The following is a 61,708-nucleotide window of genomic DNA, read 5'->3' as shown; positions in this document are numbered from 1 at the left end:
GCCACAAAGTTTAATGTGGCGGTCAATTAAGAACCGTTGTAGCAGACGCCATATTATGCATTGTATAAAGTGGCGGTTTTAAGCGTGTAATTGACGTCAGTTATAAATGTCGTAATTTTAAAACTGGGTACACCAATTCTAACGTAAATAGTGGCAGTTTTAATCGCCACTTAATACGATATAATATGAATTTAATTTAAATTTTAATATTTATAATAATTAATTTAATTTCGTTTTATAATTTGATTTCATAATATTATTTAATTTTATATTATAATTAAATTTCAGTACGCAATTAAATTTCATAATATAATTAAATTATAAGATAAATTAATTTTATAATAAAATTATACCTCATAATATAATTAAAATTGATAAATATAATAATAAGAAATGATTTTATTCATTCATTAAGATAACAAAGTTTATAATGTCAAACTAATCCAAAAAACAATTAAATTAAATTGTCAAAATGTAAATTTTATTTGAATATATTACAACTAATGTCATAGTCCTAATTCTAATTTGTCTTGTTGCCTCCACTTGATCCAATAATATTCTGGTTCAGTGATGAAGTACGACTTCCATCATCCGGTGCCTGAAATTAATTAAAATATGTTTAGAGTTAATTTTCAAATTTTAAAAAATAAATGAATTATTTTAGAAAAGAGAGAAAGAAAAAATAACATGTGACAAATTAATTATTTAAAATAGGAGGAAAGTGAAGCTTGCAACAAAGAAAGTTGTAGATGGAATAACTACATAGCAAATGAAATCAATGTTATATATTAATATATCTAATTCAGGTAACAGGTAAGGGTCTAGACATGTATGCATACTCAACCTTTGTCGTTTCAATTTCAAATTAGGTAAGCTCCCATTGTATTCCTCGTTTTCAAAGGCCAGTGGACCTGCAAACTAATTTGTTATAAGGAATAAATTGAAACAAATAAAAAAAAATTTAAAGGATAAATTAGTCACTTTAAAAAATAATCTTTCAAAAATACTTTAAAATATAGCAAAGAATTGGAATTAAAATTAAAATTAAATATTAATTATTGTTAGTATTATAATAGTAATAGAGAAATTTTATGTTCATTAACTGTCATTCATCATAACAATAATAATCCATCAATGGAATTAAATCATAATCCTAGATATTGTTGCAAAGGAAATGCAAAAGAATGCAGCATTTCAAACTAGTTTGAAAAATCTACCTTGGAGCCGTTAGGGACCAGTTCTTGGAGTGTCTTAAGCCGCTCACTTATTCTCTCTCTTCTGTTCTGTGATACACTCGTACAAACATTCTATCAACATTGAGCTTATATTTAAGTTTTCTTAATTTGCAATCAAAACATGGAACATATATGCGACATACATAATTTAACTTAGGTTTGAAGTAATTAAGCAAACCTTGGCAGCAACATTTTGAGGATCCTTGAGTGGGCTTGACTTTGGTTTTGTTGCTTTACTTGTAGTTGTGCATGGCTTCTTGGCATTGGCAGCTTGCATGGTCTCTCCCTATAAACACCAAAATCATTCTTCCATTCTAATTAATTTAATGTACTTCTTATGGATGCTGCCACAAGAGCAATTCTTGTCCTTGTTATGACTCCTAATTAATCCAAAGAAGTCCTGATTCACAAAATGATTCAGATTAGTGCATAAAATACAATAATCACCTTACACACTATATTGATAGCTTGTATTAAAAGAGTAGGGTAAGAATATTCAAATGTACATTATAATCCATAGAATCTGGAAGAAATGACAAACTACCATAAGTACTGTTACTCTGCTTCTTTTTCCCACTCATACGGTTACTCTGCATCATCATGATATGGGAAGGTGTCACAATCACACATGCCCACGAGAATCTAATCAATTACCACTACCTATTTTCCTACCAAATGTTACCATCTCTATTACCAACTACATTGTAGCCCTACACAAATTCTAACACTTTCCTCAATTAGTTTACTTCAATTCACAAAAATTCCTAAGGTTATAAAGTTTTAAAGCAGATCAAAGAAATAGAGAAAAGGGAAAAAACACTAGCAGATTTGATCTAAGTTATAAATCTGACAAAGAGTAAGAAATTGTTGTCATGTTGTATCTTTTTTGGCTAGTGTTTGGACTTCTTCGTCGGTAAGCTTGTTGCCATGGAGAACCTTCTTGATTCTATCTAAGGTTGTTATGCGAATGTATTAAGAGAGAATGTGTGTGCCAGAAAGAGAGAGAAAGGAAAGAGAACAGAGAGTGTGAATGAACTAGAAAAACATAAGAGAACGCATTTTTAATAATCTTCAGACAGTGTTTTAATAATTAATTGCTGCAAACATATACTAGCAGATCAATTCAAATCAAAGCAATCATTAATCAAAATGGTGATCAGTGCAACAAATAGGTGAGGGGTTTGAAGACACTTACTACTTCCAAATAGGTAGGAGCTAGTCTTCTTGTAATAACGAGCAAGACGGTGGATTCTGCGCTCCACGAGAATCAACCTAAACTTGGAGTCCTTGTCCTTTCTATTCCTCTCCAGATGCTTCCTAATTGAAACTGCCTTCTTAATCAAATGGTCAAGTGCCCTATCTAGGTGCAATAAGCACCCCCATTCACTTTATTCCCAAGTGAAGACAGAAAGTAATGAAAAAAGAAACCCCAACAAAATTAAAAAATAACTTCATTTTAAAATATAATTATTATTCTTACAATTTTATGAGTCTTTTAGTAATGTTATTAGATTGTGCTAGTACTAGTTACTTACTCATTTTTTAGTATGTGAATGGCATTAGATATATCTATATTCGTACAAGACACAATTCATGCTTTAACAACAAACACAAGCCAAATCCCGAGAGTCAATTAAGCTTTATTCACCACCACAAACCTAGTGTAGTCACTGCGTTAAATTCCCATGCCCCATCCTAATTTTCATATTCAGTATACTTAACTTTCTGTCGGTATGGGAAAACTGAATACACTCCTATATTTTCGAAGGTATTATCTTCTTTTACCAAAGGCATTTATAAATTTCATTTTACTATCCTATTTTTTTATTATACTATTATAACAAATACTTTCTTTGTATTGTGCTATCTATTGTAATATAAAAATTGTCCACCCGACACCATCTATTGGTTGGACAGTACATTGGAGCTAACTTTTTTCTCCCAGCTCTTCTTCTAATTTTATTTAAAAACTATGCAGAGCACATACACTCTCTTGTTTGATAATAAACTTCATGCTGAATAACAACATTCAGGAAACATACTAGTAGGTAGGTATATGAAAGTATTATCAGTATGTTTTCATAAAGTTCACTTTTGTTGAATCTAACTAATAAGTGTCATAAAAAGCGGGTTTTGATACATTTTACGGTGGGCAGTTGCAACCTATATAAGAGTGATTAATTTTTTTGTTCGGTCCTGCTGGTCCAGGATTTTGGATCCACCATAGGGTGACATAGGTAGTGGAATTTTCTCCCGTCCTGTGCACATCTATTCAGACCTTTTTTCTGCATATACAAATTGTTGAGTCAAAATATACACTCAAGCCTTATTTCTAAAAGTCAATAATCTCAAGTTAGTATTAAAGTAGGCCTTGGTAGTCACTGCCTATTCACACAATAACAACCCAACTGGCTTAACAATTGAAACTGTGACAACGTACGCCTTAGCTATTGAAACAGTTATCTCCCTGAATCTTGATCGATAACTTACAAGACAAAATGGCTTGAATTGATGTAAATATTGTCCTACAGTATTGTTCTGTCAATAGGCTTTCTCTCTTTCTCACTCATTCATCACACTTGGTAGTTCCTATACAATATGCAACTATCAATACACATAACTATCGCAACTCGATCTAAAATAGCTCAAGGATTGGAATAAACCAAGCATCGGTATATATGCATTATTCAACAAGACAACTTTACCCAATTATGTCCATAAGAACTAAAATGTGTTGTTTGTTGTACAGACAATGGATTATCCCTCTTTTCGGCTAAAATATACATAGATAAACAAATACATCATGGACATACATGGTCAAGAGAAAAGGGAAATTAATGAAGAGCATCTTGATATCAACCAGTATTCTCAATAGTAACCAGCTCTTAATCAGGCTAACAACAATTAAGGACAGGAAAAATTTGTGTAGTCAATGCATTACCTATTCAAGTTTTCAATCACGAACATACCATCCACCATCAAAAGATATGTAAGCTTTGGTCAGGATTTGCACCACTTCCATCCAGCAGAATTCCAGGTTTGTTAATACTATCAAACTGCATTTTATTTTTTGAAAATAAAAATCTACAAGATATTACATCATCTTATCTCTATATTAATTATTCATTCAAGAACTACGGAAAAAAATATGATTTGATGATGATAGCCACTTGGGGAAGCCAAATGTTTCGCGTTACTTATTCTTTTAGCAATCGACTTAATGGGGTTTTAACAGAAACTTTGTCTGTTCAATATGTTTTTCAATTCAGCTTTCAACTATCTTTTCTGTTCATTCACTCAAATTACCAGCAGAGAATTATACCTTGGAATTTTAGGCTGCTCTAATTTTGCATTTGAAAGAGATATTGCATTTTCTTAGAACTCAAAATGAGTTTTAGAATTCTCTCACCTGCCTCTGTAATAACTTGCTTTAATTGCTCGAAAATCAGAACTCGAGTCAGGAAACTCTTTCTCCCCTACCGCCTCTGTGATAACTTTTTAGCTACCTAGTAAAAAGATGAAACACATAATGAAATACACAAATAGAACCACATGACAAATCCTAAACATCAAACAAAGCCGATGGTCGGCATTGATAAGAGAACGCGCGAGCATTTAATTACCTTCAAATTGGTTCCGTGTAGAGGCAGAGAGAGTAGGGTTTTGTGAGGTAGAGAGCGCTAGGGTTCGTATGGAGGCAGAGAGCGTTAGGGTTCATGTGAGGCAGACATCGCAAGGGTTCGTGTGAGGCAGAGAGCACTAGGTTCGTGTGGAAGCAGCGAACGCTAAGGTTCGTGTGAGGCAGAGAGCGCTAGGTTCGTGTGGAAGCAGCGAGCACTAGGGTTCATGTGAGGCAGACATCGCTAGGGTTTGTGTGAGGCAGCGAGCGTTAGGGTTCGTGTGAGGCAGCGAGTGCTAGGGTTCATGTGAGTGTGAGGCAGAGAGAAGGATGAGAGTGAAAGCATTAGAGTTAGGGTTCACTCTGATTTTCAAAATGAAATTAAAAAAAAAAATTATTTTCTTAACTTTTAAAAGAAAAATTATTTTAAATCAAATTAAAAATGTGAATATAGGAATAAAGGAATAAAACAAGTTTTCAGAAAGAAAATTATGACAGTTAAAAATGACATAATTTGAAAGATAATTATGGCGGTTAATGAAATGACGTATTATACTGAAATTTGTGGCAGTTATTAATAACCACCATATTAAAACCGCCACTTTTTACACATTTTTTTGTAGTGAGGCAAATAACTATAGGTTGATAAACATTCATTACCCTAAGAAGATGAATAAGGTTGATGCAATCCAAGTTCTTGATTGTTGATTGGAGTGGAAAGAGGCAACATAAGGCTTTGGAAATGGAGGAGAACTGTGAAGTAATGATGAGGCTAGGGTTTTGGTAATGATGAATGTTATGAAGGGGAAGAAGGTGTTGCCAACCTTCCAAAGTTCATTAGGCCTTCTAGGCTAAGTAGCAAAGAGATATTTGGGAGAGAATGGATTCTTAATTCATAACACTTCATTCAATATATGTCAAATTTGAATATAAAAAGTTATGAGGGGTACTTATAGATGAAAAGGATGAGAGTAGTTTGCTTCTTAAGCTACCATAACCCTAGTTAAGCAAGTTTAACTATGCCGAGGTTTGATGGCTTAAGGAGAGGCGTATATGTCCTCTTAAGATGCTCTAGAGATCCTTGCTTGTGTGACAAGTGAGGGTATTCTAGAATGCCTTTAATTCATCTACAAAATACTCTTGAAAGTATTAAAATTACAAGTCATGTATATGTCTATTCTACTATTTATATAGATAGTTCTTTTGTCTTTATTCTTGTGTATGGTGGATTTGATGGTTTGCCATAATGTCCCCCCTTCAAAAGGATCTTTCTTCAGATGCGATTGATGGTCCCAACTTTTGTGCAGAAAAGACACTAGTTATGTTCCTCCGGGCTCATGAATCCACTTGAAAAGAACAAAAAGAAAAATAAGCAGACAACAAAAAAGAAGTGGCGCCATAACATATATCGTGTGGCGTACAAAATATTTGTGGAAGAAATAGAAAAAGGATGTAAAGGAAAAGTACCTGGAACTATCGATGAAGTAATAAGACACAAAGGTTTTAAAGGCATAGCAAAAGAAAGAGGAGCAGTGGGTACCTGAATGTCTAAGATTTTCTCCTTTTCTATTTTCTTTTTGAATTTGATAGTGTCCACTCGAATTCCTCAGGAGTAAGGAGATACAAAGTATATTTATGGTTATTTTGGTGAATAATAAGTTTATTAGTATACCCTTCATGGATAGTATTGTTGTCAAACTGCCAAAGACAACCAAGGATAATGTAACCGATGTCCATAAGAATAACATCGCACAAAATCTTATCAATATATTTACCAATCCAAGAAGTAGGGAGAAGGATGGGGTTGAGTGGGTAAAGAAAGTTTATTAACCAACTGAGTACTACAACAGTTACAACAAGAACCACTATCAACTATCAAAGAACAGCTATGGCCAAGAATTTGACAGCGAGTATTTAAGAGGTTCTCGCGTTGCGAGCTGGTGAGTTCTAAAGGTTGAGTATGGAGTAGATGTTGGAAAATGAAAAGTTCCTCTGTATAAGGATCACATTCCTCATCAGAAGTGGGTACATCATCGGGGTCGAAAGTAGAAGGAGATTGAGTATTTGTAGGATGTTCAAGATTCTTCATCACCAAAACTTTATTTTGTGGACATTCATATGAGTAATATCCTTTTTCTAGACATTTAAAGCATTGAACCGTTTTGGGCTTATTTTCCTTGGAATAAGAAGTAGGAAGAGGTTTCTCTTTAGACTTATTAGAAAAAAGATCTTTGTCTTTGGGATGAAATCGAGGAGGCTCAAAATTATCCTTTCGAAAATCTTTAGGTAGAGTGGAGGAAGAAGGAAATGAAAATGCAAAAGGGAATAATGATCTATTTTATAGAATGACAATTATAAATGTCATATTTTTAATACAAAATGTGACAATTATTAAAGTGTCGAATTATATAACTAATTATGGCAGTTTTTAATAACCGTCATATTAAAATCGTCATTGTTTACACAATTTTGTGTAGTGTCACTAAATTTATTAGACCAAGGCTTGTAATGTTGAGGATAAAGTTTACATGAAAGCATATACTATAATGGTAAGGATTTTTTTTCTTTATGTACACGCTTTTCTTTAAGGAGCTCAATGTACTTTTCCACTTTTCTCCTTTTAAACGTATGATGCTTACTACAATGAATATGAGTCTTAGTCAACTCCATCCTAATAACTAATTAAAGGCTTGTTAAATACTTCACTATCTCTAAATCATGTTGACCATAAATTAGTTATGTATATTTATCAGTTAAAACATGACTCCAAAGTTGGTTGGGTATCTTTTTGAATTGTGTTCAACACAGTTCACTTTTCACAATTCATACTTCTTCGTTCAAACACTTCATAAACAAGCTTTTCAAACACTTGTTGAATGAGGGACATGGTGCAACAAGGGGATGTGCATGCTTCAAAATGCAATACAAAACACTTTTGTTTTGTTTTCTTTTTGTGGATAACGATTTTATGATGTCTAATTTTATAATTAGGCTTGGTGAAATGAATGTTAATTATCACCAAAATGGGGTTGGAAGGGTCTTTGTAGGAAAATCTGGCTATAATATACTATATTCAGCATTGAAATTTTGTGTATAAGATTTGGAGTACACCTTTTAGCTCATTTTGTTTTATATAACTTGTTTGCTGATAAAAGAAAAATCAGACTTAATGAACATAAGAAAAGCAAATCACTTTAGAAAGGTATATATATTATCATGTTACCCAAATAATACATACACAACCAAACTAATATAGAATCTCAAGTAGACAGGTGGCCAATAGTTTATGTAAAATTACATGTTTTCATCAAAATATGTTGGCCTTACAAACACATATAGACATAGCTAAATGATATCAACTAACTTGAATGTCTTATTAGGTCCTTTAACATTTGGTAATATCATACTATTGGATAACAAGTTAACATGCACCAAACTTATAGCTCATAGCTTGAGATATTGATCTAGTCAATAGAGGGCCCTTTCATCTCATCTGAAAAAAGTTAGCACATATAATCAATAAAAACTAATAGTGAAGTATAAATTCCAAGAACAGAGTTATCCAACTAATAATAACTATAATGTAATCATTCATGTCCTTCCTTTTGAAAACATAAAGAAAATCATTCAAAGAAAAATGAATCATAGGAGTAAGCTTCATCACACCAACATAATTTTATGGCACCTTCTTATAACAATTTGTTGTAAACTTATTAAATCGATAATATGGCACATAAAAAACTTCATTCATTTTTAACATGAATTAAGGAATCTCATATTCATTGTGAAACTCAATAAATCATTAAACTCATTATATGAAAAAAAAAAAACATGCTACTAGTATACTTTTTATAAAACAAGAAGAATCAACATTTTTGCTACAGGATAAAAAATATAGGAATATAGGGACTAACAAAGAAGAAAAATCCTTTTAATTGGTAAAAAATTTACATTGTCACCACACAAGACTTAATATTTATTAATATTTAGTTACATTTATTGTTTATTTCTATTCTAAAGATATAAATGCGTACAAAATCCTTTCAGAGAGTAATTTTATGACATACTTGATTATAAAACATTGATAATGGATTTTACAACTCATAAAGCCAAATGTTGCACATGAAAATGATGAATAGTAACATGTAATTATAAAAGATACACAACTCTAAGATGCACATGAAAACGAAATTCAATCTCGATCTCAAAAAGTATAAAAAAGGAAATAAATCCACAAAGATGTAAAGACTTTAGTATAGTGTATCTGAAATTACTTACCTTGAGTTGAATCTTTTTCATATAACCATGTGAGAAACTGAAAAGGATAGAAATAAATGTTTCGCATTATTATGTTGCTTGAATCCATGGGGAACCAGAGAAGAGTGTACAGTAACAAAAGCATGAGAATGAAGATCACACACAAAATCAAAATAGTAGTAGCCAGCCAACTAAGATCGCTTATAACCAGGTGGACACCAGCCAAGAATGCCATTGATAGCGTTGCAAGAGTTATTCCTAAAAGGGGTATTGCCACCTTAAGGGCCAAAAGAGCCAAAGTTATATCTCCCAATTGAGCCCAAATGAGTATGATAGTAACACTAATGCCACCATACATGGATGTTGTGATGCAAAAAATAAATGGTTTAAACAACATGTGATTCAGCATAACAGACATGCCTTGTTGTCCTGGATTAGAACTATTATTTCCACCAGGCAAAGTAAAACCTGCGGCAAATGCTACTGTAGTTATAAGGGTTGAAACCACCATAAGAGTGTCGATTCTGTCTTTATAAAAATCCATCTTTTTGGCTTCTGGTTTGCGAGGACGAGGGATCTTGATAGAGTATGACCCTCTTTTAGCATTTTGTATACCAGCAGATTTTAGTTGACACCATGTTAGCCGCTGCATATACAAGTTTGTGTTACAAATTCAACAAGACATAAGTAGTCTAAGTGTGTAAGGAGAGCATTGATAATGCTGCTATTTTTTGTGCATGGAGTTTACCACAAATTAAGAAAGAAAGAAAAAGTGAGGGAAAATGAGAAATAACACAAAAGTCCTTCCTTGAACATAATCATCTGTGATGAACTTTGATCAATTAAGAACTCAATTGAACATATATTCTCGTAGTAATCACTATAAACTAAAAAAGCATATTTAAATATTGGAATTTTGAGTAAGCACAATATTTTATATATACTTACCTGTGGGAACGGTGGATTATTTTCTTGTTTAAATTGCTCAAAAGCATCGAGAGCTGTTTGGTTGTTGTTGTTAAGGCAATGGAGATCCACTCTTGTGTCCCATGTCAAGGCTTGCACAATTTTTGGACGATAGTGTGAGGCAGCCAAATGCAACGGAGTGTTTCCATCACAATCCTTACCATTTATCATATCTTTAACTTCATTATTTGCATCTTGCAAGAAGTACCTTACCACATTAAACTCTCCCATTATAGCTGCAATGTGTACAATATTTCGACCTTTGTTATCAACTATTTCTCTGGGATCTGGACAGTTTTCAAGCAATTTCTTTAGCACTTTTATATGTCCAAATGCAGAAGCCAGATGAAGAGGAAAAATGCCATCCTTGTCTCTTTCCATATTGCAGGTATGACAATTTTGAAGCAAGTACTCAACACCATGTAGGTAACCTATAGATGCCGCATAGTGAAGAGCATTTCTTCCTATCGTATCCTTTTTATGAATCCATTCTTTCTTTTTCTTTACTATTTTCTCTAAAATACCTGCCATATTTTATGAATAACCAATCACAAGTAGAATCTCACTGACAATATCGAATACATGAATTATTCAAAGAAAAAAAGAAATATTGAAAATAAAAACATGTCCAATAAATAAATATTGCTAACAAAACAAATTAACCAGTTACATTTTATATCTTCTCATGAGCTCATCCTATTTGATGATTTTCTAAAGGAAATAAAAAGTAACATAGCATACAAAATTTTCTCTTTTCTTTCACCATATTTTTGAAACTTTTTGTAATGAAGATTTTCTTTATAATAAATAAATATATTCACTTGATAAGTACAAAATTTTGAAAATGAAAGAATTTAATTTTTCCTTTTAAAATAAATTGCAATCTAATTGAGTCTTTAAACTTGTATTTATTGTTAATTAAGTATTTCAGTCTAATTTTCTTACAGAAAAGTAACTACAAATATCTAAATAGTCTATAACTACAAATATCTAAATAGTCTATAAATACAAATATCTAAATAGTCTATAAATATGATATTGACATGTTTTACATATATGTAATGAAGATTCTCACTTTTAAATGGTCCTCGTTTTCAACGTGTTATTCTCTATCAGAAGTAGATGTTTACAATCGTAATAACAGTTAAACAAAATGTCCAATTAATAGACAGCTAAAAGTTGAGTCATCTAATTAAAAACCTGTATATATACCTAAAATTGAAAATGATCAAATAATTCAAGATCATCCCTGTTAATATTTTATTAAAATTTGATTACTCCATCTACAAAAAAGGAAGTAGAGAGATAGTGTTCAGATCTCCAATAGTTACCATTCTGTTAATAAATTAATTAGTGAATGATAAGAGAAAATTTATAATTATAGAAAAAAAAAATACCTTTGTTTTGTTTCAAGATTGCCACAATGAGTGGTGTTTGAGCTCGGTCATTTTGTAAGAAGGTCCTGATGCTTCTAGTTTTTCGCATTTTAATATCCAGATCGGCTGAGGCTGAAGTTGTATGTTTTTTTCAGTCAAGAGTGTAAAAGCTTTTACACTAACCCACCAATTCAAAACCTTCTTATCATAACTTAAGTAAATATTATAACAATAAAAAACTTACTATACATAACATTTTATGATTAGATAACACTTTCATAACTATGATAAAAAAAACTGTCTAAACATATTATAACAAATATTTTATACATTGACAATTTATATATTACAGTCATAATAAAATTATTATAACAATTTTTCATCTGACATGCAAAATGCAGAGTGTTTATATCACCATCAAAATCATAATAAAAAATTCTATAAAACTTTTATTAAAAAAATCATATTTACCCTAATTAATTTAATTTTAAACTATTTTTTTTAAAAGGAACTTATAAAAAAAATTGTCTGTAAATGCATATACCTCCAAAAGGTGTGGGCAAATTTGAACTACCGTTTCCACACTTTTATTGTTTCCATAGTGTTCTTACCTTTCCAATTTTCAAATGGGTTGTCGTATACAACGGTTTTATATTTCTCGTCGCGTACACGGAAATAATTCTCTGTAATGCAACCATAAAGTCAATAAGATAATTTTAAAAATAATATATAAATAGGACAATAAATATAAGTTTAGATTTGGATAAAAAAAATTGGAGAGAGTGAGATTTGAAAAATATAAGAAAATTAAAAAACAAGATCATTTTATTTTCTTTCGAAAAGGCTTATTAAAAAGTTCCTTAAATTAGAGAAAATAAGTAGTAGGAGGAAGTTGAAAGGAATGTAGCAACTTTGTACCTAGAACTGGAACTACTCTTGTCAATACATCATCAACAATGTCCTCGTACCCTTTCTCAAATGCCAAGTGCAAAACTGATTTGCCTTCTTTGTTTGTCCCAAGAAACACATCTTCCTCAATCCAACACTCCCTGAAGCCTGGTGAAGAATCTAGAATCTTCATTACATCTTTGTGACCATTCAACAAGGCCTCGTGAAACAAAGTGTTTCTTAGGTTGTTGGTTGTAAGGATTGCCCATCTGGATTGCTGATCTACAAGTGCAGCCACCAAGTTGTGAAGAGTAGAGACCTTGCCAGCTCTTGCAGCAACATGCAGTGGGGTGTCACCATTTCTATTTTTTGCTGTCAAAAGCTCTGCTCCACCAATTTCAAGTATTCTTTCCACACACCTATCATTTCCATACAGAGCTGCTATATGCAGCACCGTGTTCCCCTTAGGGCTCTCTTGCTTTAAACTCTGGTCATCTATTTCTCTCCAAGATTCAGCCTTATTTTGTTTTATTGCATCGTATGTTCTCTTTGGCAACAAACACCAACCATGTGCCTTAACTTCATCACTGTCTTCTTCTGAGCTTTCAATTCTGTTTTCTTCAATCACATTCCTTGAAGCCTGTTCTCCTTCCTTGTAGTTATTCTCCAAGTCATCATTCTTCATACTTATCTCCTCTTCACCGGGAAAATCCACCATGCTTCCACCTACTTCTTTTTCTGTCTCTAAAAATACCAAAACTACACACAAACATCAATGTATCCATTTTAAAGAATAATTAAAATAAATAAATCAAAATATGCACAAGACAGAAAATTCTCAACTTCTAAAGTACCTTCTTATTCCACTACACTAGAACCTTCCCTCTCTTCAAAGCTCAAAGGTTTTAGCAGTAACTGTAATGTAACATACACAAATAGCTTTTCTAGAATCCTCATGAGTGAAGTGCATATCTATGGAACAGGAATAAGCATTAGCTGTCTCGCAATTAGCTAGGTCACCGACCTGCCAGTTAAAGTCAAGTGTCCTCCTCAATGCCATCTAGGGTGACCCACCTGAAAGATAAAGATACTTTGATAGTGTTTTAAGAAACTAGTTTTTGATAACGAGTTTAATATTTATTAATAAAAATAAATTTTATATCATATTAAAAAAAGACTAATTTTATATATTATATTCAAATTAAAATAATAATAAAAATATTATGTAGTAATTAATAAAAAATATTATAAAATTGTATATATTAATTATTTTTATTTGTAGAATAAACTTCTATATATCATAATTAACACAAAAATTACTCAAATCTTTAATGCACAGCTATATAAGTTTACTATATCATAAGTTAGCCAATTTTTCTTTTTTAAGAAAAGTCTCATATCATTAAAAAAATATTTATTTACATATCAGATTAGTTTGTAAAATAATCGTTACATATATATACAAATTTATTTCAATATGTAAATAGATATTTATTTTGGTATGTAAGGTCTCATGAAGCGATAATAATTATATATGATTATATATGTATCTAAAGTATTAGATACAGAATTAAAATAAATTAAGTGTTTTCCATATATGTGAAAGAAGTTTTTTTTTATCAACAAAGAATAAATAAAATAAAATAGGACACTTTAGGATATCCCAACCCTTATACAGATATTTCAAGGATGTTTCAACCCTTATATACAAAATAGCCAAAGTCAATCTACTCAATACCTGACCATACAGACTCTACAACCTTTAATACAAATCTCAAAAGAAATGAATAGCAAACTACCCATCAGTCAACACTTGCTACCCTAACCAGGTTCATACAACCAATCTTTAGTTTAAAGCTTCGTACGTTTCAAAACACAAAGTCATGAACCCTAGTATGTAAAATCGAATTCCATTATGAAATCGAAACTCATCCTGAAATCGAAATCCAACCTTGTTCTCAAATTCATTGCCCAAATCGAAATCTAAACTTTGTTCCGAAATTGAAAGTCATTGTCCAGATCGAATCCCTAATAGAAATCAAAATCATGAGGAGTTCTGATGTTAAAATCCAACTTGATAGTTCTGAAATTGAATCGACTAGAACTCTGAAATCCTGGTTCTCTAGTTCCAAAATCTACAATCTTGAGTTCAAAAATCGAATATGAAATATTCAATCAAGAGATCCCCTTACCCTAACTGTTATCAAAGCCCCATTCGGGTGGAGTGCATCAGATTAATCAGCCCCTTGTGGTGGCCTGAAATAGTGACATGTGAAAAATAACTTAATATTTATAAATAAAAATAAATTTTTTATCATATTAAAAAAAATTATATATCATATTCAAATTAAAATAACAATAAAAATATTATAAAGTAAGTAATAAAATAATATTATAAAATTGTATATACTAATTATCTTTATTAGTATAATAAACTTTTATATATATATATATATATATATATATATATATATAATCAACACAAAAAAGACTCAAATCCTTCTTACAGAAAGTTATATAAGTTTACTATATCATAAGTTAGCCAATTTTTTTATAAGAAAAATCACATTTAATCTTGATTTTTTTTAAATGAAAATTTATATTTTCCACCCTACCAGAAAAAAAGAGTTTTAGAGGAGATTATTTAACTGAGATTAATATAATTTTAGGAATTGATTTAATTAATGGAGGTTTTTTAATTTTTGTTAAGTTTCAAAGATTATTCTAAAATCTCAGCAAAATAACGGAGGTTTTTTTAACCTTCGTTAAATTTCAAAGGTTTATTCTAAAATCTCAACAAAATAACGAAGGTTTTTTTAACCTTCTTTAAATTTTCAAAGGTTCATTTTAATAGTTCAGCAAAGTAACGAAAGTTTTTTTAACCTTCATTAAATCCTGAAAGTTTATTCTAAAACCTCGGAAAAATAATGGAAGTTTTTTTAACCTTCGTTAAATTCCAAAGATTTATTCTAAAACCTTAGAAAAATAACAAAGGTTTTTTTAACTTTCAGTAAGTCCCAAAGGTTTATTCTACAACCTCAACAAATTAACGGAAGTCTTTTTAATCTTTGTTAAGTTTCAAAGATTTATTCTAAAATCTCGACAAAATAACGATGATTATTTTAACCTTCGTTGAATTCTAAAGATTTATTGTATAACCTCAATGAAACACTCCAAAATTTTCAAAATTCAATAAATAAATATAATTAAATCTATTTATAAATAAATAATTAAAAATTATATAATTTTAATATATTTTATAACTAAATTCTCTAAAATTTTGAAAGTGTAACTTTACATTACAAATAAGTTTTCAAATGTTTCAAAAAATTATTTTAAAAACTCAACAAAATAACCTTGAATAATAAGTATTTGAACAACTAATCTTGAATAATAAGTATTTCAACCGTATTTGCATATTTCTTATGATTGATGGTAGCTGGTTTATATAATTACTATTTTTTTTGTTACGAGCTCATACTTAAAAAAACCTAACTATTTTTGTTTTACCTTTTGATGTGCGTATATTTTATGTGCAATTTTAGTTTTAGTTATAATTGTTAATATTTAATTATCATAATCTTGAAATATTTTAAATTAAGGCCTTTATTTTAAAATGCATATAACAATTAATTCACTGTGAAAGTGAAAAGTAATAAAGTTAATTTCTCCTTGCAATATGTTCTTGTAATATTTTTTCAAGAACACACATGACTTTGAAGTCGACATCTGACAAATAATGCAATTATTTAGGATATATATAAAAAAACCTAACTATTTTTGTTTTACCTTTTGATGTGCGTATATTTTATGTGCAATTTTAGTTTTAGTTATAATTGTTAATATTTAATTATCATAATCTTGAAATATTTTAAATTAAGGCCTTTATTTTAAAATGCATATAACAATTAATTCACTGTGAAAGTGAAAAGTAATAAAGTTAATTTCTCCTTGTAATATGTTCTTGTAATATTTTTTCAAGAACACACATGACTTTGAAGTCGACATCTGACAAATAATGCAATTATTTAGGATATATAAAATAGTAATAAACACCAGTTGTTGTCGAGTTAGGTAGCAATGGCTTGTGACCCAAGTTGAGACAGTAAGGTGATAGAAGAAGAACTATTGGAGTAAGAAGAAGATAGTGCCTTATTTAGTGTTTCTTCTCCTTAGATATAATAAACATAAGTGTGGCTGAATTGTGATTGCTTACTAGGACTACCGTCGACGGTCATTGAGCCTGTACCGGAGAGAGTGTGTCTGCGGTGGAAGAGAGAAGTTAGGAGTATCGTTAAAGATGGTAGAAAATGAGATTGAAGGTTATCTCAAATGACAAGTTATTTTACAGAAATTTTGAAACTCATAGTATTTTACGAAGGTTTTGAAACCCATTGTATTTAACGGAGGTTTTGAAACCCATAATATTTTACGGAGGTTTTGAAACCCATGATATTTTACGGAGGTTCTTAAATCCATGGTATTTAACAGGGGTTCTAAAAGACATGGTATTTAACAAGGGTTCAAAAAGACATGGTACTTAACATTCTTGAGGTTTAAAAAAATTCTAGGGAACATGTTCCCTCAGGAATAGTTTAGCGGGAAAAACTGCAACTTTAGGTAAATGACTTAATAGGGATTTAAACCCTGGATAATGTAAAAATAAACTCCTGTTAAAATATTTGTTCTTGTAGCCACATAAGACTTAATACATAATTACATATTTAATATTTGAATCTTGGATTTCAAAAATTATAATTTCATTACTTAACTTGTGAAGAAGAAAATATTGTTATTTGTCTTTGTTTATGGATAAAATTCATAGTGATGTTACACATTTATTTACCTACATATTAGAATTACTATGTAAAGTTGATAATGATTGTCTTTGCCAATTGAAGATGTTCAAACAATATTTAAGAGCCTTATTTAATAAACCTTAAATGCAAAAGAATAGATCTTTTTTATGTTCAGAATGTAAAAAGATAATAACTATGTTTATTGTATATTGGTACCAAAATTTTGTATAATAATTGAAAACAATATATTGGACAAAATATTATACAATAACATAATGAGTTGTACATTTACCATCAATACAATTTTGAACATACTTTTTTATCTAAATAAAAAAAACATAAGAATAAGAAGGTAACACTGAATAATGAAACTTTATACTTTAGCCAATAACATAATAAAATAGTACATACACATATATAATAATATACTTTACAAATCTTACCTTGATAAGCTATATACTTATAAGAGCATTCTAAACGTCTTCATTTGAAAGAAAGACATTGATTTTATCAACATAGTTATAAAAAGGAGTGCATTCAATCCGGAAACTAATTAATGGGAGAAAATGGGATTGGTTACTCAAATACAAAAAGCAATTAATATTTTGAAATATTTAAATTAAATATTAAAATTTTTCCATCAATCTCTATGGATATGACATTCCGTCTTTTTTAACTCTTTTTCGATTCCAACGCTATCAATACTCTCATATGCATAAAACAACAACTTCATTAAATATAAAAATTATATTTAACTTATGAAGGTTAACTTCAAATTTCAACTTACCAACTAAGTAACTTGCGTCAAAACCAGGAGAAAAATCACAAAAAGGTATATAATTTGTCTTTATTTTGGTACTAACTTACTCTCAAGTAAATTACTTTTATTCTAAACTAAAAATTAATTTTATAAGATGGTGCGTTATTGTGTAACAAACACCATGGAATGTATTGGAAGAAAACACAGAACAATGACTTTTTTCCTCTTGGAATATTAATTATGTAGGTACTCTTTCAATTTCAAAAATAATAAATTTTAAAAATTAAAAGTGTAATTTGTCAATTATTTTAAATCAAAATTAAAATATCACACGACTTAAGTGATAACGTAAACATACTTTATACTTTATTGACTACGAAAATAATTAAACTTAGGAAATATACACTAATTTTAACTTCTTTTATTTTCACATTCGAACATGACCATGAGAGAAAACTAAATAATGATTTGTCCATTAAAATATTCCAAGCATTAAATCAGTCTCTACATAAAATGCAAAACATAATTTCCTTAACTTTCAAACTTTTCATTCATCGCTAAACTTTTTAATTATCTTTTATGTGAATACGTTGTTTCTTTTAAATACAATGAAATTTTAATTTTTTATAAACATAATTCATTAATAAACTCATTGATATGAGCTACAGTTATGTTTGGTTGAATGAGTGTGGATATATAAAGAGAGGGACAAAAAGTGTTTCTCAACAAGAATCTTGAAACACTTAAATTGAAGGGGGTACCATATAAATTTTCTAATTTAAGAATCTTCCACCTCTTCCTTTATCGTGGCTTGAACTGAGTGCTATGCTTTTTATTTTTGCCAAAGAGGTAGCCCATGGCATCATAAACTATAGGGAATAGGATACTCGTCCCTTTATTTTTTGCTTGTGAGATTTGCACAAGTTGTACTCCTCTTGTGCCTCAATTAAAGAATTGAAAAAGTGCCAAAACCACGTAGCCTTTCAACGACCTTGTGTGTTAAAGGGTGCGTATAAAATCACTGAATGAAGTATAAAACTTGCATTTTCCTTTCTTGGTGTAGGAGATGTAAAAAGAAGCAAATATTCGTTTTTAACCTAAGTACCCTCTCTTGTTCTTTAATATTTATTCTTATTTACTTTTCTGAAGTGAAAACAGTAAGATTCTTATAAAATCGAAAGTGATCACATCTACACTATCATTTTTGTGGTGTTAGTATCAATGCATTAAACAATTGATATAATTGTTCAGTTGCGTCCTATCTTAAAAATAAAATCCATCTTTCAGTTACAAGTTAGCAAGAGGAGAGGGAATGAGAATTAATAAAAACTGTAACACAAATTAAAAAACTAGAACGTCGGTAGACAATCGTCCGATGTACGGTCTAGTAGCATTAACAAATGTAAAGATCATAAGTGTCAAAATTCAATTATATTTTATATTAAAATACAAACACTTTTAAATATTTATTGATAAAATAACTATAATTCATAGCAAATGATGGACTTATGTTTATCAAGTAGATGATTGTGTTTGAAGCTTCTCTTTAGAAGGTCTTAGGCAATCAAACCTCTATCAACATACATCAAACTCCAACAAATTATTTGTCCTCAACACCTTCAAGTTGGTCCCCTACTGATTACTCAACATAGTATTTCACTCCATAAAAATCTGAAAAGTTTTAGTCTTACCTTTTATGCTAGAGATCCACATCTTCCTTAAGTAATCATCTATTATATTTAGGAAATAAGACCCTTCACCATGAGTCCGATCTCTCATTGGATCCTACAAATTTGCCTGAACATACTCAAAAGGTATATTGTACACATGCTTACTAGTTTGAAATTTCAATTTATGAGACTTTCCTAGTACATGGTTATCATAAAACTCTAGCCCCTCCATCTTATCACCTCCTAGTAGGTTATGCTTCTACAACCATACCCTTTCTCGCTTACGTGTCTCATCCTCATATACCACAACTTTATTTTATCTTGCATCGTCTCACTAAATTTAGATGCATGCAGGATCATTGTTGAACCATCTAGGATGTACATGTCATTCTTTTTCTTCCCCTAACAATTGTAGAATCTCCCCTTATAATCTTTATCACCCATTGTTCGATCTTGGTTATGAAACCAATTTGATTAAACATGCTAATGGACAAAACATTCATCTTCACCTCAGGAACATATCTCATACCTTACTACAACATCTCCTTGTCATCAAACATCTTTAATCTGATAGACCTTATACCTTGCATTCTACAACCTTAGTTTTTTTCGAGAAGAACCTATCCACTTTCTTTCAATTCCAAGGTCTCACTACAAGAAAAACGCGAATTACATACAGATTATTACATACGGATCAAAATCCGTATGTAAAATCAACATTACATACGGATTTTTTCCGTATGTAAATATTAGCACCATAAAATAAAATTAGCAGTGAATAAGATTTGAAGCCAGGTTCCTTCAGCAACCAAATAAAATTTAACCACTACACCAAGCAAATTCTTTAGTTTTATTATGATTTTTATTATACTTATTATTATTAATAATACTAACAACATTAATAATATTAATAATACTAACAACATTAATAATATTAATAATACTAACAACATTAATAATATTAATAATACTAACAACATTAATAATATTAATAATACTAACAACATTAATAATATTAATAATACTAACAACATTAATAATATTAATAATACTAACAACATTAATAATATTAATAATACTAACAACATTAATAATATTAATAATACTAACAACATTAATAATATTAATAATACTAACAATACTAACAATACTAACAATATTAATAATACTAACAATACTAACAATATTAATCATATTAATAATACTAACAATATTAATGATACTAACAATATTAACATATGAATCACATTTAATTTATCTATAATCTACTTGAATCTAAACATAATTTATTATATTATCTATTAGTATGAATCAAATTTAATATATGTCATACTCATAGTCATCATATTACCTATTACATTAAAATCAACTATCATATTAATTATTATTTTACGATCATATTGACTTAATTAAGTTCATTATAGGTAGTTGGTTTTACTTGTGTGTTATAGTAAAGAATATTGTCAACAAACAATATTATCTTTTAACATAAAATGATGACTTTTACATTAACTATTAATTAAATCTCTAATACAGATTACTAGTTAGCATATCATTATAGTTTAAACTATATTAATTATTCCATAAATCTATGTAAAAGGTTGTTACTAAATAACCCTTTCTACTAATATATAATATAAATCATAATGACAAAGTGATTAAATAATTTATAATTTAAAATATTTTAAAAATTATACATTATATCAATTTTAATCTATGTAAGTAAATATTTGAAAATAAGATTTTTTTTATCGACAAAGAATAAAAAAAATTAAACAAAACATTTTAAGGATATTTCAATCCTTATACAAGAATCTCCAATCAGAAAAGAAGTGTAAGATACAAGCACCTATATAGCCATCTAACAAAAACTTCACAACTACCTATAATAACCTATATTTGAAAATAAGATATCAAATAATTTTATATTAATATATATATATATAATATGAAAGTAAATTTAAATTTAACCATGAGTTTTAAAAAATTAATGATTAAATAAAGAAATATATTAATCAATATATATGTATTTATAGTATTAAAGTTATATTAATATTATATAATTTCTTCCTTTTTCTCTCTATCTATCTATATCCGGATAAAAGTAATATTACTCAAGTCAAATAAAACTACTATACACACACAATAAATATCTAAATGTATATTTATATCAAAATTAATATTAATAATATGAATATAATATTGATAATATGAATATAATATTAATATTAATAATATGAATATTAATACTAATAATATTAATAAATATTAATAATAATTTGAATATTAATACTAATAATATTAATAATAATATTAATAATATTAATAATAATGTTAATAATAATATTAATAATAATGTTAATAATAATATTAATAATAATGTTAATAATAATATTAATAATAATGTTAATAATAATATTAATAATAATGTTAATAATAATATTAATAATAATGTTAATAATAATATTAATAAATATTAATAATATGAATATAATGTTAATAATAATATTAATTATAACATTAATAAATATTAATAATATGAATAATATTAATAAATATTAATAATATTAATAATATAAATATAATTTATTATTATTATTATTATTAATTATATTAATATGTATAAATTATATTAATATGTATAAATTATATTAATATGTATAAGTATAATAAAAATGATAATATGACCAAAGGACTTGTTTGGTCTAGTGGTCAATGCTTCCCCTGGTCATTGAAGAGACTTGGGTTCGAATCCTGGATGCTACAGTTTGCTTTTAACATTTTGGGACTTGGTTTCGAGTCCTACGGATAAAAATCCGTATATAAACCTGTTTTATATACGGATTTTGACTATCTATAATAGTTGGTCTTCTCCTTCACATCAAAAAGTTTAACCGTCTGACTTTTTAACATATGATTTATTGTAAATAATTTAGATTAAAGCATTACATCATAATAAGGATCCGCACTACTAAAAGTGATGTTTAAAATAGTTGAGAATCATTCAAGTGAAGGTGGTAATGAAGAACAAAAGGAACGATGATTACTTGAATGAGGGGCCAAGACATTTTCCAAGGAGATGTTTATTGTTGCAAAATATGATAAGAACACATGTTTCAATTTTTGAATGATTTAGAAGAACAAAAGGTTTCAAGTTTTCGTTAAGGAGCTTCAGGAATATCCATAGGATAGACAGAGTTTCGGTTAAACTAATGCCTATGTCACTACAAGAAAAATTAGTTTTAGTGATAAAAGGTTAGTGATAAATATAAGATTTGTCACTATTTATATATTATTTGTGACTATTTTTTTTATTGTCACTAATATTGCTTATAATAGTGACAAAACTAAAAAAATATCACAATAAGTATATTAAAATTAGTGATAAAGATAAAATTTGTCACTATTTATCTATTATTTGTGACTACTCATTTTATTTGTCACAAATGTTATTCATAATAGTGACAAAATTAAAAAATGTCACAATAATTATTAAGAACATATCATAAATAATTACTAAAAAATATATAATATTTTTTTTATAATAAGAATATAATTAATATAAATTTATTAAATATTTATAAATTAATAATTATTTTTATCAATGATAAATTATTAATTATTTGTCTGTTAAAATATGTCTAACATTATTTTCATTTTATGATAATATAATTAACTGTGATAAATATAAAAATTATGACTACTTTTTAATTTGTCACAAAAAGTTAAAAAATAGTTGTTCTACTTTAGATTTGAACTCAAAATCCTTTAATGAAAAAAATTCATTATTTACACTATACCACTAGAATTATCACAATTTTTGTATCAAAAATATTATGTCATAAATTTATTCTTACGAAAAAATTATTAAATTTATCTTATTTTATACCTAAATGTATGATCTTCTTTTTCATAAGTCAATATTATTTTTATTTTGTGATAATGCAATTAATAGTGTTATATATAAAATTTGTTACTATTTGTATATTAGTTGTGACTATATTTTAAGTTGTCACTATTTGTATATTAGTTGTGACTATATTTTAAGTTGTCACTATTTGCATATTACTTGTGACTATATTTTAAGTTGTCACTATTTGTATATTACTTGTGACTATTTTTAAGTTGTCACTAAATTTTTATTAAAAATAAAAAATATACATCTTATAAATAATTATTTATTAATGTAAAATACCATATGATAATTTTTTTTCTTTTAATAAAAATATAATTAATAAAAAATTTATTGAATTTTTATAAATTAATTATGAATACTTAATATAAAATATCATATAATATTAATTTCATTATTATTATATCACTAGTAATTGTGAAAAAAATATTAATTTTTTATTTATTTTAAATTTGAATCCATAACTTTTATTAAAGAAACAATTTTACTTTCATTGTGTCACTCTACAATTACAATATTTATCTTTCCACGATCGGTCGGTCACGGAGACCGAGTGACTGACTCGTCTAGTACCGGCCGGTACATTAACAATTTAAGAAATTATACAACTAATGTGTGAAAGTGAAAAAGAAAACATATAATCAGAATTCATGAACTTATAGAATAAATAATTAAAAGTACATAATTCACCGGTCAACAATTTTTTTAATCTTTTTTTTTAATTTAACACTATTTTTATTTGACTGTGTTCTTCTTTTTTCTTCATACTTTATAAATGATATAGACTTGTACTATTTATTAAATTTTATCTCTTTCTAAAAATAAATATAATTATAAAATATAAATGATTAAGTACAAAGTTTGTTATTATGTATAAATGCATAAATATAGAGGATAATGAATCAATCTCTATTTGTAGGCTTTTAGTTATAACTGGTTAAAAATATTAAAAAATAAGTTTGAATCTTATAATTTAGTTAGTTATAACTAAATCAGTTATCATGTATTGTTATCCACATATGTTGAAAGAAGATATATCTTCAAATATCTCAGAGTTAAGATACGAATAAGATGTTAGTATTTAGGCTTATTATGAGAAAAATGCAATTATTCTTTTTGAAATTAGGTTTATCAATGTTGTCAATGTTCTCTTAAAAAATGCAATTATTCTCTCCTCAACATTACTCTAAAACTCATTTTTGTATGTTTGTGAATATCTAAAACTGAAGCAGTTGTTTTCGTGAGATGTCTAATCTGAATAATAATAATTTTAATGAAATTAATGATATTAAATATATGAATATTATTAATAATTTTTATATTATTAAATATATTAATATTGATAATCATACTAATAAGTATAACAATAATTATAACATGACAACAAAACTTGATAGATGTAATGGTTAAAGTTTCTTTGGTCTTTCAAGCGACTTGGCTTCGAGTCCCACCCGGTACAGTTCATTACATGGATAATACTCCATTTAGTTGGAACAATAATATTTATATTGAAAGTTCTTTTTATAGTTACTTTTTTTATAAGGAAAGAAATCGTAGTGAAAGTGAGAATTCTAGTTTTAGTTTCATAACTACTACGAATTTTGGACCAATGTACTGGCAACCTGAAAACTAACGAATTCATTATAAGAGCTATTAATTATTATAAACATGAATTCAATAAAACTACCAATAATTGATTCAAGTTTTAAAGTGTATTATTTTGGACAGGAATAACAGAATAAAACCGTCAAAATCCACAAAAAGCATCTCTCATCCCGAGCAAAGATACTAAACTCTAAACGTTGTACCTAAAAAGCCTAACGAAAATATTAAACTAGATAAAGTACATATTTGGTCTCCAATTAACACTACCAAACCAAACCCCACAAATTCTTAATCATCCATCAACACACAAAGGGAGCATTAACATTGTTGTCACTGCAATACAGACCAGGTTTCTGAGAAAAACCCTGCTTCTTAAGGATCATTCTAGCCTTCAGCACAAGATCCCGGTTTGTCACTGCCCCTTCACTCTCTTCAATTATACCCTTAATCACATTGCTGAAGGCCCCGTAAGCTGACCCAGACTTTCCAACAGGACATGCATCTGCAGAAGTTTGGTCACTCTGGCAACCACTCAGCAGAATCCCACAATCCAAAACATTGCGCTTGATTGATGCAGCATGTTCCCCTTTTCTGTTTCCCCCACGTTTTTCTACCTCATCACCATCATAATGTAGCTTCTGTTCAAAGAATTTGTGAGCAAGATCACCCACACCCCCAACTCTGTGCCCTCCACTCTCACCACTTTTTCCATGTTGGAGTTTGTTCATGACTAAATCTGAGAACTTCTTCAGTTTGGGGCTTGCATCTTCACCAAAGATGTGGAAGAGGGTATGCCTTAGTTTCCCAGTTTCTATGTCTTTACCACTCTTCTGCTGGAGTATGTCTGTGAGAGTTGAGAGAGGCAAAGATCGGTTCTTCACAGTGGTTTCTTCTTCTTCTTCTTCCTTTTGCATGTTTCGATGAAGGAAGTTTCCGAAGTGAAATGGAGAATTTGAAAAGTAGCCTTCTTGGTTGGTGCTGTCTCCTATTTGTTCCTTTGCTGCTTCAATAAGGCCACCACTGTGGCAGCAATCTGAAACGATTGTGATATTACAACCCCTTGGGACCTTGTCTACTAGTAGTCTGAAATCATCATCTGTTGCACACAAAATACAAGTTAACATGCCTTCCCAAAGAATCATTCAATAATAATACCTTTCCACCAATAATTTACTAAAATAAATGTATTTCTATTATAATTTTTATACATATTTCTATTGTAATTTTGATCTTATAGAGAAGTGCTAAATAAATCTATACTTTGACTAAAAGTACATTTTAAATAAATATTTAAATATAATCATATTACTTAGAACATATGAAACAAAAACTAAAATAAATTTAAAGACAGTTACATTTAAGTGTTATGATATATTTTATTATATATTTCAAGAAACTATAATATTTTAAAGAATCGAAATTTAGATTATTAAAACAATTAAAATTTAGGTTATTAAAAATTTGATGCAAATATAAATAAATATTATATACATTAATGATTTTAATAAATTATGTTAAATTTTTAAGTTTAATTATTATTAATAATATAAATTATAATTTAATATTATAAATAAGTACATCTAAATATGTTTAATTATAATATTTTATAATTAAATTTTAAAATGATTGTAGTGTAACTATATTTTTCAAAATAACATAAGATTTTTTTCTAAAAATATGGATTTTTCATCAACAAAAAAATTAATAACATTTTTATTTATCTTAGAATAATTATATACATATATATATATATATATATATATATATATATATATAATAAAGAAGAGAGATGACAGAGGTGAGAATTGGATATTTATATTTATATTGAGGCATATTCTTCCATAGATATTAATGATTTCCTATTAAAAAAATATTAATATATTTATTATCTGATTAGTCCGAACAATTTATTTATAATAAAATGAAAATTTATTAAAAATAGGTTAAATAACTTACTTTCGGAATAAGTAGATAATAAAAAAACACGTTATTAAATGATATTATTAAAATTTAACAAAAATTTTAAAATTGTTTTTGTCCTCATCTCCCACACTTGGGACCTTACCTCTACGCAAAAGATTTATATCGAAACATAACATAATAATAACAACATACTTTTTGTAAAAATAGTTAAATTCAGAATGTAAGAAAAAGTATATTTAAATTTATATTTTAAGGTTTCCATCAATGAATACAGTAATTTTCACTATAAATAAACCTTATTTTAAAAATAAATTTATTAAAAATACTAAATAAATTCAAAATCAATGTATTATTTCGGATCATGATATATCTACAATTTGAGATAACTTTTACACTATATTATTGAATTTTATTAACCATTTCCTAGATAAAACAAAACTCAACTATATATCATATAAAAAGTAACCAAAATTATAAACACGTAATAGTATTATGAAATTACACAATAGTAATTTTTCTACCAAACTTTCATGAAAAAAAATTACTTGTCTGTTAAAATTAATCAAGCCATAAACACATAATAATCTTCAACCATATAACAATTTGTCAATCAAAACACATGCGAAATATAATATACTAAGGAAATGTTGAAGAGTTACCCTACCAGCGATGAGATTCATATCTGTGGGAACAATGCATTCATCGTAGCCAGTGTTGTCTTGGTCGTCGGACTCCGCCGGAAGACGGGTGCCGTGGCCGCTGTAGTGGACGAAGAGGACGTCGCCAGACTTGGCCGACCGGACAAGCTTGGACAGAGCGAATCTGATGTTCTTGCCGGTGGGTTGGGTGTAGGAATGATGAGTGTCAATGAGAACAACAATGTCCTTTTCTGAGAAACCATATATGTTGATGAGGCACTTCTTCATACTCCACACATCATTGATGCACCCTCTCAATTCAGCCTTTGTTCCTGGGTAATTGCATCCTATTAGCACTGCTTTCTTACCCATCACAAACTTCAAACTATTTGCTTTGGAGGAGAGGGAAAATGAACTGGTGGTTTTGTTTCATGTTGTAATGTTTCTTATAACATCATCAACCAAAGATAATGTATTAGATTTGCACTAGTTAATTAATTAATTCATTAACTATATGGACGTATAATTAGAAAATAATCTAATTTATTTGGTTTTGGTAGTTGAATAGTTTATATATGGTAAATATTAAGAACAAAGTTTAAGCTTATCTCATCTTACAAAACTAACTTGTAAGGAATGTTCAGTTTATTTTGTCTTACAAAACTAACTTATAAGAAATGTTCTCTTTATATTTAATTAATTTGAGATCTTCAATATACTCCTTTTATACTGAAATATGAACATCTCATGTGTGGAACTAGATATTTATAGGTGGTTTGATAGTGACTAATATTATAAATCTAACAAACATAGTTAAGATATGCTTTAATATCGTATTAGGAACAATTTAACACATTTTTATAAAACTGACATATAAGGTGAGAATTGTTCCAATATTCTGAAGTGACTTATTTCTAGTCGATGTGAGATCAACAATAATAAATTATTATGTGTCTTGCGAGAATGATTCTTTCAATTGCAAGTTCATTTTGTTTTTCTATTTTAGGATAATACTTCAATTAATTATTTCTTTAATATTTTACTATAAAAGGGATTGTTATAATGGTTTTATTTTATTTTTTATTTTTTCCTTCAATGGCGTATGTATTTGTTTAATGTTTTTAATGAATACTATATATCTTCATATTACTATATTAAGTTAATCTCTATTGTTATCTGTATAATTTTTGGGGTGTTGGGGGAAAATAGAAGAAGTATAATTTTTATATTTTCATATTACCAAATAAGTTAATCCTGTTATTTGTAAAAGTGTTATAGAAAAGTCAAAACTTATTGTTTCCTAACTGTTAACATATTTAATTTTCCATTTTAAATTATTGGGCTTTGTTTGTTTGGCCCAACCTTCCTTTTCTGTTTCAGCTAGGTCTTAATCTTTCTCTTATATATACACCATGTATTTTACTCTATAATATACAAGTGAATAAAAGTTTATTTTATATTTAGTTTTCTCTATAATTGGGGTTTATCAAAACCTTTTTTCTCCATTGCGACTACGTGCGATTACGTTCATTACATTAAAACATCAGGCAAGGAATATTCATCTTCATTTAATCTTCATTTACTGTAATATGGTATCAGAGCTCTTCGAATGAAGAGCTCTGCTGCGCTTCTCTCTGATTTTTAGTTCCCTCTTTGCTGTTCTTGGTTATTGTTTTTTTTTGTTTTTTTTCTTTCTTTAAAACCTTGTAGGCGATGGCTGATGAAATCCCCACACCGGCTTCCTCTTCAAATGGAAACCCTACACCGACTTCCTCTTCAAATGGAAACCCTACACCGATGACCCTTTTGGAACAGCCGATGAACAATTTTCTATACTTACACCCAAGCGAGAATCCCGCAACCTCGTTGGTGTCACCTGTTCTTGATTCAACAAACTACCATTCGTGGAGTCGGTCCTTCATCACTGCTCTTAGTGCCAAGAACAAAGTGGAATTCATACTTGGCTCACATCCATGCCCACAAAGGGATGATCCCACTTTCTCGTCTTAGACACGCTGTAACAACATGGTTGTCTCTAGGTTAGTACACTCTGTTTCAATCCCTATTAGGCAAAGCATTGTTTGGATGGACATAGCCTTTGACATCTGGAATGATTTAAAAGTTAGATATTCACAAGGGGATTTATCTCGCATTTCTGATTTGCAATTTGAGGCTATTTCTTTAAACCAGGGGATATGTCTGTCACAGAGTATTTTACAAAATTGCGTATTATTTGGGACGAATTAGAGAATTTTAGACCTAATCCTGTGTGCACATGCCCAGTAAAATGTTCTTGTTCTGTCATTTCTATTATAAATCAAAGAAAGTGTGAGGATCGTGCTATGCAATTTTTAAGAGGATTAAATGATCAGTATAAAAATATTTGTTCTCATGTTTTGCTCATGGATCCCATTCCTGCCATATCCAAAAAAATTTCCTTGGTTGTTCAACAAGAGAGACAATTATCCATTGTTGTTCCTGCCCCTAATCTTCATAGTCTTAACAGTAGTCGCACTACTACATGCAATTTTTGTGGTAAGTACGGTCATACTGAAGCTGTTTGTTTTCGAAAGGTGGGTTTTCCTTCTGGTGATGTTAAAACCTCAAAGTTTTCTTCTACTAGAAAAATTTGCACTTTTTGTAACCGTCTTGGCCACACTGTCGACACCTGTTATAAAAAACATGGGTTTCCTCCTGGCTACAAATCCATCAATAGGACATCCCAAGCCAACAATATGTTTACTACTAACCCTTCTTTTGAGTCTTTTTCTAAAGAACAGGATGTAAAGGGGATTCAACTTACACCACAGCAGTGTCAATTCCTGACCAACATTTTGCGTCAGCAAAACCTTGAGGATCCTGCCCCTCACGCTCAAATTAATCAAGTCGGAACCTTCTCGACGGATAAAATCACCAATACCGAGCAATCTTCAACGGGTAAGTTTTTCTCTTCATTATCTGCTATAAAAGAATCTTGGCTTGTTGATTCTGGTGCCACTGATCATGTTTGCCACAATCTGAGCGCTTTTACTACTTGGACTAAAATCAAACCTGTCTTAATTAGTCTCCCAAATGGTCAAACTGTTTATGCCACATATTCTGGTTTAGTACATTTTTCGGCCAAGTTTTATTTGTCTGATGTGTTATATGTGCCTCATTTTCAATTAAACTTAATATCTGTTTCTAAACTCACACACCAACTTAAATGCACTTTAACTTTCACTTTAACTCACTGCATTATACAAGACAATCTCACCCAAGAGAGGATTGGTACAGTTGAAGCCACTGGTGGCTTGTACCCTGTCACTACCTTGCCTGCTTCTAATCGCTCTAAACCACATAATTTTGCTCCTCTTATTAATTGTAATATCACGGACAAAACATTGTGGCACTATAGACTGGGGCACCCTTCACATGAAAGATTACATGTCTTACGCAAACAATACCCTTTTATTACTATTGATACTCATCATGTATGTGACACTTGTAGTCGTGCAAAACAGAAGAAACTTCCTTTCACTTTAAGTACTACTGCTACCTCTGCTATTTTTGATCTTGTACACTTTGATATTTGGGGACCCTGTTCCATAACTTCTATGCAACGTTTTCGTTATTTCTTAACTATTGTTGATGATTACTCGCGCTATACTTGGGTTATTTTGTTGCATAATAAATCTGAAGTGCGTCCGCACATCATTAACTTCACTCTTTTTGTTCAAAATCATTTTCAAATTAATATCAAAACGATTCGTACTGACAATGGTGTTGAGTTTGCTATGTCAAGTTTTTATGCTTCAAAGGGAATTATACATCAAACATCTTGTGTTGAAACACCACAACAAAATGGCATTGTGGAACGTAAACATCAACACATACTAAATGTAACCAGAGCCTTACTTTTTCAAGCAAATCTTCCTCCTATCTTTTGGGAATTTGCTGTAAATCATGTTGTTTTCTTGATAAATTCTATTCCTACTCCATTACTTAATAACATCACTCCTCATGAACAATTGTTTGGAAAACCGTATGACATTTCTTTTTTAAAAGTGTTTGGTTGCCTATGCTATGCTAGTACCATTACTGCACATAGGAAGAAATTAGATGATAGATCTATCAAATGTATTTTTCTTGGTTTCCCGCAAAATACAAAAGGTTATATTGTCTTAAATTTAAAGTTTCATCGCGTAGAGATATCAAGACATGTAATCTTTCATGAAACCCATTTTCCATATAAATTGGATAGTGGCTTGCCTAGGACCAATTGAACTACAATCCCAGGGAATGGGGTGTACTGTATAAATATTTTTACGGACCGTTTCTGTCAAACCTTTTCTTTTTCTATTTCGGATTTGAACCATTTTGTTGTAAATGAAAAAAGCGTATTTTTGTATATATTGATATGTATATTGATATCGACTTTAGTGAGATCGACACAAATGACTCCCAACACTTTATCTCTCCCTATTTCTAATGCATATAATTCTGCTCTTGATTTTTTTTCTGATACTGCACCTCCTGCCGAGCCGTGTGCCTCTACTCCTGCACCTTCTGCCGAGCCGTGTGCCTCTACTCCTGCACCCAATACTGCCCCTCCACCAACCTTATTATCCTCTGATCTTCCGGCAAATAATGTCTCTGCTCCTGCATCCAACACTGCACCTCCACCAGCATCATCACCTCCTGCACCTCCAGGAAGCACCTCACCCCAATTTCCAAGAAGATCAACTCGTCCTCACCGACAACCTGCCTATCTTGCCGATTTCCACACAGCAACCAACACTGTAAGTAGTAGATATCCTATTCATAATTACTTGTCTTACAATTCCATATCTTCTAATTTTAGAAATATTATTTCCTCTATCAATTCTCATCCTGAACCTCGCACCTATACCGAAGCCTCCAAACATGCTTCTTGGCAATCTGCCATGCAAGCTGAGCTTCAAGCTCTTGTTGCTAACAATACTTGGCAACTTACCCCTCTCCCTCCAGGAAAGAAACTATTGGTTGTAAATGGGTATATAAAATTAAATATCATTCTGATGGCACTGTTGAGCGCCACAAAGCTAGAGTTGTTGCCAAAGGGTTCACCCAACTTGAAGGACTTGATTTCTTAGACACTTTTGCACCTGTTGCTAAATTCACTACCGTCCGCCTTCTCCTTGTTGTTGCCACTACCAAAAATTGGGTTTTAAAACAACTTGATGTCAATAATGCCTTTCTTCACGGTGATCTCCATGAAGAGGTATACATGACCCCCCCACCTGGTCTCTCTCTTCCTTCTCCCCAGCATGTCTGCAAGCTTCAACGGTCTTTGTATGGTCTTCGTCAAGCTGGTCGTCAATGGTACGCAAAACTTTCTACTTTTCTTTTATCAAATAATTACTCTATCTCTGTTGCTGACCACTCTTTTTTTCTTAAATATAATAATGATAAACTCACTGTTATTCTTGTTTATGTTGATGACTTGGTCTTAACTGGTGATGACACAGAGGAAATCAATACAATTACTGCATCCCTTCACCATCACTTCAAGATAAAAAATTTAGGTAATCTCACATACTTTTTGGGATTGGAAATTGCTTGCAATAGTACTGGTCTTCATTTAAGTCAACGCAAGTATACTTTTGATCTCCTTCAAGAAACTGGCATGCTTGACTCTGCACCTGTGGCCACTCCTATGACTCACACCTCCCGTCTCTCTCCCGACCAAGGCTCACCTCTCGATGCTGATGCCACTTCCCAATACAAAAGACTCCTTGGACGTCTCATTTACTTAACCAACACGCGACCAGACATCGCCTTCACTGTCCACAATTTAAGCCTATTCATATCTGCACCCACAACTCATCATCAGCAAGCTGTCTCCCGTCTTTTGCGTTACCTCAAGGGCACCCCTGGTGAAGGACTATATTTTTCTCACACTAGTTCACCTCACCTTTGTGGTTTTAGTGACTCTGACTGGGCAACATGCCCTACCACACGCAAATCTGTCACTGGATATTCCATCTACTTAGGCGACTCCCTAATATCATGGAAATCAAAAAAGCAGCCAACTATCTCCCGCAGCTCCTCTGAAGCCGAGTATAGAGCATTTGCCACCACCACATGTGAGCTACAATGGTTGTCTTACCTCCTTCAGGATTTACATCTTCCTCTCTCCCAGCCTGCAAACCTATATTGTGACAACAAATCTGCCCTTCAAATAGCTTCCAATCAAGTTTTTCATGAACGAACCAAGCACATCGAAATTGATTGTCACCTAGTTCGTGAAAAACTTAACTCTGGTCTCCTCAAATTGCTGCCCATTACTTCTGCAATGCAAGTTGCTGACATATTCACCAAGCCCCTTGCTTCCGCACAGTTCTCTACTCTCAAATCCAAGCTGGGCCTGACAAATATCTACTCCCCAGCTTGAGGGGTGTTAACATATTTAATTTTCCATTTTAAATTATTGGGCTTTGTTTGTGTGGCCAAACCTTCCTTTTCTGTTTCAGCTAGGTCTTAATCTTTCTCTTATATATACACCATGTATTTTACTCTATAATATACAAGTGAATAAAAGTTTATTTTATATTTAGTTTTCTCTACAATTAGAGTTTATCAAAACCTTTTTTCTCCATTGCGACTACGTGCGATTACGTTCGTTACATTAAAGCATCACATCAGGCAAGGAATATTCATCTTCATTTAATCTTCATTTACTGTAATACTAACCGTTTTTTTTAAAGTTTCTTCAAAAATATGTTTTATTCTTTAGATTAAATAATTTATTTATTTGGTTATGTATATTTAGATAATTGCAATTATGTTCTTTATTGATTGAGAACATCAATGATTACATGACTAACAATTTTTCATTTTGAACATATACATAAGATATGTTTCGTTTGTAGTTGCCTTATATGTAGGTCCAAAGTGGAAGATCCTTAAATCACATAAACTAATGGTTAACGTTATGTATATACAAGAACCATTTTCATAATTATTTTAAAGTATAGGAACCAAATAGATAACTTGTTTAGAATAAGTATTGTAGTGTCATCTAATCAATCTCAAATTGACTCATCAATATTACAGATCAATATTACACATTACTGATAAGATGGACACTAATTTCAAAGGTAAGATACTGATGGCAGAGGTTTCAGTTTAGGATCGACCACTAGAGTTATCGCAAGAAGAAGATTGACACTAGCGCAGAAATGCTAATCAAATGCAGCTATTTTACATTTATAAATGCGACTATAGAGCCGCATTTGATCAGCACGCAGTTGTAAATCAGATAAATACAAATGCGGCTATAGAGCCGCATTTGTAAATGCGATTTACGAATGCGCTTATTTGAAATAGCCGCATTTGTATATTCTTCTGAATGAGTTGGGGTTTTAGGGGCACGTTGTTGGTGAAGAGTGGAAGGGGAGAAGAGGAAACACGGCAGCGGCGGCGGAGCGGCGGAAGCAATGGAACAATACACCTTCAAAATGCAGAGTGAAACCCATTAAAAACGAAAGCAATATAGAAAGCAAAAGCCATTGGAGTTCAATGCAGTTGTTAGGGGCAATGGAAACAAGAGAATTAGGGGCAATGCATTTACGTACCTTCGAAAATGCAGAACTTCGCAACCAGAGAAAACGAAGAACAGATATGAGCACAAACAGAGAATGAATGAAACTGTTGAGCGCGTAAAATTTTTAGGATAAAAACCATTTACAAATGCGGCTAAACGTAAAAATCGCATTTGTAAATCAAGCTTTTTGATTTACAAATGCGGCTATTTGAATAACCGCATTTGTAAATCAAGCGCTTCGATTTACAAATGCGGCTATTACTTTTAGCCACATTTGTAAATGGAAGCTCTTGATTTACAAATGTGATTATTTAAATAACCGCATTTGTAAATCAAAATAATTTCAAAAATGTCACCGCGTTTTTTACGAATGCGTTTAAGCGCTGAACCGCATTAAATAAGAAGCGCTCTTTTCTTATTTTTGTACTAGTGTGAGACTCTGTTGTTGATGGCAAAACACTCTCTTATATATGTTTAAAAGTTCCATAACCTAATGTAAGTTCTAAATTTAAGTTGATTCCAATATTATTCTATTATTTTAAAATTTTCACTTAACTCCCACTTTTAAAAAAAACATATAAATTTAGTCTCTTTTATCAAATTAATAAAAGAATATTTGAAAGGTAAAGACATTGTTTTGGGGACAAATCGACAACACGCATCTTCACTTTGTGAATGATGTTAACATAAATTAGACAAAACATTCTAAATTGTTACATTTTTAAAACAAGTTGAAACGAATTAATAATGAAACAATATTAAATATAACTTAAAAATACTGAGAAAAATTAGATTATTAAGCCTTTATATAAAAACTGTTTTTTTTTGTCTTAAAAGGTATAACAATGATAAATTCATATGAACATTTTAGAAATTAGACAACGTTTTCCAAGTTCATTAAACTATTTAAATATAATCTAATTGGTGTGTTTTTAGTTAAGTAATTCACCAACAGCTTGTAAAATAGTAATTATAATTGTATTTTATTATAAATTTATCAATACGTAATTTCTCATACAACATAGCAGCAGAGACATGTACTTGTGGCAAAGGCAGTAGAACCCTCTAGCTATATTGTCATTTATTGACATTCCAAATGTAAAATTGGAACAATGAAACAAAACCACATATTAAGTAGGACACCAGTTATACAGTATTGACATGATTACAATTAACCCTTATTTCACCTTCATTAGGTCTAGTCAAAACTTGAACATTCCCTAGTTTCACCATTGACACTGAAAACTGGCTGGTGAAAAGGAAAGGTTGTGTTGCAAATGCTTCAACAAAAGGAGCTGTCCTTGCATCAGAAAAGAGGGACTGATCTGTTGACAACAACCCCACCTTCCTCTTAAGGTTTGAATAATAGGTTGTGTCAAAAGTCCTAGGGGTTATAACATCAAGGTGCACCAAATCTAACTCCGTTTTACACCTCTTCCTCAACAATTTCAAGAAATACACATTGAGTGAGGGGTCAGGCTTTCGAGTCCCATTAAAATTATAGATCCTGTTCATAACAGAAGAGCAAGTGCTCCTCCCAATTGTGTGTGAACCTGAGAGTGTGACCAAGTCAAAAATGTCCAACCCTTTTTCTTTGAAGAATGCAATAAGAGCTGTGATGTTTTCATGGCCATGGGGAACCATATTGGCTTCTGTGGCTAAGGAAATCTTCCCATCTTTGCGGCCAAATGGGACTTCCCAGAATGGTCCTCCAACCAAAAGAGTGGCATCTCTTGCAGCAGCAGTGAGAATATCAGCACAAGAGACTGTTTTTGGACACTTCCTCTCCAACTCACCCTTGATATCATCAATCAATTGGAAACCTCTAAGGGTTTTGCTCTCCAAAGCACTCCTCTCACTCCCTAGATGGTTCAGCAAAACTGATCCATCACATCCCTAATTCAATTTCATCAATTGATGCGCATCATCAAACAAACAAAATCATGTCACATTCAATTTAAATCAACACTTCTAATCACAGTATTAAAATATTAAACCATAATCTGTGAGTCAAAACAGTAGGATTTTATTACAATCTGAAACTAAATGTTTTTTAAGCTATCACCTATTTACATGTCTATAACTAATAATGTTTTATATGTGTGACTAATATCACTTAATGTAATTCATTTGATTCTGCATAATAAAAATAATTATTTTACTGAAGTGAAATAATGACTGCAATGTGTAGAAATGTGGAGGGAAAAAGTGACTGTGGAGAAATAAAAGTGCAAGTGGTAGCATAGTATCATGGTCCAGTTATTTATTGTATGTGTCTCAAGTAAGCTTTGATTATCATCATTCAGACAATGATGGGACCAAGATCTTCACGTGTTCCAGTTTTCAAACCAGAAGTAAGTTCTAGTCCCAACCCACATCACAGTTATTACCAACATCTTACAAAAATGTCTTCCTTAATTCTTTATTGGGAGTTATAAATGAATTTAATTAGATGGCAGAGATGGTGTACTGTTTTTAATACTAATGAATGAATCCCATATTTAATTCCTTTAAAGTATTTAAAAATCCAACTAAAAAGCATTTAAAAAGACTTTTAACAGGTTTGCAGTGAAAAAAAATAAATTTTTTCTAAAGTTTCCATCAATCAAACTTAAACTCTAAACGTGTTACCTGTATTGCAATCTTCTTTTAAACTAAATTTTAAGAGAAAATTGCAATGTACTAATTGCTTGTTACAATTATTTTAGAAGTTGGATTATCATTTGCTGCTTTTTTTATCATTATTTTAAAGATGTTTGACTACAAAGTCAATATGATCCAAATTAAATATGAATATTTGCCACCAAATAAACACAGAAACCTTTTCTTTTTCAATGGACCCTCTCTACTATGTATCAAATGGCACCTATAGAGTTAAAGTGATGCATAAACAAAGATGCACTTGGCCAGTTGAAGTGTACCCTATTTCAAGAAAGAAAAATTTAACATTGGAAACACAAGAGGGCAAATTTAAAGAGATGTTGGGTTATGTGATGAATTACTCTAACGGCACAGTCATGGAAGTGAAGGCGTATGATGGCAGGGGCCAAAGTGGGGTCCTTCTTAACCCAAGCAGCAACCTTCTGTGAGATGATGCCTTCAGCATGAGGACATGTTGTGTGATAGTGATCAATGGAGAGAAAGGCCTCTGGGGGTAAGGACTTGGATGATTTATTGGGTACAGTTGCTTGAGGAGAGATACCATAAATGGTGCTCAACTTGAAAGGGACCAAGAGAAGGAAAAGTGTGAGGTAGTGGAGCCTCATGTTTCATAAGTTTGCAATGCCAGATTGGGTTGGTTATGTATGTTGGATGCATTAATGTGAGAGAGTGGTGCAAGTATTTAAGGAAGGGGTTGATGATGAAAACGTGGTTGGCACTTTCTTGGTTTTAAGGTTGATGTGGCAACGTGTTGGTTGATATGGCCTTTGGTGGTGTTGCTTGTTGTCTTTAGCTAGCAGGTGCTTTACTTGGTGCAGAACTAAGAAGACATTGAGGTTGTGTGACAACCTGGCTTCAGTTTTGCCATGTTAAAGTCAACCACATTACATGTTAAATTTAATTCAGAATTTCCACATTTTGTATTTATTTTTATTTTTCTTCAACCAGGTCTCGTGTATTATCACAATCAATAGTATTATAAAATTGTTCATCCATTCTCAAGTGTTCTTTGGAAAATGCATTAGAGTTATATTCTCTTACTTTATTTTTTATTGTAAATAAGATTATAAACATCTTTAACATTTTCGTAGTGACAAGAAAAAGATATCTTTAGAATCCTTCTTTTTCATTTTACTATAAAATATAGCAAAATCCCAATATTCTACTCTTTAAATTAGGTGAGTCTTTGTTTTTTAGGTTTCAGTTTCTTCTATCCTCTTAGTCAATAGTTTTGTGATTTATGGTTTTCATCATTGTCATTGAATGACATGACTCAAACCCTTTACTTAGTTGTGTTTTTGAAGTTTTGAGAATTTGTAACTTTTGAGGGAAATGTGATTTTTAGTAGAGATGAAGACTCAAATTATTTTGAAGAAGTCAAAGCAGGAATCAGGAAGTATAGCTGAAGGGTTAGAGACAAAGAACACGTGGATTTTTTTTTCTGAAGGAAATGTCTTATAGATGTGAAAAGTATATGGACGATGCACCACAATAATAATCTAATTGTTGTTAGTAGGTCTAAAAGGCGAAAACATCAACTTTAGATATATGGGTTTGATGGTACACTTTTCAATGTTCTAGGTGCAACAGAGGTGGATAAATATGAATCATCTTCATTTTATGAGATAGTGGCTTATGTTGAGGTGCAAGTGGATTTTGGTCATGCAATAAAAGATGAAATATATAAAAAAAAAAAAAATCACATGTGGGAGCTAGTAAGATCGCCTCGGGCAAGATTATTGTTGGGTGTAAATGGATCTTTCAAAATAAGATCATTGTGGTGTTAGATGGTTTTGCATCTAGGACTAACGGTAGAAGGTCTAGTGCAGATTATATGTCAGCATTTGTTGGTAGACTGAGTTGTAATGCGTTTACGTCGAGAAGAACGTCTAATGGTAAGTTGTCTAATGAAGCTTCTATATTAGAAATGTGTCAAACAATAGAGCATATGAAGACATGCCTACAACAAAATGCATTAGATTCAAGGCTTGTCTTTTACGTAAGGACTACGCAGGGGTCTTGACCACAATGAGGTTTTTTCTACAGTGGTGAATCACACTTCTATTAGTAGATTAGTGAGTTTGTTTATTTGTTATAGTATGCAGACAACATTCTAATAGCATCAAGACAAGGGTAAGGTCAGATGCGTGCGGATTTTTCCGTAGATAACTTTTGGCGTCATGGAGCGGGAAGGCTAAATCCGTATGTAACCACTACATCAAGCAAATGCTTTAGTATGATTATGATTTTTATTATACTTATTATTATTAACAATATTAATCTATACCTATATATAAAGAGGATTCCCCTCTTAACTGTTTTAGAAAAGCCTCTGATACCAATTGTTGGGTCTATTAGTGTCTAAGTTCAAGAGGGGAGGGGTGAATTGAGCTTATAAAATTTTCGCAAGAACACACAATTTTTCAGTATTCCAGAGGCAAAAAGAACAGATTGTTTTTACATGAAACAGATTGATTCTTCAGAGCAGTCTTGGCACAATTTGAATTTTGTTCAATGTAAAATTGTGTTCAACAAGAAATATAACAGAACCAGATCAGCTTAATATTGTGAGGATGAAGGATACAGTTATGCTTAGAAATCAATCAAAAGCTACACAACACAAGATTTCAAGAAGTATGATCCTTTCTCAGGTTTTAATGAATGATCAGTTTGTTCACAATTCACTTAAGCCATTATATGCAACAACCTTGTTTATGATCAGAAAACTTCAACAAATCAGGAAGAACAGTTTTCACTTAACCCAGAATTAACAGATTCAATTTAAAAAGAACAGATTTAGTTCTTGACAGAATTAAGCAAAAAACCAGAAAAGAGTGCGGGGATGAGAATACAAGATACACACGTTTTTATACTGGTTCACTCATACAGAGCTACATCCAGTCTCACCTTACCCCAAGGTGGAATTCACTAAAAACAGTACCAATCACTTACAAAACCAGCAGTTCTTGAACACTACAAGAACAACACACACAATGCTGAAAAACCCTATTTCAGCACACCTTGCACTCCAAGAAACCCTATCAAGGAGTGACTAACACTTACACCTTTACAACACAGAATAAAGGAAAGATTACACCTGAAAAGAAGATGCAAGAACTCAAAACCAGTAGTTCAATTTGCTGCAGAACTGCACCAGCTCCTTCACCAAGATTCAAGGTTTCCTAGAACAAGCACACTTGAAAATCTCTTTGGAAAACCTTTCAAAAACTCTTTCAATCCTTCTTCTCACATGGAAATTATTTGATCTCTGTCAAAAGCGTAATTCCTCAGCAGTTGTTCATGTGAGAGAGACATTGTTTATATAGAAAACAGTTTCTAACTTCTTTTCAAAAAACAGTTGAAAAGCAGTTAAGAAAACAACAGATTCAATTTTGAACTTAACAGATTTATTTTGTAAAAACTGCCAACTCAGCTTAACAGAAATAACTGTCTGAGTGGTACCTTTGGAGCCCTAACTAACTTGTGAAAAACCTTTCAACTCACCAAGGAATAAACTTGTTCTTTCTCAGTGAAACAGATTAAAGTATAACGCACAGGCCAACTCAGCTTAAATGAAATAACGAACTGAGCTTTCCCTTGGTGCCTTAACAGAAATTTAGAAAAGCCTTTTAACAGAGAAGAAATAAACAGATTCTTTCTCCATAAAACAGATTTATTTGTGTACTGTTTTAAAACTGTTAAAACCATTTTAAAAAGCTTTTAAAAAACTACTTAACGAAAGCCTTTTTAACAGAGAAGAAATAAACAGATTCTTTCTCCATAAAACAGATTTATTTGTGTACTGTTTTAAAACTGTTAAAAACATTTCAAAAGGCTTTTCAAAAACCATTTAACCACATCATGTGCTTGATCTAGACTTGGTTAGGCATCTAGGATAGGTTACACAGCAAAAGGCAATCATACACACTTACAAGCCTAATTACAAATGAATCTAAAAACCTATTACAATCTTCAAAGCACTCAAGCCATTTTCTTCATCAAACACACATCAAGCCTTGGTAGGGAAGAAGCTTCCTCCAGCTTCAACAATCTCCCCCTGTTTGATGGAGACAAATTCCCTTTGCTTTGCACAGCTTTAAAGAAGGATCATGACCAAATATGTACAGAACTGTATACAAAGAAAACACGTGTTAAAGCAGAACAACAAATTTAGAAATGATATACCTGCAGATTTAATATCTGAATCATATCAGCAGCCACTGTGAATATCATCTGCAGAACCTGTACCAGGCTATTCTTAGGCTGTTCTCTAGGCTATTCTTCTCCCCCTTTGGATTCATCAAACAGAATGGGAGCACAAAATACCACAGAAACAATAATAGCCATACATAATAGTTCAAATAAAACCAATAAACCATAGATGGTTCATTACAAATCACAAAACAACTAAAAACCAGTGCAGGAACGAAACAGTACAGATTAATTCCAAATTGCTCAACAACATATAAAAGATAAAGACTTAGAAATAGGATCACTTGTTGTTGTAATAAAGCTCAGCTAGCTGCACTTGAATTCCTTCAAGTTAATCATCCAAGTGTTGAAACCTGGCATAAGTCATCTCATAATGTGCCTTCTGCTCATCTGTGAGTGTGTCCAGCCTGCTTAGCACCTGTCTTTCAAACATAGACAGAGGTTCACCTCTGTACTCAGGTGCCTCATATGCAACCATTGCATTTTGGCTTGTAGCAGCGATATCCTCATGTCCAGCAGAGTGTACTGGTGATGCATCCATGTTCTGCACTCCATCAGCATTTTCTTCTTCATTTTCTGGATCAGCAGCTTCATTTTCAGCTCTGTTTGCAGCATTCCTTCTGAATATCCAGCTATCATCTTCCTTTTGAAATTCCATCTTAAGGAGAGTGGAGTTGTCTATCTCACTTGCTGCCTTAATTGTGTCATTTCTTTCATTTGTAGTGTCAACTTCAAAGTAATCAATTAGCTTTGACACAAAAATTGCATATGGAAAGCGATAGTCTGGTAACCTTGTGGATTTGAGCATATGCTCCACCATAGTACTTACCCAATTTACCTTGAGTTGATTCATGATGCAGTATAGAAAAATCAAGTCCTCTTCATGGAGAGTTGCATGATTACTTCCTCTTGGAGTAAGCTGCCAAGCAATGATGTAGGCAAGGAGTCTTGGAATGATTGTGAGATTTCCAGCATGAAATCTAGCCACTAGTTCAGCAGGATTCCTCACACAACTTCTGTAAAACTGCATCTTGTTGAATCCCTGGATTCCAGCAGTATTCCCTTTGCTTACCTTCATTCCAGAATATTTGATTCCTCCCACATTGCTCCATATTTCCCTTGTAATCTTCAGCTTCACACCTTTCACATGGGAGACCAGATTTTTGCCATCTTGAACCAAGTTGCTGTAGAAAACTTTCACCAAATCTGGATATACATTTCCAGTCATCTCTAGAAAGTTCTTCAGCTTTTGATGCTTGAGCAAGGTTTTTGCTTCAGTCAGATTTTCTTCTCTCAGCCAGGAAAATTCCAGCACTTTGGGTGCATTGACTTGCTTCCTGCTTGTCTCATGAATGTATCTTGTCATTGCTTCAGAATCTCCAGCAAACCATTTCTCCAGAATGCCTTGGTTGCTGCTGGATTGCTCCTTGGATTTCTTCCTTCTGTGTGATGAGGATGCCATGCTCAATCTGTTTTTCCCTGCACCAGTTTATTAACATACAATTCTAGAAGAAAAAAACAGCACAAATCATCACTCAGAACAGAAACGAAACCTGTGGTGAAGCAAGTGTGAACCTGGACAGCTTATAGCACAAATGAGAAAGTATGAGAGAGAACTGATTTGAGCTAGGTTTATATAGAGCTTAAATCAGATTTTAGAAATCACCAATTGTAAAAGAAAATCAATTAAATCAGATTTCAGCAATTATGGATTGAAAATAAAATCAATTTGATATGCTTCAGATTTTATTCCTGTGGTGTAGCAGATTCAGGTATTGATTTGCACAAGAATATATTGGAACCAGATTTCAATTTGATAAATCAAATCTGTTGCACTTACACACAATCCAATCAGTTGGGATACCCACAAGCTAATTGGCATAGGCCTGCTGGTTAATAACCGTAAAAGCAGTCAACAATAAAGTGAGAGAGAGAAAAATAAATCTTTCTCTTTCCTAGTCACAACTGTGATTTCTGAAACAGGGAACGAAACATGTTAAAACATAAAACAACAGATTGAAATTTTTACTGCAGAGGACAATTCAAGCTAATAATGCCCAATTCATTTAAAAGAAAGTGAAACCTGTCTTTAGCAAGTGGTTTAGTGAATAGATCAGCTAATTGAAATTCAGTACCAATGAATTGTATATCACATGTTCCATTAGCTATATGTTCTCTTAGAAAGTGATGTCTAATTTCAATGTGCTTAGTCCTTGAGTGCATGACAGGATTCTTAGACAGATTTATGGCACTTGTATTATCACAATTTATAGGTATGTTATTTAACAGAATACCAAAATCACTTAGCTGCTGCCTTAGCCATAAGGTTTGAGCACAACAACTTCCAGCAGCTATGTATTCTGCTTCTGCTGTGGAGAGAGCAACACAAGCTTGCTTCTTGCAATGCCAAGAGATTAGACTTGATCCAAGCATGTGACAAGTCCCACTTGTGCTCTTCCTATCAACTTTGCAGCCTGCAAAATCAGAATCTGAAAAACCAATCAAATTCAGAGATACCTTGTTAGGATACCACAATCCAACATCTTTAGATCCTTGCAAATATTTCAGAATTCTCTTTGCTGCATTGTAGTGTGATTCCTTTGGATCAGATTGATATCTAGCACATAGACATACAGCAAACATAATGTCAGGCCTGCTGGCAGTTAGATATAATAAAGAACCAATTAAACCCCTATATTTCGTTTGATCCACTGATTTTCCTGCAGAATCTTGATCCAGCTGACAACTTGTTGAAATAGGAGTGCTGATTGCTTTGCATTGGTTCATATCAAACTTCTTGAGCAGTTCCTTGCAGTATTTTTCTTGGCTTATGAAAATCCCATCCTTGAGTTGCTTAACTTGTAGACCAAGGAAGAAATTCATTTCTCCTAACATTGACATCTCAAACTCACTTTTCATGGTTTTCACAAAGTCTTCACACATCTCTTCATTTGTGGATCCAAAGATAATATCATCTACATAGACTTGCACAAGTATGATATCTTCACTTTTCTTCTTTAGAAACAGAGTTTTATCTGAATTGCCACGGCTATAACCTTGAGACAGCAGAAATTCACTTAGCCTTTCATACCATTGCCTAGGTGCTTGCTTTAATCCATATAAGGCTTTCTTAAGCATGAACACATGTTCTGGATTCTTGTGATCTTCAAACCCTGGAGGCTGAGATACAAACACCTCTTCATTGATGTAGCCATTTAGAAATGCACTCTTGACATCCATTTGGAACAGCTTGAAACCTTGTATGCTGGAAAATGCTAGAAGAAGTCTGACAGCTTCAAGACGTGCTACTGGTGCATAGGTTTCACCAAAGTAAATACCTTCTTCTTGGTTATACCCTTTAGCAACCAGTCTTGCTTTATTTCTAGTGATAGCTCCATGTTCATCCATCTTGTTCCTGTACACCCACTTGGTTCCTATGATGTTCATCTCATGCTTCCTTGGAACCAAAGTCCACACTTCATTGTATTCAAACTGGTTCAGCTCTTCCTGCATTGCTGTTATCCAATTGCTGTCTTGCAGTGCTTCTTCCAGGCTTTTAGGCTCAATCTGTGACACAAAAGCTACTGTTCTGCAGAAGTTATTGAGTGAATTCCTTGTTGAGACTCCTTTCTCAATTTTACCAATTACATTGTCAAGAGTGAGATCCCTTGGAGTTTTCCATTCTTTAGGCAGTCCTGCGTTCACAGTAGATTCTTTGACAGAATTTGGATTAGTAGCATCAAGCTCACTGGATTGATTCTGTTGTATAACTGTTCTTAAATCATCCATACCAAGTTCATCCATAACAGATTTGGGCACAGAAAAATCTGTTTCATCAAACACAACATGTATAGATTCTTCAACAGCAAGCAATCTTTTGTTATATACTTTATAAGCATGACCATTTATTGCATAACCAATATGTATTCCTTCATCTGATTTAGGATCAAACTTCCCCAGATTATCTTTACCATTATTTAAAACAAAGCATTTGCAGCCAAACACCCTAAGATGACTAATGCTAGGCTTCCTACCTTTATACAATTCATAGGGAGTTTTCTTAAGAATTGGTCTAATCAATGTTCTGTTAAGCACATAAGAAGCAGTATATACAGCATCAGCCCAAAAATATTTAGGTAAACCAGATTCATTTAGCATAGTCCTAGCTAACTCTTCTAGTGATCTATTCTTTCTTTCAACAACACCATTTTGTTGGGGTGTCCTAGGAGCAGAATAACTATGTATGATCTCATGTTTTTCACAATATTTATCAAACTTTGCATTTTGAAATTCTCCCCCATGATCACTACGAATCTGTTTTATCCTATTTTCATTCTCATTATGCAGAACCTTAGCAAGTTTCTTAAAGGCTTTATATGCATCATTTTTAGAAGCAAGAAACAAAGTCCATGTATATCTTGAAAAATCATCAACAATCACCAAAGCATAGTAATTTCCAACTAAGCTAGCAGTCCTAGATGGTCCAAACAAATCCATATGCAAAACATCCAAAGCTTTATTTGAGGAAACCATATCTTTTGATTTAAAAGAAGTTCTAATCTGTTTTCCCTTTACACAGGCATCACACAATCTGTTATTTTGAAACTTTATGTTTGGTAAGCCAGAAACAAGTTCCTTAGATTTTAGCTTGTTCAAGTGATTTGTGTGAATGTGAGCTACTCTCCTATGCCACAGCCATGACTCATCGTTTTTAGATAGCAAACACTCATTTTCAGAACAACTCTTTAAAATGTCAAGGAGATAAATGTTGTTTACCCTTTTTCCAGTGAACAGCACCTTACCAGAATTTTCATTTGAAATTGTACAAGTATTGGCTTCGAAATTGACCTTGTATCCCTTGTCACACAGCTGGCTAATGCTTAGAAGACTATGTTTTAGCCCTTCAACATATAGGACATTTTCAATAGTAGTTGAGTCTTTAGTACCAACATCTCCTCTTCCAAGAATTTTTCCTCTATTGTTATCTCCATATGTGACATGCCCTTCAGCTTTGAGTTTCAGATTTATGAACTGAGTCACATCACCAGTCATGTGCTTTGAGCAGCCACTGTCTAGGTACCACTGGTTTTTCCTGCTGTTTTTCTGCAACAAAACAGATTTAGCATATATGGTACCCCTTTAGTCTAGGGTCCAGCATGATTAACACCTTTCCTTAGGAAGCCATTTGGCCAATCCTTTAGGAACAAGATATCTCCTAGCCTTACATGTTCTAGATACATGACCAGATTTCATACAATAAAAACATGTTGCAGTATGCATTGTTTTTGAATTACTAAAAGAGGAGGAAAAAACTTTTTTGGAAGGAACAAAGAAACTTGACAGCTTTTTCACATTACCTTTCATTCCAGGATTATATCCTAAACCATTTTTATTGAAAACAGCATTCTGTGAACCTAATAATGTTTCAAGATTTTCTCTTCCCTTAGTGAAATTTGAAAGTGTTTTTAACAAATACTCAACCTGTTTTTCCAGCTTTTTGCAATTATCACAAGTTTTAATTGATGCATGCAAACATGTCAATTCAAGACTAATTAATTCAGTTTTAGCTTTGTGCAGTTCTTCTTCAAGAGCTTTAACCTTTGGTTCAAGTACCCTATTTACTCTATTCAATCTGTTGCACATTATAGCCAACCTGTTTACTTCATCATGTGTTTCCTTAAAGGCTAATAGCAGTTGATCATAGTTTTCAGAATCAGTGGAGAAATTACTTACTGAGTCAGAGTTGGATCCCTCATCATTCACCATGAAGCAAAGATTTGTTTCTTCATTTTCAGTTGAAGAATCACTAGATGAGGATACATCATTTTCTTCCCATGAGATATATGCTCTTCTACCTTTCCCTTTGTCACTCCTCTTGCTTGCTGATTTTTCTTTACTTTGATTGTTTGGACAATCAGCTTTTATATGACCTGGTTTACCACATCCAAAGCACGTGTAATTGGAAGAATTTGAATCAATAGGTTGTTTGGAATACCTCTTTCTCTGCTGAGTTCTGTCACGGTTTTTCTTTCTAAGAAATCTGCTGAATTTCCTGGTGAGCAGACTCACAGTCTCATCATGTTCTGGATCACCTTCTTCCTCACTTGTATCATGTTCTATGGTAGTTTTCAGAGCAATTCCTTTGGCCTTCTTTTCCACTGTTTCTTGTTCTTTCAATCTTTTCAGCTCAATTTCATGTTCTATCAGCTTTCCAAAAAGTGCAGCAGTGGACATCTTGGATAAATCTCTGGATTCTGAGATTGCTGTTACCTTAGGCTGTCAGCTCCTATCAAGACATTTCAATACCTTAATGTTAAGCTCTTCCTTGTCAAAGACTTTACCAAGGCCAGTGAGGTGATTTACAATGTGTGTAAATCGTTTCTGCACATCTGCAATACTTTCTTCAGATTGCATTCTGAACAGCTCATACTCCTGAATTAGTGAGTGCTTCCTTGCCCGTTTCACATCATCAGTCCCTTCATGAGTCACCTCTAGTACATCCCACATCTCCTTTGCTGAGTTACATTGAGAGACTCTAAAGAACTCATCCATATTCAGTGCAAATGTGATGATATTCTTGGCTAAAGAATCATATTGGGCCTTTTTCTTCTCAGTTTCACTCCATTCAGACCAAGGCTTATTTATTGTTTCATCTTTGACAACCTGCATAGGTATAAAAGGTCCACTGACCACTGCATCCCAGATTCCCATGTCAATAGATTCCATAAAGATCTTCATCCTGATTTTCCAGAAAGCATAGTTAACACCATCAAACATAGGAGGTCTATTAATAGATGCACCTTCAGCAAAAGGCATTTTAAACTCAGACATCATACACACACTTGAGCAAAATTCAAGCCCTAGCTCTTGATACCAATTGTTGGGTCTATTAGTGTCTAAGTTCAAGAGGGGAGGGGTGAATTGAGCTTATAAAATTTTCGCAAGAACACACAATTTTTCAGTATTCCAGAGGCAAAAAGAACAGATTGTTTTTACATGAAACAGATTGATTCTTCAGAGCAGTCTTGGCACAATTTGAATTTTGTTCAATGTAAAATTGTGTTCAACAAGAAATATAACAGAACCAGATCAGCTTAATATTGTGAGGATGAAGGATACAGTTATGCTTAGAAATCAATCAAAAGCTACACAACACAAGATTTCAAGAAGTATGATCCTTTCTCAGGTTTTAATGAATGATCAGTTTGTTCACAATTCACTTAAGCCATTATATGCAACAACCTTGTTTATGATCAGAAAACTTCAACAAATCAGGAAGAACAGTTTTCACTTAACCCAGAATTAACAGATTCAATTTAAAAAGAACAGATTTAGTTCTTGACAGAATTAAGCAAAAAACCAGAAAAGAGTGCAGGGATGAGAATACAAGATACACACGTTTTTATACTGGTTCACTCATACAGAGCTACATCCAGTCTCACCTTACCCCAAGGTGGAATTCACTAAAAACAGTACCAATCACTTACAAAACCAGCAGTTCTTGAACACTACAAGAACAACACACACAATGCTGAAAAACCCTATTTCAGCACACCTTGCACTCCAAGAAACCCTATCAAGGAGTGACTAACACTTACACCTTTACAACACAGAATAAAGGAAAGATTACACTTGAAAAGAAGATGCAAGAACTCAAAACCAGTAGTTCAATTTGCTGCAGAACTGCACCAGCTCCTTCACCAAGATTCAAGGTTTCCTAGAACAAGCACACTTGAAAATCTCTTTGGAAAACCTTTCAAAAACTCTTTCAATCCTTCTTCTCACATGGAAATTGTTTGATCTCTGTCAAAAGCGTAATTCCTCAGCAGTTGTTCATGTGAGAGAGACATTGTTTATATAGAAAACAGTTTCTAACTTCTTTTCAAAAAGCAGTTGAAAAGCAGTTAAGAAAACAACAGATTCAATTTTGAACTTAACAGATTTATTTTGTAAAAACTGCCAACTCAGCTTAACAGAAATAACTGTCTGAGTGGTACCTTTGGAGCCCTAACTAACTTGTGAAAAACCTTTCAACTCACCAAGGAATAAACTTGTTCTTTCTCAGTGAAACAGATTAAAGTATAACGCACAGGCCAGCTCAGCTTAAATGAAATAACAAACTGAGCTTTCCCTTGGTGCCTTAACAGAAATTTAGAAAAGCCTTTTAACAGAGAAGAAATAAACAGATTCTTTCTCCATAAAACAGATTTATTTGTGTACTGTTTTAAAACTGTTAAAACCATTTTAAAAAGCTTTTAAAAAACTACTTAACGAAAGCCTTTTTAACAGAGAAGAAATAAACAGATTCTTTCTCCATAAAACAGATTTATTTGTGTACTGTTTTAAAACTGTTAAAAACATTTCAAAAGGCTTTTCAAAAACCATTTAACCACATCATGTGCTTGATCTAGACTTGGTTAGGCATCTAGGATAGGTTACACAGCAAAAGGCAATCATACACACTTACAAGCCTAATTACAAATGAATCTAAAAACCTATTACAATCTTCAAAGCACTCAAGTCATTTTCTTCATCAAACACACATCAAGCCTTGGTAGGGAAGAAGCTTCCTCCAGCTTCAACAATAACCTTTTTCCATACAACAAATCCACAATGGGAATTATGAGCTTTTTATGTACCCAAATATTTTTGGCTCCATTCTTATTAGTTTTGTATAATTGTTTTTTGTGTATGCATTTGTCATGTGTGTGTCCAAACATTTTGCAGTTCTTACAACGACTATAAAAGATTTCGTAAAAAATTGTTACTTTTATTTTATCTCCATAAGATCATATCCAAGCCCAGACGCTTCATATGCATGTCTTAAAGCTACAAAGAGAAAATTTAGAGCTCTCAACAAATTTTTGGAAATCAAGCTTACAACTTGTTTCTTTTCTTTGCAACAATTCTATTTTTTAGCATCTGAATTTTGTGTATATTAAGAGATAATATATTTTCATTGGTTGTAAGTAAATTAATCTTACTTAAGCTTATCATTTTCCAAAATTAAGGCTTTAAATCAAGGTCTTTTTCAGAAATAGAGATACAACTAGTGAGAACGTCCTCAAAAGATATATCATTATTATCATCTTTATTAGATCATGAGAATGATGAAGATACGATTTAGGTTTAGATAGTACCACTTTGGTGTATGCCATAAGGTAGAGATTGGCATGTTGGCATGTTTGTATAGCCATCATACTTTTCTTATTTGAGTCATGCTTTCTTCTTAGCTTAGAACACTCATTTCTCATTTGTCCAGACTTATTGAATTCGAAGCAGATAATGTCTTTTGAGGATTCTTTATCCTTCTATCAATATGAGCTTTCTTTTCTTTTGAGAGAAAATCTTCTATTTCTTTGTCCTCTTCTTTTAAGTAAATGCTTAAATTTTCTCGATATAAGGATCAATTGAATATTTTGTTAAAAATATAGGTCGAGTTCAAGAGGGGGGAGGAGGGGTTGAATTGAACTTTAAAAACTTTCTTTAAAATTTGGGTTAAATGAAATTCTTACAAAAAATCAACCGATTATAATACGGAATAAGTGATTGAAAATACAGTTAACAAGTACAAATCATAAATTTTAACCAGATTTGTTCAAGCAATTAATCAGTTAAGTTTCTAAACACACAAAAACCACTTAAAAATTGAATACAAAAACGTAAAGAGTTAGAGAGAGAAAAAAGAATCACACACAGATTTTTATATTGGTTCACTCTTCCTCAAGAGCTACATATAGTTTCTCAATCACACTAGCTTAGATATCACTAAGAACAAATATTTTTTACAAGACACACAAGAATATCATTTTGAACCCTGGGAGAATGATTTAAAACACAAGCAACACCCTATTACTCTAAAGAAATTAGAAACACTATCTAATTTTAGTACAAGACCTTTAGAAACAAAGTAATCAATGGAAATACTACACCTAAATTACTACTGAAACAACTAGATTCTGAAAATTCATGGAAACTTTCTTCAATCAAGATATATAATCCAAGAATTAAAAGTATTCGTTCAAAGTAAAAGTTTTATCCAAAAATATCTTAGCTCTCTTTCTTGAAAATTGTAAGAATTCACTTTTTAAATATTTTCAAAAGATCTTCTATAAACCTTACAGAAAACATTTTTTCAACTATTTTGTTATTTTTAATAGATTAAAAAATTGATTCAACTGATTGATTTATTTCCCTTAAAGTGAAATATTGGATTAGTTCGAGTCTTAATCTGTTAAAAACATAACAGATAATAACATCCTAAAAACTAAGAGATTTCAATATGTTAAATAACATGTATCAATAGACTAAAAATATATACATGATTTTTTTAGGTTTTTAAATAATTTTAACAAATTAAAATAGAGTTTCAATTCATTGAAATTTCTTTAATAACAACAATAGGTCCTAGATGGTTAAAAAGCATTTTTTTTCTTATGGATTATCTACCTTGAACTAAAGAAACATACTAACCATATGACACATAAGAACACAAATACATAAGGACATCTTCAATATGATCTTCAATCTTCAAGTGGGATGGATTCATAAAATACAAGTTTCAGCTCTAATAAACTTCAACATATTTTGATTCCTCCCCAAATGGGTTTCCTTTATTTTTCCCTTAGTTTGGTGGTTGTCTGTCTTGAGAAAGATTTGGCATGTAGACCTATTTATACTACTTTAACTACTTCTTTTTATTCACTATCTAGTAGATGAACTTCATGAACTCTTAGAATTCCAAGGAGCTCATCAAAGTGAGAATTTTGAGATCTCTAGCCTTAGTTATGTTTTTTTTTTACTTTCAGCATCAAATTTATCTATGTTTTGGAGAAGTTTGGTCCAAGGTCTTCTAAATCATTTAGAAGAATCTACATTTTTTCAAACATGACGTTCACGCTTTCTCCATCCTTCATGGTAAAATATTCATATTACTGAGTAAGAGTGTTAGCTTTTCGATGTTGAACATCATTATTCCCTTCACAATTAACCACTAGAGAATCTCATATCTTCTTTGTAGCCTTTAATTTGCACATTTTCTTATATTCATTTTTGAAAAGTTCACAAATAAGTGTATACTTTGCTTTGTTGTTAAGTTGCATCTTGTTGTAGTCTTTCTTATCCCAATCCACCTATGAAGGTGTGATCTTTACATCTCATTTGGTGATAATTTGCCATAGTTGATAATGTGTGGACTTTATATAGATCTTCATTTTATCTTTCTAATATGGAAAGTCTTCTCCAAGGAAAGCAAGAGGTTTGAAGAGAGAAGTTCCATCAATGACTATTTGTGGGTCTTGCCATGAGATCTTTTTCCTCTCAACTATCAAAGGTTTAGCGCTGATACCAACTGTGAAAAAAAAGAAAAAAAAAACACAAGAAAGGGAGGGTTGAATTGTGTTTTAAAAATTTATTTGTTTTTCGCAAGTATCATCTAATGTTTTAGAGTTAAACAATAAATTCAAATTTTAACATAATGTAAGACTTTTAATTTTTGCAACTTTTAAACGATAGATTCAGAATCCCCACATTAACTGGGTGCGAGTATGAGTATGAATAATACCCAATTTTTTAAATAAGGTATGAGGACAAGGATGTGTATGTACATATCCGCCCCCTCCTCGTCTCCATAGTCATCCATATACATGTCCCTGTCCTCATATTCATCCATATTTTAAATTGCTAAAACACCTTTAGTTTATTAGTTAACCTAAAAACTTATATTAATTTTTCATAGATTCTTATTTTTGTAACTTATTTCTAGAGCACACATTTGATCATTTTTACTCTTTTATGTGATTATTTGACTTTTATCCAATTTTTATTTGTTACTTTGATTTGAAATTTATATAATTATAATTTTTTTCTTCATATTTGTCATTGGAGAAAAGAATATATGTATCCTTTTGACATTGAATCCTTCATAATATACATCCTTCTTTTGTTTTGATTTTTATTTTTTATAAAAAAGATATTTATTTAATATTTAGAATAGTAAGGGGCGTGTGTGGTTATATCTATTATCCGATGGGGATGAGGATGAGAAAAAATTTAATACCCTGTTGGATATGTACATAAAGATGATGATGACATTTTACTTCGAGGATGAGGACGGAAAAGTGAAACCCGAATTCATCGTGTTCCATTATGATCCCTATCTGGAAGCATGTTGTGGATTTAAAATTTGGTTATGAACTCCACAATCTATAAGTTTAAATTAGAATTTTGGATTGTATAATAAGGAGTTACTCTAATGGTGTGTTTTTCTTAGAATGTACAATCCGAAATACTATAACTATGATTAAATTTTAGATTGTACAATCCAAAAGTTAATCCAATATAATTGCAATCAAATTTTAGATTGTGTAATCTATAATGCAATCATTTATCTTTTTGATTATATAATTTGTGAGTAAAATTAATAAAGTTATTTTCTAACTTATACAAAACCTCAATCTCCAAAAATATAAAACATTGATCTCTAACAACATACTTTGCCAAAATAATTCAAAACAAGAGCTCAAAGTTTACAAGTGGAGTGTAAAATGAAGCTTTTGGACGTTGAGGAAGATATAAATTAGAAACGACAACATGGGTACTTTAAAAAACTAGGTGTAGGAGATAAATATAGGAGTACAGAAAGTAAAAGTCTGTTCTAGAACTTTATTCAAGGGCCCTATGATAGTGTGATGGGCTTAATTGTTTTGTTTACGTCAGTGTCAGATACCTAAATTAAAGCCGTCGATTTTTTAAGCCATTATTATCGCACCACCTTTTCTTGTTAATTGTATTATTTCATTTTAAATAAAGCGAAATATATTTTTATTTATTCCGGTATTTTAATTTTAAAATGTATCATACATTAACATAATTAAAACATTTTGTTCAATTTTAATTTCAATATGTATTGAACAATCTTTGAGAATAAAATTTCCTGAAGCAATTGCTTTTAATATAAAAATTTCAGAACAATAATTTAATATATCCGAGTTGAAGTTCTTAAGGATTTGTAAGTACATTTTCAATATACTTTTAATAACTAAAGTTATCAGTTTATTTTACGAAAAAAAAATTATTAATCAAATTTAAAATTTAGGATTTAGGATGTTAAGACTAACAAATAAGTGTCAATTCGTTTTTGTACCATAAAAAATATACAATTCCTGAAAATACCTTTAAAATCTTTAGACAATGAAATACAATAAAATAGTTTAATTTTTTTCTTTTTAAAATGTAATTCACGTTAAAGTAAAAAAAAAAAAAAAGAAGTTATACTTAAAAAATGGCATTTGTTACTTATTATAATTTAACAACTTTCAAACTAATATTATTTTAAATTATTAAACTCATATGCATGACACGTGTTCGCTAAGAGAAAGTACCCTCTTTAAAGTCCTGTAATTATAAGTCATTCCTTAATTTATAATTTTTTGGAAAGGTAATTATGATTATTTCTTAAAATGTGAAATTTTATATCTTACAATATTAAATTATGTTTTTATGCACAAATTACTAAAAAATTATTAAATAAAAATTAATTCTAAAGAAAAAATAATTAATTATTTTATTAATAAAATTAAATATTATTTTAAAAATTATAAAAATTATAATATTTAAATTAGTTTTTATTATTAATAAATATTTTTTAAATTTATTAATAAAATTTTGATATCAACTTTAATATAAGTAATTGATAGCTAAAACATTAGATAATTAAAATATTAATTTATAAATTATTTTTCATCCGGTGAAGAACCAAAATAATTTATGAAATTTTTTTAACATATCATAAAATCTAAAAAAAAAAACTACTTTAAATATCATAATTTTTTTAATATATCTAATTTAATTTATATAATAACTAATTATTTTTTATTTTTAAAATTTTTAATTATTCTTTTAGTAAATATTTAAGATAAGATAAAAATGTCCTTACTTCAACTTTGGACAAGTCACAAATATCAACAACTCATGAACCAAAATTCCATAAGGTAATTACTAACTTTTATTGGCAATAAATGATGAACGAATAATACTATAGAATAAAGTTTAAAGGGATATAGCATTAAGAAACAAATTTATTTGTTTGTTTGTTTATGTAAGTACTAAGACATTTTCGTGCCCAACAAGCTTATGCTACCAAAAATAATAGCCAAATGGGACGAAAAATTCATCTGTTTCTGCATCACCATTAATTATTGCATATAAACCATAAATGAAGCCACTACTTGCATCTTGGTCACAACCCCACCCTTCACTGTGAAAATGAAGCTTCTTGTTGCTTCTGTTCTGCTTTAACAAGTCCAACACAAAACTATGGACAAAAAAACATATATTGCCATCAAATACCCCATTCTCACGTCTATTTTAATTTCTATATCTAATAATGTTTTAATATGTATGCGTGAGTGAATAAAATTACTTAAATGTGATTTATTTTAGAAAAAATTATTATTGGTGAGAGGGGAAAATTTTTTATTGTATTACAAATTGGACTTTAAGTCTGACTCAATCTCATAAAACCGGCTCATGAGGTGAGGTTTGCACCAGATATGATAGACCCAACAAACATTCACTAGGATAGGTTTTAAATGGTTTTGATACTATATTACAAAGTGGACTTTGAGTCTGACTCAATCCCATAAAACTGGCTCATGGAGTGAGGTTTGCATCCACTTATATACAATGAAATATTCTTATCTCGATGTGGGATCTCCAACCGATTGTGACTATTTTTATTGAAGTTTAGTTTAATAGCCTAAAAAATCTAAAGCAACACCTTGATTATTGAAAAAAAAAATTAAATAAGTTTTTCTTGAAATATGTTTGAACTTTTTCTTTCGGTCCCTACTATTTTTTCCTAGCTTTTGGCTTCTAAAAATGTTTATATTCCATTTTAAAAACAAAATAGTTTTATTAAATAGTTTCTCAAATATTTTTGGATTTTTTGTCCGAGAAATATTTCTTTATTATAAGTTTTTAATTTGATAATATGTGAAGTTAATAGAGCCAATCTAATGATGATGATTAAATATAAACACAATTTTAAAGAAAAAAAAGTCAAAATAAAATTTAAGATCAAATATATTTTTTTCTGAAATACATTTGGATTTTTTTTTTATTTTTAGTCTCTACATAAATTTTATTTTGTATTTTTTTATGAAATATTATTAAATTTTTTATTTCTTACAAAAGATTATCACATATTTTACGTAAGATAATAAAGTGTTAAGTTAACAGGTCATTATAAGAACAATAAAAAAAATATAGGTAAGAAGACAAGTAAATAAGAAAAAGAAAAAGCCAAACATATTTAAACCTTTATAAAGTTTCAAAAGCAAAATATGAATATATATATAGAGAGAGAGAGATTAAGAAAAAAAAAATGAAAGTAAAAAAGATAATTTGTTTCATAGTATAAACCAGCCATTGATGAGTACCCTGTATATATATAGATGAAGTGTACCATTGATAAGGAATTATGTAGAAGGAAGAAGAAAAAAAAGAGAATAAATTTGGATGGCGATGTTGGATAAATAAAAGGGCGAATGGGTAACACCTTGGTCCAGTTATTTATTGTATGTGTTTCAATTAAGCTTTGATTGTCATGATCCAGACAATGATGAGACCATGATCTGCATGTGATCCTATTTCGAACAAACAACAAGTAACCTGGTCCCAACAACATCACTTATTATCAACATCTCATCAAAATGGTCCAGTAACAGGTCATATATATTCATTCTACTTCAATTTCCCATTATACTTATATATTTTTATTTATTTTAAATAAATTTAGTTACAATTACCTCATATAATTGTTGTATTTGATAAATTATAAATTTTAGATAAATTATTTTGATATAAACCGTTATCCAAAAGTTATATTCATTTGGCTCCCTACTAGAGGTAATCTTATTTGGAGAGGTGTACAAGTGAATTCTCCCTTTTGTGTGTTTTGTCATGTCTCGGAAGAGTCGGCTCGACATCGAGTTTGGACTCTTTATTCTAGGTGGATTGATATTGCATTGGCACATCATAATGAGCCGATGCGCCACTTTGAGAATTTCAATATTGTACATTTTAACTATAAGTAGAATCAAGTGTGGAGAGGTATGTGGGTGGCAATAGTAAGATGTATTTGAGATCAAAGAAATGGGGTTATTTTTAAACAAGGGGTTCCAGATGAGGAAGAAGTTTTTCATTCAGCACAATTGCTTTCTTGGTTATGGTTGAAACATAGGATAAAGTCTTTTACCTATGCTTTCTCCGATTGGATTCTAAACCCCAACCAATGTATTCAAAGTTGTGGATGACAGTAGGGTCAGTGTATTGGCTGGTGTATGCATGGGAGGATCACTTATGGAGATGGAGGGGTAAAACCTATAAAAAGGGAGGAAGGGTGTCTGCGTGCCTATGTTTTATTTGATGTTTGGAATTTGTTGATCTTGTTGAACTAATGGAAGCAAATATGCCATAGAAGGAAATCTGGAAGTATAAGGAGCTCTTGGGAACAAAACTACAGACCTTTAGCAGTAGTAGTATCGTGACTGGAAGATATTGCATCATGCATTTTGCTCCATGTATTGGATTTGTGGAACAGGACAAGTAAAATAGGTTCAGGTGATACCGAAACAATTCTCTGATACATATGAATCAGAGAACAAATAAGCAAATTATGGGTTGATTGTGGGTTTGTTTTTGGTTTGAAGTGAGAATATAGGGGCTAACAGATTTAGTTTGACGGTGATTATCTGCTATGGAGAAGATATTTGAGGGATTCTAGGTTTTGAAGGTTCTTAAATCTGCAGCCTAATTGATGCCCAAGACCAAGTAACTGAGACGCAGGGGTGTGAAACTAAATTCAATGAGGAGGTACGAAGGTCTATAAAGTCCTTTTTTGGTGTGACAAAAGCACAAGCAGGTGGAGGGAGTGTGTGTGCAATATTGTGGAACAAGGAAGGAGCTAGGTGTCAATCTCATAACATTTGCAAACTGTCAACAGTTCTTATATGCGTGTGTTAGTCCCTGCACCTAAGGATTCATTATTTTGTCTGCAACTCTTGGGTGTTTGTGTGGCAGACCCTGCATCTTGTTTTTCTTATGCAACAACCATCATAGACCAACTTTTCTGGTTGTACTGTTTTGGGTGTTTTATGTGTATGTTGTGGTATTTGGTATAAGGGTTGAGACACCCCTGAGGTGTCCCGTTTAATTTATTTTATTCTTTGCTGATAAAAAAAAAACTCCATTTGGAACAAGTTTATGTATCGTGTTATATTATGTAATAACTTACGCGTATTTATTTGGCATTCTTGAAAATGTAGTTGTTTTTAATTTTTTTGGATATTCTATGATTGTAGTCGTTTATAAACTATGGAAGATTCACACTCCACTTTGAAGGCCTTCTTCTTCCTACTTAGAAGAAAAATACTCAAAATACTGTGAATAATGTGTAAGTTATCTTCCTTCTTTTGATTTTTTTCATAGATTCGAATTTTTATTATGAAATTTGGGCTTTAAATTTATTTAGGGTTTAGGGAGTGGGTTTCCTTTGATTAACAAGTTCACTAGCATTATGTGAGGTTTATGGGTTTAAAATGAGTAGAGTTTTCCTATTTTTTGTTCTTTGGTTTCAATTTCAACTTTCAATTATTATTTTTTGTTTTTATTTTTTAATTTTGTACGGGTTTTCGTTTTTTATTCATTTTTTTATATTGAAATTCATGTTCATAAAATACCCCAGCATTTTCCATCAAGGATTGACTTTGTTGTAATCCGTTTTGCATTGTCAATGATTTGTGAATAAATTATGTTATGGACCTTTTATTTGGTAGTGTTGCTAATCTTTCTCTATCTACCTCAATTCTTTTTCATCATTTATGTCACGTTGATTATCAAAAGAATAAGTCATGTTCTACCAACAAAAAATTACTCTTCTATTCTACCAACAAAAAATTACTCTTCTATGAGTTTCTAATTTACATTATCATCTTTAATTTCAATTTTCTATTCTTGCTATTAATGTTTTCTTAATCCCCATTACCCATGTTACCCAAAAGCTTGTTGTGTATAAGTTTAGTGATCAATGTGCATATATTGTGGGTGATGTTGCAACTTGTTTAAGCTATATTAATTTTAAAATGAAGCCACTGTAAAAATAAAAAATGAGTAGGACACACATATTAAAGGGTCGAATATATTTTCACAAATCTACTTCAACAAACTTTTCATCCTTAAAGTTAGATTACAAATCAATAAATGCAATCTAATAGAGTTCAGAATAAAGAAAGATTTACCCTTGATGTTTTTATACATTCTGTAAACTAAGTTCCACACAGATTATCACTACAAATATAAAATGAGTATTCTTGGATTCCCACCACCTTTACTAAAATTAAATATTGTTTGAGTTGTAGACTCCTAGCTAAAAAAAATGTGTATTGTTTGGATCGCAGTCACTCCTGAGTATTATTTGAAATGCAATCACTCTTAACTAAGCAACTGAGTATTGTTTACAACACAATCACTATTGGTTAAGATTGAGAATTGTTTGGACCACAACCACTATTAGGTAAGATTGAGTATTGTTTTGAATGCAGTCAATCATAGCTAAGACTGAATTCCTTACAACACAATCATTCTTAGCTAAACAACTTGGTTATGAGAGGGTGTGATCAAACGATCATAAATTTACTCACTAAAAGATGCATTGTGTCTTGCGATGTATACAAGATTAGGTTCATTCCTCTAGATAGCTAAAGAACACAATAGTTTTCTATCCACAAGTTATATTTGTAAGCTTAAGATTATCTTTATACAAAGATCGTAGGTTCATATCTTCATTGTTGTAAACACTCATCTTCGAAGACATCATTTATATATGGATATTTCTTAAAGAGTCATTGCAAATATTAAAGAAACAATGATATATCTATCAATCGATTCTTGATTAACACATACAATAACGAATGCAGTGATTTATAGAAAGTTTATAGAGATCACACATTCAAATAAGAAAAAGTGGATTGCATATTACAAACTCAATTTCTTTAACTTTTTGAATGTTAGTATGATCACATTATATATAAGTTTATAACAATGTAACTAACACTATAATAAAATAACAAAATGTCTTAACTAACTAACAAAATAATCATCCAATAATACCTTAAGAATAAACATTGTGTATTAGATAATCTAGAAAAGTAAGATGATATCATTCTAAACAAACTCTACCTTGACTTAAGTCTTTACATCATCAAATTCATATTAGTGTCATCATACGATTTCTACTACCAATCAATGTTCAAAAAATCCAAACATGGCATGAACTTGCTTCTAGAAATGGACTAAGTAACACACCAACTTAATTCTCCTTTGTACCAATCTTTTTCACCTCAACACATTCTTTAGTGCAAAGAAAGTGATATTTGACATCAATGTTCTTGATACGTCATGATGAATGTTTTTCCAAAAATATTGCACTAAAACTAAAGGTTCAATTGGTTGCAAAAGGGAAGGTTGAATGGAGCTCACACTCAATGTTATAACTATTAACTCTTCAACAAGCTACATGATCATCATCTCTACAACTCCAAGCACCCCTTCAACAACCA

The 61,708-nt window shown here is 31.1% G+C and overlaps 3 protein-coding genes and 1 long non-coding RNA gene across 8 annotated transcripts; all 4 read right to left on the bottom strand.

The window, feature by feature from the left end:
• Window positions 1-381: 381 nt before the first annotated feature.
• LOC137834962 (uncharacterized) lies at window positions 382-4,301 on the bottom strand. 3 transcript variants are annotated; one of them, XR_011084987.2, is made up of 6 exons: window positions 4,177-4,301; window positions 2,431-2,552; window positions 1,414-1,635; window positions 1,218-1,283; window positions 845-911; window positions 382-598 (listed from the first exon to the last, which is right to left on the bottom strand). It is a non-coding gene; the product is annotated as an uncharacterized LOC137834962 (long non-coding RNA). The 3 variants fall into 3 exon arrangements; XR_011084988.2 differs by having other exon boundaries at window positions 2,431-2,548; XR_016521110.1 differs by lacking the exon at window positions 4,177-4,301 and having other exon boundaries at window positions 2,431-2,629.
• Window positions 4,302-8,035: 3,734 nt separating this feature from the next.
• On the bottom strand, window positions 8,036-13,393 carry LOC137834960 (protein ACCELERATED CELL DEATH 6). 3 transcript variants are annotated; one of them, XM_068643230.2, is made up of 7 exons: window positions 13,196-13,393; window positions 12,372-13,100; window positions 12,065-12,136; window positions 11,475-11,585; window positions 10,060-10,601; window positions 9,133-9,757; window positions 8,036-8,347 (listed from the first exon to the last, which is right to left on the bottom strand). In XM_068643230.2, exons 2-7 carry the CDS (start codon window positions 13,057-13,059, stop codon window positions 8,319-8,321), a joined length of 2,067 nt encoding a protein of 688 aa, XP_068499331.2. In that variant the 5' UTR covers window positions 13,060-13,100; window positions 13,196-13,393; the 3' UTR covers window positions 8,036-8,318. The 3 variants fall into 3 exon arrangements, with proteins under 3 accessions (XP_068499331.2, XP_068499332.2, XP_090158065.1); XM_068643231.2 differs by having other exon boundaries at window positions 12,372-13,085; window positions 13,196-13,333; XM_090301939.1 differs by lacking the exons at window positions 12,372-13,100; window positions 13,196-13,393 and having other exon boundaries at window positions 11,475-11,651; window positions 12,065-12,110.
• An 11,813-nt stretch (window positions 13,394-25,206) lies between these two features.
• On the bottom strand, window positions 25,207-28,059 carry LOC137836225 (metacaspase-6). The gene is made up of 2 exons (XM_068645067.2): window positions 27,676-28,059; window positions 25,207-26,184 (listed from the first exon to the last, which is right to left on the bottom strand). Exons 1-2 carry the CDS (start codon window positions 28,019-28,021, stop codon window positions 25,388-25,390), a joined length of 1,143 nt encoding a protein of 380 aa, XP_068501168.2. The 5' UTR covers window positions 28,022-28,059; the 3' UTR covers window positions 25,207-25,387.
• An 8,198-nt stretch (window positions 28,060-36,257) lies between these two features.
• Window positions 36,258-38,532, bottom strand: LOC137834959 (peroxidase 7). Its single transcript, XM_068643229.2, has 2 exons — window positions 38,219-38,532; window positions 36,258-37,112 (listed from the first exon to the last, which is right to left on the bottom strand). Exons 1-2 carry the CDS (start codon window positions 38,480-38,482, stop codon window positions 36,363-36,365), a joined length of 1,014 nt encoding a protein of 337 aa, XP_068499330.2. The 5' UTR covers window positions 38,483-38,532; the 3' UTR covers window positions 36,258-36,362.
• Window positions 38,533-61,708: the final 23,176 nt, after the last annotated feature.

Source organism: Phaseolus vulgaris, chromosome 5 (assembly GCF_051622355.1).
Source record: "Phaseolus vulgaris cultivar YP4 chromosome 5, ASM5162235v1, whole genome shotgun sequence".
NCBI lineage: Eukaryota > Viridiplantae > Streptophyta > Magnoliopsida > Fabales > Fabaceae > Phaseolus > Phaseolus vulgaris.
The sequence above is the reverse complement of the archived record's forward strand: the minus strand, read 5'-3'. Positions and strand labels throughout refer to the sequence as shown.

Bases quoted from the DNA above. Each gene is read 5' to 3' on its own strand.
- LOC137834960 (XM_068643230.2), bottom strand. From the start codon at position 13,059: ATGGTGGATTTTCCCGGTGAAGAGGAGATAAGTATGAAGAATGATGAC. The intron at 12,137-12,371 runs GTACAAAGTTGC...GTTGCATTACAG, and splicing joins AAGAGTAGTTCCAGTTCTAG to AGAATTATTTCCGTGTACGC. The intron at 8,348-9,132 runs GTAAGTAATTTC...AACTTTTTTCAG, and splicing joins TGAAAAAGATTCAACTCAAG to ATGAGATGAAAGGGCCCTCT.
- LOC137836225 (XM_068645067.2), bottom strand. From the start codon at position 28,021: ATGGGTAAGAAAGCAGTGCTAATAGGATGCAATTACCCAGGAACAAAG. The intron at 26,185-27,675 runs GTAGGGTAACTC...TGTGTGCAACAG, and splicing joins AGATATGAATCTCATCGCTG to ATGATGATTTCAGACTACTA.
- LOC137834959 (XM_068643229.2), bottom strand. From the start codon at position 38,482: ATGAGGCTCCACTACCTCACACTTTTCCTTCTCTTGGTCCCTTTCAAG. The intron at 37,113-38,218 runs GTAATTCATCAC...AAATTGAATTAG, and splicing joins TCCATGACTGTGCCGTTAGA to GGATGTGATGGATCAGTTTT.